General features: G+C 42.6%; 4 protein-coding genes across 6 annotated transcripts in view; 1 reads left to right on the forward strand and 3 right to left on the reverse strand.

Moving 5' to 3' along the window:
* Positions 1–2,489: 2,489 nt before the first annotated feature.
* ahcy (adenosylhomocysteinase) lies at positions 2,490–21,387 on the reverse strand. Of its 2 annotated transcripts, none has more exons than XM_023795465.2 (10): positions 21,244–21,387; positions 19,643–19,833; positions 18,625–18,700; positions 15,944–16,096; positions 13,433–13,545; positions 13,127–13,334; positions 12,572–12,659; positions 5,968–6,085; positions 5,000–5,194; positions 2,490–3,205 (listed from the first exon to the last, which is right to left on the reverse strand). In XM_023795465.2, exons 1-10 carry the CDS (start codon positions 21,269–21,271, stop codon positions 3,074–3,076), a joined length of 1,302 nt encoding a protein of 433 aa, XP_023651233.1. In that variant the 5' UTR covers positions 21,272–21,387; the 3' UTR covers positions 2,490–3,073. The 2 variants fall into 2 exon arrangements, with proteins under 2 accessions (XP_023651233.1, XP_023651234.1); XM_023795466.2 differs by having other exon boundaries at positions 21,120–21,259.
* A 3,611-nt stretch (positions 21,388–24,998) lies between these two features.
* chmp4ba (charged multivesicular body protein 4Ba) lies at positions 24,999–32,090 on the reverse strand. Of its 2 annotated transcripts, none has more exons than XM_023795432.2 (5): positions 31,722–32,090; positions 27,730–27,907; positions 27,144–27,258; positions 26,825–26,942; positions 24,999–26,254 (listed from the first exon to the last, which is right to left on the reverse strand). In XM_023795432.2, the coding sequence occupies exons 1-5, from the start codon at positions 31,903–31,905 to the stop codon at positions 26,193–26,195; spliced, it is 657 nt and encodes a 218-aa protein (XP_023651200.1). In that variant the 5' UTR covers positions 31,906–32,090; the 3' UTR covers positions 24,999–26,192. The 2 variants fall into 2 exon arrangements, with proteins under 2 accessions (XP_023651200.1, XP_023651199.1); XM_023795431.2 differs by having other exon boundaries at positions 24,999–26,257; positions 31,722–32,088.
* A 5,178-nt stretch (positions 32,091–37,268) lies between these two features.
* On the reverse strand, positions 37,269–40,313 carry LOC111835222 (ciliary microtubule inner protein 1). Its single transcript, XM_023795278.1, has 4 exons — positions 40,172–40,313; positions 39,523–39,604; positions 38,673–38,774; positions 37,269–38,469 (listed from the first exon to the last, which is right to left on the reverse strand). The coding sequence occupies exons 1-4, from the start codon at positions 40,306–40,308 to the stop codon at positions 38,314–38,316; spliced, it is 477 nt and encodes a 158-aa protein (XP_023651046.1). The 5' UTR covers positions 40,309–40,313; the 3' UTR covers positions 37,269–38,313.
* Positions 40,314–61,933: 21,620 nt separating this feature from the next.
* Positions 61,934–72,089, forward strand: part of pmepa1 (prostate transmembrane protein, androgen induced 1) — a 21,203-nt gene continuing 11,047 nt past the window's right edge. Inside the window, exon 1 of the mRNA XM_023795445.2 lies at positions 61,934–62,404. Within this exon, the coding sequence (XP_023651213.1) occupies positions 62,299–62,404 (106 nt within the window). The 5' untranslated portion in view covers positions 61,934–62,298. The remainder of the gene's footprint in view (positions 62,405–72,089) is intronic.

Consider the following 72,089-nt stretch of genomic DNA (forward strand, 5'->3'; position numbering starts at 1 on the left):
GGACACACCTGTGTCAAATGTTCCAAGTGGATCACACACCTCAAACTCATCAACATATAAAATCAAATGGACTTTCGGATCTTTCCCATCAAACAGCTTATTTGCTTTGAAATATCCTCCATCTACATATGACTGAAAAATGTTTCAGCATGTCCAATATGAAGCTTTTTCTATTTATCACCTGTTGCAAAGTCTGAAGCATAGATACATACCAATAATGGCTACTGTCAACAAGAATATATTCCACTGGATCAGTAACTTCCAAACTGTCCTTAAAATTTTGCTTTTCATAGAGGTATAGCAAGGGGGACCTCCTACTTCTAATGCTGTCTGAATGGGACAGGACTTACAAAGTTCTTTTACAAGTTGAGTAACAATCTGTTCAGTAAATACACAATTGTTCAATTCAACAGCACTTGACACAAATTGGAGTTCTTCAACCATGTCATCAATAGATCTTCAAGATACATTGTATTTGCTCTCTAACTTTAAGAGAAGCAAGGCTATTTTCTTGACAAAAATGTCTGTGATTCATCTTGCATTTGGTCACCCCCATCTATATTTCTGTCCTCAATGTCACTGTTATGTGGCCCAGTATCAAAAGAAAATGACCCGGTCTCTGTCACACATTCTAAGACATCAGTCTTGAAGTCTGTATAAGAATGAGGATTATGCCTTCTCCTTCTATGTATCACAAATATCCCATCTCTGTTAGTCTTACACTCACACTTGAAATACACATTCTATAGTTTCATGACTTCTAAGACGATGACCTAAATGCTCAGAAGAATGACACGTGCTAAAACTTTTATAATTAAAAGTAAGCACAGTTCTGGCAATAGAGTGCCCTTATGTACATGCTATCTACTTAAATGTGTGTTAAGGGTACTGTGTTTTGAAAGGACATGGACAACTGGAGTGTGAACACAGTACAAAATATGCACATGTAAACAACCCATGCTATAATCCTCAGGCTTCAAGACAGCTCCTGTTGAGGAGGTTATACACTGGCAGATCTTACACTGCCACACCATGGTCACACACTACATCCTCATACACTATTTTAGGGCTGCCACTAACAACTATTTTTCTATGGATTAATCAACCGATTGTTTTAATGATTGGTCGATTAATCTAAACGATTAATTTTCCTTCAGAAAATCCATCATTTTTTGACAAAAACAAACTGTTATTGCAGGGCTTTACATAATGAACGCCTTCTTTTCAGCACTATACAGATATTATTATTATTATTTCTTTTATAATTAGCCATTTTTTCACATCTCAAAATTAAAACATATTTTGACTATCAAAAGAAGTGTAGAAGACAAAGTTGCATCAGTTTAGGTTTACAATTTTAGTTTAGAAATTTGATCGGGGTGTTAAAATAATTTTGATCTCATTTGAGCATCATTTGTATAGTCAAAGTAGACATGGTGCATGCACATTTTTTTCAAAATTATTACATTTTAAAGCATTAGTCTCAGCACCTTATTGACGTCCACATGACATCAAAGTGAAGTGATTCAACCAATCAATTTAAATAGTTTATTCATATTCTGATCGCATGGGGTACCAATCTCACGTGGGTGCACACTAATCCGTGTAGATTCCCCGCCGAAGTCAGTAGTTCAGTTCCCTGTCATGCTGTTTATTTAATTAGTGTTACACTTTCACACATACTACCTCTGTGGCGCGAAATGTTATGATTCGTTTTTGGTCTTACCAGGAGAGCCGCAGCTGCGCAGTAGAGTTCAGGCGACACGCAGTGCATCGGGTTAACGCGCGTTCTGTGTGGAGCCAAGCCTAGGCGCGCTGTGCCAATCGCCGGCGTAAATGAAGTTTTGGGAAAGACGACAAACCACGGCTATGTTTATGTTTGACCATTTTTTGTAGTGTAAATGAAAGAACTGCAGCGGCTCATAACTGAGTAACGGCAGTGCGCACTGTTGCCGGTTCATATATGGTAACGTAACATTTGCTTACATTGGATAGAGGGTAGCATAAAAAATCAGCCATTTCGTTTATGCCAGCAGTTAAAAACAGATGGATAGAATATGATTCACAGCATATGCATACACGTCAAATCACGTCTGCCATAAATGTACTGGTACTGTATCGTGTTAAATTAGGAAAAATGCAAAAATGAATGGACAGCGTCTTTTCCATTTTACAAACGAGACACTGCACATAATTTACTCAAAATAAGCAAGTGGATTATTTTCAGGATTTTTTCAGTGAAAGGGGCCCAGATTTATGAGATAAAGTCCTCATTTTTATAAATGAAACGTACTTCTCTTATTAGTAGACAGTTAATTTATTCAGTGTATACCTATAAGAAACTGAGGAAAAGGCAAACCATTTCTGAGGGGGATAGAATGATGACTTGAAAAGTGTGAGTCAATTGTGTTGAGTAAAAAGTGTGCTGTAAATGTCTATCCCACTAAAATTATCTTTGTTCAAAAATCATTTTCAAACATAACAGGAAGCCATTTTTAAAGCATCCTTTATTCCAGCGATGACCGTAGAATAAGTGTGGAATCGGACACTCAGGACAAAATCCATCAAACAACCAGCATTTTCAAATTCACCCACACCCAGGCTCTCATCTTAAGACAGCTTAGTACGGAAGGGGCTGGCCAGTGATGTAAACAGACACAGACACCAATGTGGTAATTCATTAATGGGGAAAATGTAATCTTTAAAATTCTTGAAATTACCATTTTCAGTGCCAGCAAAATCATGGAATTATGAGACCAGTAATTTTTATGAAATATTTCACAAGCATCTGTTAGTATAGGAACCCCCCCCCCCCGAAATCACCAATTCTCTTAAAAATAATTATACCCTGAAGAGAAGAAGAGTCCAAAAAAAAAAAAAAAAAAAAAAACAGAAATGCAACACAGCAAAAAATGTGGCTTTGGACACTTTACTGCCCCCCCATCAACGTTTTGGTTGAAGCTTGAAGGTGTGCAAGATGAAGATAGCGGCTGTTTAAGGCTTATGCAGCACGTCAAAATGCTACAAAAGCAGCCGGTGGTGGTCGACTGGCTGGCAAGGTCCCGAGCGACGCTCAGTAGCGGTAATGGTCGGGTTTGAAGGGCCCTTCACGAGGCAGACCCAGGTATTTGGCCTGCTTCTCTGTCAGCTTCGTCAGCTTCACACCCAATTTGTCCAGGTGGGCAGCAGCTACCTCCTCATCCAGCTAGAAAGCAAGAAGAAAAATATATATACACACACACTTCAAATAAATGCTATTATAATTACAATTTAAACCTGTCTAATAAAATATGTATGTCCCATGAGTCTTCAAAACCTAATAAAACGTTTCAGCCCCCACCCACCCATCACTATTCTTCCTGGGAATTTTTATTTATTTATTTTTTCTTCGCAATCATATTTGTAAATTGGAACAATTTCATAAGATGCTGTGGTGCTTTGTGTACAAAGCAAATTTTTTAATTCAGCACCAGACACCCTCATAAATGATCAGTGAGATAATTGAGATGTCCTTGTTGGAAGGCTGCAAATCACAGGAACAGCTCTTTTGCTGAAAAGTTGTGGATTCATAAAAACATGGCATCCTGTCACAAAGATGAACTCTCAGTGGTCGGCATGGGCCCCTTGGCTTTAGATCAACCTTTTCAGCCCCCCCACCACCCAATTCATAGGAATTCTAGCGATGGCAAGAGAGAGAGAGATGACTGGGGTCTCTTGCAGGTCTCACACAGCCAATATCCTCCAGCTTAGTTGAACTGCCAAGCTCCAGATAGAGAACGAGACACTTATCACAGTTTATTTGTGCGTCACTCAGCCTGGACGAGTCTTTATGCAGCATAGCATACCACTATGTCCAAGCCCAATTACGAGACTCTCAGCGTCCAAGCCCAATTACGAGACTCAACCATTTTTTTTTTTTTTTTTTTTTTTTTTTTTTAACACATACATACTTAAATTTCAAAAATTCTTTTCTAGACATCATTTGCAAGACCTGAAATAGTTAAAACTGGGAGAAGTTTGTGGAGTTCTCATTAAGCCATAACAAAGACAGTCTTAGTTGAACACACAAAATGTCAGATGACACCACCGCACTTCAGTGGGATGGAGTGGTCGGGACTCTGACTTAACACATTTTAGAATACAGAAATTCTGTAGTTTGGAGCCATATTGTTGATTTATACCAGCGAGTTGCATGACTCAAGTTGCAAGACCCAACATCTTTTGAGATATAGATCAGATAGATGTCCTGACACTACTGCAGAATTTCCTGATACTTCCTGAACTTGGATATCACAGGTACCTCAACGATCATAAGCCATCCAAACTAGAGGCCACAGAGCGGCCACACATAATTTTACTAAAACTTTCATCACATTTGTAAAGAGAATATTGTTCCAGTAGTACTATGGAACATCCAGGAGGTCTTCGGCAGACTTGAGACCTTCAGCAATGTTTTTTGGATCGCAGCAGTTTCCTCTGATACAAGTTCCCATGGGGATTCCACACATGAATTTCATGCAGAAATCCAGATTATTCCAAAAGGTTAACAAATCTTTCCCCCACAACAGCGTACAGTGGTTTGCTTATCGCAAATGTCTCGTTCAGAAAAACCCAGCTGTTCCCATACTTGAAACACAGGAAATTTATTGGCAAATAAACACTGGGACATATGATATAAATGCAAACAAAATTAACTGTTCAATAAACATTAAAGTAGCATTTGACCATATCCCAAATTAAACCGCAGACGATGCTTGAAGAGCAAGACAGTCTGTCATGGCTAGTGACATGTGATGAAAGATAAATTTCACCCAATGTACCCAAGTATATCTAGTTAAATTAACAAACAAGCGAGACAGCTAGCAAACTGACAATTGTCAAATGCTAATATTCATTTTGGTTCATGTTAATCTATGCAAGTCACAGAAAATTTGTAGTGACATGTGAAATACAGAAAATGCTACAAATCTAGCAGATTAGAATGTCTCTTGGAACTCACCTTCTTAGGCAGGAAGTACACACCCAGCGGGTACTTGCTGGTGTTTGTCCACAGCTCAATCTGGGCCAACACCTGGTTGGTGAACGAGTTGCTCATGACAAAACTGGGATGACCCATGGCACATCCCAGGTTCACCAATCTGCCCTCGGCCAGGACAATGAGGTGACGTCCGTTCTTCAGACGGTAGCGGTCCACCTAAAGACAAGAACCACAAATGAACCAGCGGAATTTAGTAAAAAGGGATGGTAGTTGTCATAGTGCCAAATTCAATGAAGAAAGCCATGATGGATTTGTTATAGCAAAGAAATTGGTTAAAACAAAAAATAAGCACATTTATCACAGTAATTGACATACTGTCACTTTCACCTTTGTAACTGGGTCAAACAGGAAACAATGTAGCACAATGCTGCATCCTAGCACAGCAACACAGATTTGGCCAGAATCTGTGGAACTGTTTGGCAGGACCCTAGAATTGCTGGTCTCAGAAGAATTCCACATTGGGTTAGAGGTAGAATTAGCAAGTGTATCCTTTTTAGGCAGCCATAGCTGTGGTAGCTGACCAGCTTCTGACGAAAGAACTACTTTCCAATTGCTCTCCAAAGTGACCCATCAGTGACACATGACCTGCAGAGTCCTCATGGACATCATTCCCAGTGGAGAAGAATTTCTACTTCGTGGGACACAAATACTTGCATAAGAAGTTACAATTCTACATCTACACATATTACTCTCCAGGAGTTGAGCAGTCTGCACACATCTACCTAGCTTTAGTTACTCTGCAACTGTACAGAAGAGCATGAAAGCTCTAGGTCGGTCCCACCCCACTGTATACTCTCCCTATTATGTATACTTGAACATCACTTATTAAAAATGTGACTTAAATTAAAGGTCCATTCCTTACACTGGTAATCACCTTCCCTCCTTAACTTTGCTTAGAGCCACTGCAAAGAACAACACCGTAACAGTACCTGAGGTTTAATGTTGACCTTTTCGACGGCGTGCTCATTCAACCACTTCACGTCGATCTCACAATCAAAGTGGCCGATGTTGCAAATTATGGAATCTTCTTTCATGTTCTCAAAATGCCTGTCAGGGGGAGGACCACACGTGTTCAACTGTGTACAGAATTGATATGCATGCACTCAAAAGCTAAAGAGATGCCGATAGAAACACCTTAAATACCCCAATATAAAAAACACCAGGAAATTTTGAGACTGATTAGAACTGCAAGATTGAAGATAAAGCATTTGAGAAAACCGCAAATATTCTTGGCAAATTAATAGTGCTACCCACTGAGCTATAGTGCCAACCTTCCTCTTACAAAAGAAGGTAAAGCTTCATTGATCATTGTGGGGAATTTTTGGTTGTCCAGCAGCGTTACACAAAAACCCCCAACACTATTTTCTCAAGAGAAAAAAAGACAAAGTATATAGTACTGTGCAAGTGGTACAAGTGAGGTAAACTATGGAACACCAAGGTCAAAACCCTCTGAATCTACACGTTAAAATTGTATGTCTTAAGATGCCGGAAATGTATGCGTTAAGATGGTAAAAATGAATGTGTTAAGACGTACGGATTTGACGTGTTGATTCAGAGGGTTTTGACCTCGATGGCATTCCAGAGAAAAACATCTGCCTTGTAAAAATGGAAGCTGCATAACCTAGTGCTGGTCAGAGGTATAAATCGTAAGCTTTACCACGGTATGATTTTGATTTTGCTCCATCTGATTAGGGCTGGATACTGAACTTTGGTAATTTTGTAGTAACGGCTGAAATGCTTCGATCCTATCGCTGTCAAATTCTGATACCCATACAGTAAATCTCAGCATCTGTGAGCTAATAAGCATGCAGCGTACTTGTGTAAAGACCTAAAATGTCTGGCGATTGTGTAGCTTTACATCAGACAGCCAAACACAGAGGAAAAACATATGCCCAGAGACAAACCCGTGAACTGGCTCGTGTGTACGTGTTATTTTTGTTTGTCGCATGGTAAAAAAAAAAAAAGATTCTAAGAAATCAAAAGTGTAGCTCCACAGGGTTCCAGACTGCGACCATTTTTTGGAGACAGTGTGACTAAATTTTATAACTAGGCGCACCAGTAAGACTTGCAAATATGCCCCCGTATAATGGATGACTACATCGTCGCATATCACATGAAACACCCAGAGAGAGTGGGAACTGGTGTGCATGTGTATGTGTGTGTGTGTGTTTGTGCGTGAGATCATCGGAACTCTGTCTGACTGCAGTTCCTCAGAGGCACTACTGTGGAGGTGCTTACAGTGATTATTTGCAGTGATTATTTGCTTGACCACAAGCACCGCCATTGCTCCCCCCAGTAACTAACCAATGACTAACAAACAAAATGACTTGCTTAAATAAAAGATTTGTGCTTTAATATTTAACATATTTTTGTTGTTGAAAATTGGCATCAAAAAAAGTATTGTTCAGGAAACGGTATCGAAATCAAGGTATTGTTCTGGTATTGAGAATTTTTGAACGATGCCCAGCCCTACATCTGATTTAATTAAAGGTTGCAGGATTTAGAAGAGGACTTAGAAAATTCAAAGTGTGAGAGATTCCCAATCATAAGGACATTCTCCTTTATTTAACTGTAATTTAACAAATAAAAGCGTGACCAACAAAAAAAAACACTTTGTTTCTTCAAACTATGCCATTGTGTTCTAGTCTCTGCTCTGTAGTTATATTAATTTGGAAATTATCTGGGAGGGGGGGGGGACACAAAGGCTGTAGCTATTTTCTGCACACAAATATATAAAGTAATCAAATCAGATGACTGGCATAGGGACCATATGTGATGTTGTGCTTGTAAAGGACTGTTCCTGAGTAATGCAATAATTCTGACATTAAAATACACATCAGAAGAGCACAAAATTATAAATATTTAGCCCATAAGCATAGCTGAAAATAGTGGGGGGAAAAAGTTGGAAAGATTTTTTCAGGCGTTCTGAACGGCATCACAGGAAAGTAAATATTCAAGGCTGACTGCCGTGGACTTGTCACAACAACCAGAGATCTGGAGGCATGTTTAGGAGCAGGCCAAACATCTGCTGCTAACACTAACCAGCAGAGGTCACAGTGTGTGTGTGTGTGTGTGTGTGTGTGTGTGTGTGTGTGTGTGTGTGTGTGTGTGTGTGTGTGTGTGTGTGTGTGTGTGTGTGTGTGTGTTCAAAACTGGGTGTGGGCAGCGTCAGCTCAAGACAGAAAACTGAGGCTTGAAAGGGGCTGAATCAAAAACCCTGAGACATTACAGGACGATGATGATGAAAAAGAATCATAAGCACTCCATTTGTACTGATTGAAAAAGAAACAAATCGGATTAACTCTAGTGTCTTGTCCACACGTTAACATTTTTAAAACGGTGTTTTTCCTCCTCAGTTTTAAATAAAAATCCCCGTCCACACTAACATTCTCTTCTAAAAGATTTCCGTCCACATGAAACCGCTAAAATGCGCTGTCAAAAGCATGCCAAAACAACAGGCGGCATTATAACTCTAACCGTACTGCCATGTTAGCCAATCAGAAGCCTAATTGCCAGTCCTGTTAAGTTGAAAACCATGGTGCACATTCCGACGCCTGTGTTGATCAATATAATGCGAGAGTGACTGAACATTTATCTGTACACATGTAAGAAGTCCTGTCAGCAAGGTTCGCACAAGCACTATTTCGGCTAAGTCCGCCATTGCTCAAACTCACCTAATGTATACAACAAACAGCGCACGCTCTGACGTTAAACAGAGTGGACAACGGCAAACAATCTGACATTTCGAGCCAAGAACTCTGTTTTCCCTATCTACATGTCGACACTGAAAACGGAGTTTCTTAAAATCTTCACCCTGGATGGAGTTTTGCTAAAGCTCCGTTTTCAGTGACCTGAGACGCTGTTTACGTGTGGACAAAAGCCCAAGACTTATAGAAAAAGGTACGTTTTAAAATATACCCATGTACGTGTGGACAGGGCATAGGAAAGAGAAAAATGTTTAATGATAACCTTTTTTAAAAAAAAAAAAAAAGATGATATTCAAATAAGGCTAAATATTAAGCAGAATTTTATTCTTTTTGGATCCCTCATAATTCCAATCACTTTTTGCTTGCTGGAGATTCTAACATTTTGCAGCCGTACCAACGAACCTTTTTATAGTTTGGATTAAATCACAAATATATTTCTCCTGTTTGACACCTTTAATGGAACCTAAAATGCATGAGAAAGTACGTAAGCAGCCTCATCTGTTAGGCAGCAGCGTTAATCAGTTAAATCGACATGGAAATATTTGTTTACTGCATCTCTTAAATCAACATGGCATTTCCCACTTCCAGAAGCATCCATTTGGATGGATGCATTTAGGAGCTAGCAGCAGCCATGTTCACATTTGGGGCATGTTTTTGTTACAGCTTTCCTAAACTAAAGGGAATTTTGTAACGATTTTAACCTCCCCCTCCCCATTCAAAGCTGTAACGGAACAAGGAAACAAGGAAAGGTTCGTTACAAAATTTCTGGTCTCAGAAGAATTCCACATTTCGTTTGTGTATTTAACTGGATCAGAAGGATTACTACGTTACTGCAGTCATTTGTGGCAAACAAAAATCACGTCTTTTGCTGCCATGCCCTTAAATGTGCAAAACCACCATATAAACAGTCTGTAAATCAGTCCCTTGTTTACAAAGTGTGCCAAAGTCCACCTTGCAGAAGGGAACCTTCAAAGAAACAGTTCATTGGAGGATGGGGTACAGAGAGATACATTGGATGGAGCCTTGTTTATGGCTCACATGAGCAGTCATTTGAACTGAGACCGTTAACCATCTCGCTTTTTAGTGCAATGCAACTACCATTACAACCATAATTATTACCGTGGACTGCATCTCAAAATGTTCCTTAAAAATAATTGAAAAAAAATCATATTAGGCAAACTCACAATGTAATGAGCTGCACTATGCAGTACTAAAGCTATTTAAGAAGTTATTGCTGTGTCCTGTAGCTTGTTTGCGAACTGAATTACTGAAAATTTTGAGTAAACACACTCATTAAATGCGTTGGCTGCCGCATTAAATGCCCAGCGGCAAGCCTGCACTGCTGCACCGCACCTCCGGGATTGGGGTCCGAATCCTCACCTCGCTGCATGCGGAGCTTACATGCATTCGCCAGCTTCCCTCCCAAAATGGCATTTCTGACCTACATATAGCATATACCAGCGGTTCCCAAACTAGGGTACACGTACCCTCTGGGGTACGCAAGAGGCTGTAGGGGGTACGCGAGGGAGCGGGGGGAATCACGAATTCTCACAACGAGACAGTCAGTAATTCTCTCAACAGCGGAGTCGGTGACCTCCAAAAAAGCCGGAAAACACAAAATACAGTCGTGTTTATGTCATATGTTTTTGTGCTTATTAAATTTAAGTGTTTCCAAAGATTAATCCCACAACAGTAATAAAATAAATGTCTTGCTTTAACATAAATACTAAAAGAATAGATCGCTTTAAATCGCTATTACAGTTGGGTATGGGCACACGGTCTTATTTAGAAAACATACAAAAAGAGAGACGCATATAATGTTTAATCATTCGTTAATTTGTATTTGTCCGGTCCAGGAGGTTAATTTTGGGGATCATTAAAGTGATAGATCACCTATCTTGATTAAGCCTGATTCGGTTCATTATATATATTATTAAAAAGTATATATTAAGTAAGAATGAGAATATGAACAACCATGGGAATTATTTTTACAGTGAAAAGAATTGGTATTAATTATATTGTATGTTCTTCAGTAATCGATAAAATCAGTATATGCAAGACATCAATCTGTAATAGTGGAAAATATGTCTAGTTGATATGTCCAGTATGATCTCTGTCTGTGTGGTCAGACACTGTGCAATAAACAGAATTTTTAGGAACATGGCAAATGTTCACATTGCAGCATGGAAGTAGGTTCACTGTCATAACGCTGACCGGGGAAGCAGAGGCGAGGAGACATAGGATCGGGGGAATGCGGGGTTTAATGAGCAAAAGGAACACACACTAGCGGTAAAGCAGAATTACAATACAATGACAGGACTGGAGAAACAAACGGAAACACAGACTAAATACAATGGACTAATGACAAGTTTGACAACAATCAGGAACAGCTGGTAAACACGGGGAATCCACACAGGGTTAACGAGGGGGATTGGCACACGGAAGGAGCGGACGATCGGGGCATGACACTCACTGGAGAGCTTTGTCACAGATAACTTAACTGTCTCTAACAGCGTCTAACCGCACATTAAATAAAGTCCTGCGTATTTTTCTATTCTGAAATTCTGCCATGGCATGCACCAGTATGATGCTGGTGCAACTTTCCCAGGACCCTAGTCAAAAATATCTGCCACTCTGGTCGCGGAAAACAAGCGCTAAAGGAAATATATGAAAAACACGGGAGCGATAGAAGATTTTTTGAAATTTGACGGGAATGGGACGGTACGGGAATGACATCCCACGGGACTGAACGGGATGGGAATGGGTTTTGAAAATTTGGCGGTTAAATTGGACGGGAATGTAAACCCTCCAACGCGAATGGGATGGGACGGGAACCAAAAACCTTTTCCGTGCCCATCCCTACTGTGAAATTCTCCCACTGGATAGCAACAATCTATTACTAAAATATATTAATAAATTCATTTGGTGGTGAGAAATAATCGACTGTGCAGTATTTACGGTATTTTTATGCATGCGGTATTGCAATCTATTTATAGACACTAATTAAGAGTCGTTGGTAGCAGGGGGTACGCGGCTGAGGCTGACATGTCTCAAGGGGTACGTGGCTGGAAAAAGTTTGGGAACCACTGGCATATACCCTGTGACAGACTGGCGTCTTGTGCAGGGCATGTGTCCTGGGACAGGCTCTCCCATAACCATGACCCTATACTGAACAAGTGTTTGCTAGCTAGATGGGGGAGGGGGGGGGGAAGATCAAACATGACCACTTCTGCATATGTTCTATGCCTTTCCTTCGGTTTCAGTTTTTGATTGTATAGGTCATTAAGGTAAATCAGACGAGAGAGAAGTCGCACTGAAGCTGCAGCGTGAGGCTTTAATTGCACCACACATCTTTTCTCGCAGTAGAGAAAGAACACAGACTTTAATGGGTTTTTAAACCCCACGCCCCCCCCCAACCCAGGAAGTAGTATGTGTGTGTGTGATATATATATATATATATATATATATATCACACACACATATACATACATACATACATACATACATACATACATACATACATACATCACACATACTACTTCCTGGGTTGGGGGGGGGGGGCGTGGGGTTTAAAAACCCCACGACACACACACACACACACACACACACACACACACACACACACACACACACACACACACACACATATATATATATATATTTTTTTTAACGACAGACCAACAATTACCATAAAAGCAGTTGTCTTCATCCCTCTAGGACAAGCTGCACAGGATCACCCCCCCCCCACCCACCCAGTCGGCATGTTTGGATGTCACAGGGAACCAGGCTGAGGTATGAGGTATCGACATGGCGACAGACCACTGACCTGCCCATGATGATGTCCTCACAGCCTGTCGTTGTGACAAAGATGTTCCCCTCCTTGCTGGCCTCCTCCATAGTGGTGACTTCGTACCCTGTGTTGAAAGGGAAAAAAACTAAATTAATTATCCCACATCTTCCCACTAAAACAAAGGGGGAAAACACACACAGGGCATGATTTTATGCAACTACTATAAAAATTTAGTCAAAAAAGGAAGAGAGCAGGGGGGGTTTGTATACTGATGTACTGCGAGATCCTTAACCTGCCAAACCACCTGCTCTTTTATGCTGGTATTTGTATCACAATCCTCTTTGACCAGCAATACTCATGGTAGAAACGGTGAGATCTGAACCCTTGGACATGGTACAATTTTCAGTAAAATGTTTGTAAAGAGCAATATTTTACGAGGTACTAATGGATATAAAGCATTTATCCTGCCCTGGTTGTCCAAAACCCAAGTGCTTTGAAGTTCTCCCATTAAACTTTATTACACACAGGATACGATTTTGTATTAAAAAAAAAACACCAAAACCAAAAGAGCAGCACTGAGCAGACGCGCACCTTCCATGGCAGCCTGCAGAGCATTTATGGGGTCGATCTCCGTGACGATGACCCGGGCGCCGAAGGAGCGCAGAGCCTGCACGCAGCCCTTGCCGACGTCGCCGTAACCCGCCACCACGGCCACCTTGCCGGCGATCATCACGTCGGTGGCGCGCTTGATCCCGTCGATCAGAGACTCTCTGCAGCCGTACAAGTTGTCAAACTTGCTCTAAAGTTAAAAAGGGGGGGGGGGGGTGAATATAGGAACTGGTCAGCCAAGCAGCCCTTTTAATGGCGAACGGTATTTGCAGTTGGGGTGGGAGGGACCTTGGTGACAGAATCGTTGACGTTGATGGCGGGGACTTTGAGCTCGCCCTTCTTCAGCATTTTGTACAGGTTGTGCACCCCAGTGGTCGTTTCCTCAGAGACTCCCTTGATCCCTGTGGCAGATACAACAGAAGACCTTTACTAAACGGGAGAGGACATCAGGTAGCATCCGGATCAATCACACTGCGTTTACTCCATGTTACAGTCGGGCGATTCCTCAAAAAAGAAAATACGTGTAGATCAACTGATATTTCCACTACACGATTCAGGCGAGTTATTTTAAAAATGCTACTCTGAACGTCAGGGATCCAACTCAGGGGCCTGTACTACGAAGCGGGGTTACTGGCTTATCAGGTTAACTTGTTGGATTTAAGGTAGTCTGGGCAAAATGTAAGTGAATGAACATGAAGTCGATTTAAACTGTGGTACCTTAAATCCGACAAGTTACCCCGATAAGGCAGTAACCCCGCTTCGTAGTACAGGCCACTGGTTAGGTGAGCCTGTTCAAGTATTCAAGTCATACCATAGTTTGGTTTTGTGGAGTTAAGCTTCCCCCTACTGAAAGATGTATGGAATGACAGGACTTCATGGAATACTGGTGAGGTCCTACCCTCCTGCTATTTAACACAAGTGAAAATTTAACCACAGAACCTAAACCAAAGTTGCTCAACAGCAATGCTGTTAGTGGATTCGGATCTAATTTCCCCCTTTTTTTCCCCCTTTCTTTTTCGCCAAGAGGAACCATATAACAAGTGCCCTTCTGGTCCACAACCTTAACTGCTTCCTGGTTCTCCCATTAAACTTTATTAGACCTCTGAACAGGAAATCCAAAGGCGTAATGCCTGCTGGTATCTAATTTATCCCTTGAATAAAAGTTTTATATCCATTTCAGAGATCATTAAGAAGCGAAACATGATGATTTTTTTTTAAATGCCAGAAAAAAAGAGAGCCAGCCAGAACAAGCCACAAAAAGGGCTGGGAGGCTGCTTCATTATGGTGGACAAGATGAACACATGTGTAGAAATATAATCCTTAGGGATTATAGACTACAGGTGACCGGTACACTAATATACACAGCCTCGCTGTAAAGACACACACACTCTTAGAACACCGAAATCAGCATTAGTAACACTTACTGCATTTAGGCAACAATATACTGCAGTACTAGAAAACAATAAAAGTGCACACAAGCTGCTATGACTAATTTTGATAAACGCACCCCTCCCCCACCACAAATAAATCAGTGCTCATCTGCATGAGGATAACAGCAAGAGAAACCATTTGAAATGGTCAACTGAGATACCCCCATAGAGGAGCTCAATTTAAAAAGGTAATTTTATTGGGCATTTTATATAAAAATGAACTTGCAAATCCTGCCCTACACCATGACCCGTCTTTGTCACCGTCACGTCGTACTAGAACCTGCCACAAAGGTTGTGATGTTTTCGCCGTTTCATCTGGGCCAAGCTATGCTGAGACGTGAAGGTTTCAGCCATGTAGCAACACCTACAGCTTGCCCAGAAGCTGGCCAAGTGGAGACGGCCTTTACTGGGCTGCCTTGACAGTACAAGATGAAGGTCACACAGACAATAATGTTTAATCTCATGAATAATAGGATTCAAGTGGAAATATTCACTAGTAGGAGCTGGAGCTGTCAGTCTGTTTTGTTTACACTCTGTTGCCCTTAATACTGGCCCAACAACCGTGAATTTGAACTGGGCTCACAAAAATATTAGGACTAAATTTTGTATTTGGTTAACATAATTAATTAATGCTACTACAGTACTGATCCTCTTTAAATCAGATGCCAGTGGCTTACATTGCCACTAAACTTAATACTTTTATTCATCTGTTATATTACATTATATATTAAATTATTTAGCTCTACAGAAGGGCTTTTCTCAGACAGCATTTTTTTTTTATTCCATCAGCATGTTAAATACCCAGACACAGAAAAGGACTTTCCAAGAGAAATGCAATTCATATGATCAGCATGAGTCAGCACAAACGAAGCCGCTCTTTATCGTTATACAGAGTGAACACAGAAACACATCTGGTTGATTTTCTGACCCGTATTGCCCTGTAACCTAGATTACCCTTTTCTCCTATTACTTCATAGTCATACTGTCAACATCCTAATCCAACTCCTAGACCACTGCGAAAAAACAAGTTGTTCCGTCCTTGGCTCCCACGTGATATGATCATGAGGAGAAAAAAAAAAAAAACACAAACGTCCACAGCACTCAATCTTTCACTTCCTGAATACATCGTCACTTTTCGTAACCGTGCCAGGTACCACGACATTCAATTGTGGTTACAATACAGCTTGTTACAGCCATGAAATACTTGTGTGGTGGTAAATCCTTAAAACATAGCTTAAAAATAAATCACCAGTGAACAGTCCAGAAATAAAAAGGAGTATTGATCAGGTTAAGAGAAGAACAACGAACTGGCACACAGTGAATGCAAAACCAAAGGGCGATGCCTCCAGAAGCGACGGAGGAGGATCACCTGCCAACAGCTTGGGGTACTTTTGATGCACCAGGTTGGTGAGGTCGCCGCCGTCGTCCAGGATCATGTTCAGCGGCTGGCCATCTTTGAAATAGAGGGTCTGCTCAATGCACCAGATGTACTCCTCATCCGTCTCCCCTTTCCACGCGTAAACTGCAAAACATTTACTTCAGATTAGCCACTTAGACACCTCTAATCTGAAGCAACTACTCTAGATGACTTATCATTGGAACAATTTAGCTACCTTGGCCAAAAGGTGCAGCAAGAGAACCTTAAAGAAAGGAATGACTTTTACCGCAATTTCGCCTGCTAACCAAAAATTCCACAAACCACATGGTGAGCTTACTGTATCAGGATCTGGGTGGATGATCATTGGTGACAGACTAGCTTCTAGGCTTGGGTGGTATCTATTTCCCCCCCCCCATACAGTAATACTTTCTAGTCATTTGCCCATGCATGCAGTATGTTATAGTATTGTTATAGTAAATCATGTAGGCTACGGCAAACTGGAATCAGAGAGAAAGCCATCAGTGTGGAAGTTGAGCACGAGTGAAATAAGGAGACAACTCCATTGTTTTAGATGACAGGTGTAAAAATATATCTGGTTGCCGGCATTTTTCGCTACTATACCTACGATTACTTTCTGCGACAATTTGATAAGAAGATTAGTAATATGGCTAAAATATTAATGAGGGGTATACTATGAGGAGTTAAAAAAATAAATAAAAACCACCCTTTGTTTATTGACACCATTGTCATAGATTACGGTGCATTATCAGCTTAAGTGAGGCTCCAGTCATTTTCAATGCTGGGCATGACAATACAGCATCTCTGTATAAGTGTAATACAAAGAGGAACATCTGTATTTTTACCGATATTAAAAATAATCCCTTCGGAATTTCTAAATATGGGGATGTAGCATAATGCAGTCTTACCACCCAAGCCAACTAGCATCCTTGTCGAAACCTGAAACTTCACCTTTCATATATTTGGGGGAATAAAATGAAGGTGCCCAGAAACTCCCCAACAGCCACATAAGTGTTTCTGGAGATGCCGTTCATAAGTTCACAGCTCACAATAACATCAGAGTTTCATCTAGGACACTGGGAAGATGGCAGACTGGAAGCATAATACATCAGCCTGAGACACCCAAGAACAGGATCATCCTCAGGGTTAATATTCGCTGTGGGACACACAGGATATCAAAACAACCAAGTAAAGATGGCTGGCGTTCCATCACTTATCTACTTGAACAAGTCACGAGACTTATTGTGATTCTAAGCAAAAGCAAAGAGCCACAGAGTACAAAGTCCTCAGGACATCACTTATAGAGGTTATAGAGGTTAGCATGGCCCCCCAAGATAGTGGTGCTGCTCATTTAGCCATAAGGGTACAGCTACAAACCCCCCCCCCCCCAAACTCTACAAGTTTTAACTATCATCGGTAGTATGAAATGTGCAGCTCAAAGAATAGTGTGTTCATCTTGCAACTTCAGGGCTGCACACATTAGTGTTTATGGAGTTTGCATTTTCTGACGTCAAGTCAGTGTGGGGGAAGCCTGCATCTCAAGCCACCGAACAAGCAGTTATTGAGCATCTACTCAAAAAAGACAAAGCTGAGGCCAACAACAGTGGAAGACAATGAAGAAATATTAAAACAGCCACACAAATAAACTGATTTCATACCCCTCGTTCCATTCCCTCAAACGTACAATCAGCCGGTGGTGTAACAGGCCATCTTTGGTCCATGATCCGCACGGATTCTCTCCATAGTTCGGCATGCATGTGAACCGCGGATTAATTGCAAAAGTTTAATCATAACAGTGTGAAACAGTTTTGCCACCACTGTTACTTTTTAAAGTAATAATCCCCTAAAGTCACAGAAGACCAGCATTCAAGGACTGAAATTCATTTCTAACAATGGTGAAGAATTTCCCCCTTATATGTAGCACACGGGAGGGAATTATTGATTTTCAGTGGAGAATGCAATAAAAACAGTGTGCAGATTCAACTGCATTAGCCATGGAATTTAGAATGCATTTTTCTCTCGTAGAAAATGCTGTCTGCATGTCTAATTACAAGTTTTATTTTCCCCGAGATAACTTTTGTTATTTTGTTGAAAGTTGAAAGCAACTCTGGCCTGAGATCACGAGAAAAGTAAGTCATGACCTTAACACAAGTCAGAAAAGATAATAGCGAACGTCCTGCGTGGATTCCGTACAATGCAGAGTCGCGGTGAACAGGTACAGACAAAGCAGGTGTGTATTCACGCGAACGGGGCTTGTTAAAAGTTCCTTGCTTTAAGTGTTTTTTTAAGTTTTTTTTTTTTTTTACCAATAAATGGAAAGCAGTTATATTTATATCCTTTTGTTTTTTTGCTGATCAGAAAAATGATCCAATCCATAATTCAAAAGCCACGATATGATCAGAGCTGACAGTTGTGTGATCCAATGCACCCCTACATTAAGGGGTATAACTTTCAGGGGCTGAAGGGATAAGATGGGCGGTTAATTATCAATTACTTCTTATCAATAAATCAATACAAAGATACTTATTGAATGTTTGGGAGCACAACTACCTGCTGCTGTAATTATGTGGCATATTGGGAAATATCTGGTCACCTTCCGTTCTAACAAGATATCAACAAAAAGTCCATAAGGACAGAAGAGGTTCTTTTTTCACCTGGAACCCCAGCTTTGGCGATGGCGGCAGCAGCGTGGTCCTGAGTGGAAAAAATGTTACAGCTGGACCATTGGACCTGTGGGTGGGTGGGGGGGTGGGGGTGGGGGGTGGGAAGAGGCAGACGGATTGGCTTACAAGGTACAAGGACACAGTTTGGCTCAAACACAGCTCTGCTTCAAAGGAACTTGGAAATAAAACTTTGATAAAAGAAAAAGCATCCAAGAAGGATATCATGTACCCTAGGGAGCCTCACAGGACATGATATAAAATTAATCATTTATGGCTTAAGTCATTAAATCACATACCCTACAGAAATTCTTAAAATCACACATTTATAAAATAGGTTTGCATACAGCCATGAGATACAGATATTAGCACTCAAAATGAAGTAAACATTTTGCACAGAATGACTTCTTAAATTGCTAAACATCTGACAGAAATTTAGTACCGACACCCAAGAAAGCTACAATACTAAAACCAGTAACTGACAAAAGTTTACTTTCGAGCCAGAAAAAGTTAATGATAGTGTGTATTTACAGCCATACCATAACTGCACAATTAATGGTTATGGTCAGCCACCAGAAATTATTGACCTTAGGACACCTTAGGAAAAGACTTGCACCTGGTGGGATGGAGAAAGAACAGGGATTTGAGGGGGAAACAGGAAATGAAGACAGTTTAAGTAAAATAGCGGGAAAGAAGGAAGAGCACACACAAGAAAACAGACACTGAGGAGGAAAAGACTACAAATCGGGTTCAGACTTGGATATTAGGGCCCAGCCATGAGTTCAAGGAAAAACAAAAAACAGAACTCCATCATAAGACGCAGGTGAAGTTAAGGAATGGACTCCCTGTCATAGGCAACAGCCTAGTGTGTCCTACGGTATCTACAAGTCAGGTGAACAGCAATGCTGATTGGCAGCTGTTGACTAGACACAGCTTATAACTAATGTTCCTCAGGCTTTAAAAGGCACAAATGCCAGCCATCAACACACAGCTAGAAACGTGACCTTCTCACCTCTGCTCCCAAAGCCTGGAGTGTCTCGATCAGCACAGCAGTCTGCAGTGTCATGTGGAGGCAGCCGGCAATGCGGGCACCCTTCATTGGTTTGGAGTGCCCGTAGAGCTCCCTCATCTTCATGAGTCCCGGCATCTCGTTCTCTGCGATGGTGATGGCTTTGCGCCCCCATTCCGCCAGGCTGATGTCCGCTGTCACAAAGAGACGTGCCAGACGCAGCCACTCACTCAGTGACTGAACTTCAGTTCATGTGTGACAGCTGTCAATTAACATGAGAAGATCTCATGCATTCTGACTTTGTGGCAGTTTGCATTTTTCTGGCGCACATCTGACACGAGTACTGAAAACTGGCTCAATACTGGCAATCAAAGTGTCCCTAAGAGGTCCACGGTCACCCAGAGAAACTGACCACCCACCGGACAGAAAACACCCTTGCAATTAACAAAACAATCCTTTGTACTTCTGGCATGCAAAATATTCACTTACTCCACACGTTACAGAGCAGCGGTACCTCCAATTTAAGTCCATTTGCAAGTCAATAGGTTATGCTCCAAGTAAAAATCCTTCAAAGCAAACCCTCTAAAGGAATTCAGGACAAACCGCATTTCATGGACACAGAACAGGGCTCTCCAACTCCAGTCCTGGAGAGCTACTATCCAGTAGGTTTTCTATCCTACCTGGCTTCTGATGAGCCACACCTGGCCCTGGTATTTACCTGAGAAGAGGTTTAGCTCATCAAGCATCAGGTAGGGATAGAAAACCTACTGGACAGTATTTCTCCAGGACCGGAGATGGAGATCCGTGACATACAGCAATCGACTCAAAAAAGTTGAATGTGCACTGAAGCGAAACATTTCTGTAGCTCAATTTTTAAAAAACTACTGTACTAGTTTTGTTAAAGTTTTTTTTATATACTGCATTAAACCTTGGCGGCAATTCAGGCAAAGTCCCAAGTTCAGTTTTTATCGCTCCACGTGCCTAGTTGAACAGTGGTTTCTTGTATTACATTTCGACCATTTGCTTGAAGCTGTCAATCAGACAAAAACTGGCGGCTAGACGCAATGCATCTTACGCTATGTAGTCCTGAAACCAAGCACGTCGAATGCACGTCAATGCGCTCAGCAACCCAAATTGACTACAACTACCGCCTTTCTACAAAGCTTACGAATTCCGTCTTCGGCTGGAAACCATGCGCTCTTGAGACGCAGCCAAGTTTTATATATGCACCTTGCTTCACACGCGGAAGATTTTGTCAGGAATCGGATTTAAAAAAGAACAGCGCAACGCAAAAACGATTAGCAGAAAATATCCTGTTCACATAGCAAGCATGCGCACAAATAAATCAACTAATGTAATCCTCAGCTACACACTGACCGGGAAACCGATTACTGATTAAATCTGTGTAATATAATTAGCAAGCGAAGATCGTTTGAAATGCTAGTTAATATCTGACCTATTATGTTAACGTAATACTCACCTTACGATAGACGAGACTTTCACGACCGTACCATATGACGCGATAGCTAACAAGCTAAGCTCTCACCTCAGCACTTAACTAAAAGAATTACATTCAAATTAAGTAATAGAGCATCAATACTGACCGACTTTGAATGGCAGTTTCTCCGACATGTTTTAAATCAGAAGTTTAAGGGGCGACTTAACTGCCGGCAACTGACAGGAGGGAGGAAAGAAACAAAACTGGCAGAGTTGATTTTAAGTACTCCTTAATTATTATCATATTCATGAGGTACTCCTAAAAAGCAATTGGCCCCCGAGTGCTACGCCCCCGATTTGTCTATCAAAGCACCAGCCAATCAGAGCACGATATTGCAGGTGGGTGTGATTGAAGCGTAACCATATTTTCGTTACAGCGAAAGGTGAATTTAGTTTGCAGATGTAGTAGGTGTAGCGATAGGGGGTGTTTATTTACAGATTATCCGAGTACGCTCAGCCAGCACATGTTCCTTAGTTTAACGTCATGAAGTCGGTGTATTCAGGCGTAACGTGTTACATTCTTGTTCATCCTGCACGTAGCCGCTGGGAAAATGTCATCGCGTGGGTGTTTAGCGGTTCAGGGGATTTAGCGGGGCTTGATTTTGATTGAATGACAGACACCTGGAGGAAGCTTTAAGGGTGAAGGACTTTGTTCGGAGAGAGGGAGGTGGCAGGGTTGCTTCGTGGGGTATAGACGGTGTTGGATGCTCAGTTGGCAGGAAGGATGTGTGGGGCCATGCTGGATTAACTTTCGGGTGGAGGGACCGGCGAGGAACGTTCGGGAGGACTTTGTGTGCGACGTGTTGATTTTTGTGTGTGTATGTTTTTGGTGGCCGTTTGGGACGCCGATGCCTACGGACTGAGCTACACACACCCGAGGGTCTTGGCGACTGCTGGTTGTTTTAATCTTGTTAAATCATGAATTGTGCATAATAATGAAGTGTGTTAAAGTCTAACCTATCGCTTTAGACCTTCTGGAGGTGTGTAATACTGCGTGATGGTGGGTGGCGCTAGTTGCTGGCTTAGTGCTCAGTAGGTTAGATAGCATACCCATATTTCTGCCTACATTCACCCAAACCTGGCATTTTAGGAACTTTATATTTTGTAAAGAAGAAAGGAAAATATTTGTTACCGTTTTTTGTTTGTGGGTTTTTGTGTGGAATCTGGGGACGACCCGTTTAAAAAGGTGGTGGCAGCTTAAACAGGAAAATTGCTGTTACATTGCATATGCATTCAAATTCATTATGGCCTCTGCAAAATACTAAACTTCCACAAGAACTGTCAACCAGCATCTCAATGTTTTTCAATCATGTTATAGATTAGGCTAAACTGTCTGTAATCATACATACAAATCAGGTGAAAGTATAGTTGTTTTGTACAATATTACTCATGTACTGTGTCCCTGAAGTCATCTTCCACCGTATTAACATGTACTTTCTCACCTTCCAAAAACACCACAATGTCTTTGAGACCATTATCAGGAAGTGATATCCTTTTGTGCAAAGCTTCAACTATTTCAACCTTTTTTTTTTAAAAAAAAGTTCCAATCTATTGGACTATGTTACGGAGAAAATGTATTAAGTGTATTCATCAATTTTTATCATGTTTTGTTATTTCAAGAACAAAAAATACTATGACAGCATAAGGGATATGTACTCTCCAAGAAAGGTCCATTATTGTCTATCATTAACATTTTGTGATTACTATGTGTATGTCTCTAACAGGATGGAATACCTTCACGGCCTGTGTATGAGTAATGTACCCATAATTGCTATATTTTAGTCCCTGAGGTTAATCAGTATGCAGTCCTATTAGGTAAGCATATGACTATTCTGACAGAATGCTAAAACATCTAGGTGTATTTTTTTCCAACAAATATGAAGCAAAAATATTACTGGATAACAGGAAAGACTCGTGACATTTATGGATTGACGTCGAACTTCATAGCATTGTAAAGCAAAGGTGTAATGACTCACAGGACTAGATTTTTGTATGTTTTCAGGCCTGTATGGGAAATAGCCTCATATGTTGCATATGAATTGAGACCCCCCCCCCCCCCCCCCCATTTATTTATTAAATTAAACTAAAATAAATGCTGAAACACCAGAACCAACAACATGCCCTAAAACATTAACAGTTGGTAATTATATCCAAACTTGCCATATGGACATGTGTTTCAGCTTCCGTTTAATGTCTTAGAAGAGTACATGCATGTAAAGGGCGGAGGTGAGTGGCTCAGCAGGCTGTGTGGTTGTGCCCATTATCAGAACACTACCAGTTCAAGGCCCAGCCTCAGCAGAACATTCACAGGCCCTTAGCCCCCAGCTCCAGGGCTGCTGCACATTGGCTAACCCTGCACTGTGACCCTCCCACACTATGGAGGGCAGAGAGCAGCATTCCAATGGACCTATACTTATGCAAATAGGGAACAAAGCATTGTTTGTTACAGTCTGGGGGTATACCATTTAAAAGCATTTCAGAATTATCAATAATACTATTAGTAATTGACTTTTTCTTGGCAGAAATTATGGCTTTCATTCCAGGACGGCATTAGCAAGATTAATTATTTGTCCTACATGACAAGACAACTGCCATCGGTTTCCTGATGGTGAAGTTTTGCTTTTATATCAATGGCTTCGTGCTGACAAGGCTACGCCAGTCCTACGCTCATTCCTTCAGGCGGAACCTGGGCGTTAAGGGGGGTTGGTTTATTTCCAAAACCAAATATTTTTTTCAGGCCACATCCCTTTTAACATCCATCCTGTCCTACCAATCGATGCACCACCAACACCACTACAGATGCCACCCATCCTGCTTCCACAGGATCGTTCCTTTTTGAATCAACAAGGGACACAATTTGTCCAGCATTTTCTCCCTACCACCATGGCAATAAGCCCCATCATCAGCAAACCCCCCCCCCCCCCAACAGCAACCCACCCCAGATCGAATTTTGCACACTGTAAACTAGGGATGTAAGCAATTAATCGATTATCAATTAATTGTCGATAAGAAATTACTCGATTAAAATTAATTAATTGCAATTAATTGTATTTTGAACCCATAATTCCTTGCCAGTCCTCGTGGGGTGCACTTGACGCACACGCGGGAACACAAGCAAACAACAGATAAAACAACAGATAAAAGAGAAACGGTACACAGAGGATGAAGAGGGCAAAACGGAGTGCAGTATGGAGCCACTTCAAGTTGGTCAATGACGACGACGCCAAATGCACAATATGTGGAAGTATTTCGAAGTACAACAATTCCACAACTTATACGTATACAGTAGATGGAACCTATTCAGAGGGAAATTCAGCTTCTCAGAAAAATTGCCGCTTAGCAATTAATCGATCATCGATCGATAAGATGAAACAACTATTGATTAATGAATTACTCGATAATTTGCATCCCTACTGTAAAGCAGTTTGCAGTCATCAAAAGGAAGGGAAACCCTTAGTTTAGGCTGTACTCACCTTGCTAAGCGAAAGCAAACATCAAGAAAAAAAAAAAACTCTTAAAGCACACCAGTAATAATCTGTATAATTAAAGAAAAAAGTGCCAACATATTTAAATTTTAATATCCTTTGTAAAAGGTGGTAAAGATGTTAACATAGTAAAATAAATAACAAATACTGAACGGGCCAATCACATTTAAAGCTGTCCTCAATACGGAGAGAAGAAAAACAAATTGATTTGCCAGATAATCCTGTTCATACAGATGGGCCAGGCTCCATTTCCTACTGCTGTCTCACAAAGTAACATGACCCTGTTTGTATCCAAGCGACATGAGATCATTCTGCACTTCTTGTCCTGGCCAAGATGAGCACTTTGTTCCTGTCAAAGCATGATGTGAGCAGAACAGTTATTTGGCAAAAGGTTTAATTCTGGCGTACCGTAAGAACAAGGGCAGCTGGTAAGAAGGTGGCAAGTCAGAGAAACCGTAAGACAGATAAAGTTGGAGAAACACACAGCCCTGGACACAAATTCAGACTCTTGTGGAGCATGTCAATGTAAAGTGGCCATTTTTTGCTTTTACAATCAGAATATACATATTTTACATAGTTTAAGGGAAAATTATACAATTAGAAAACAAGCAGCTTTGATATCAGGATAGGCTACAAAATGTTAAAGGAAGTTAACAAAAAAAAAACCCATAGCCATAAATAACCATTATTCTGTCAGTATATTTGTGTGTGGAATATTACAATCATTTACTCTCTATATAAACATACACAAGACCCAATTGCCAATTTTTACCATGAAAACTTAAATCTTTCACTCAATCTAAACTGACAGGCAGTCAATTCCCCAAGTATTTAAAATAGCCTTTTTTTCCCTAGTGTTACATTTTTTTTTTTAATATATATATATGGGAAACATGGAGACACACAAAGAAAGAAAGCAGAGGCAGAGCCAGATAATCTCTCTCCAAAAACATAATTTTAAAACATACATGGAAAGTGGTTAACAGATAAATTTTAAGGGGTACGGTTGGATGAAAATTTACATTCCAATTCGGCCGTTGTTGGCGGATAATCCATTCGCATGTTTACACAATGTTGAACAGAAAACTGAGTCGATCCGCACAATGGAACACAGCTGCCAGATGATGCCGTCTTCAGTAATCCTTACTGGTACTGCCCTCATTACGTATCTTTGACTCTCCTACCACTATGACTCACAGACGTAGACCGTGTGAAGTAGAGTAACGACTTCAGCAGAGGAGTGTACAGCAGGGGAAGCCTCTGAGCATTATGAATGTACAGTAGTACGTAGGTCAAAGATACGGGGGAAAAAAAATGCTAAAGCAGCATTCTCCTTTAGGTGTTATCAGAGTAATGGCCTTCCTTATGATCATCGATATTTTTTTGCAACAAATAAGCTGTCACCACCCTTTACTGCTTTGGGCTGACACAGAGAGCTATGGGTTTTGGAGTATATTCTTATTTATTTAGCATTCCCTCCAAATACAAAACAAGCACATTAAACCAGAGTCCTTTCTTGCCATCCACTTGGGGTGGTGATGATAGTGATAATGACAGCGTCAGAGCTCAGACTAAATAGCCTCAGCCCAGGCCTCCAGGTCCTTCATGTCGTCTTCATCTTCCTCTTTATTTGCTGCTGAAAAGGAGGAGGCAAAAGAAACTGACATAACCAGAAGAAAGCCTGAGGGGCGACCGTTACTGCCCATGCTGTGGACCACCTCCCCCGAGACAGGAGGCCAGCTGCTGCAGAATCATGAACTGGACAATCTCATTTCACCACAGGGCGGCTTGGACATCTTTTTAATTAAAAAAAAAGACTAGAAAAGAGTTGAGAAGTCACACCATTTCATAACAGATCTATTAACCTAGAGTACACTATGATCATGACCACAGGGAAGTTTAATGGGCCGTTATAAACAGTGCACTGTTATGTCAGAACAAGTGGACCACATGTTTCCAGGCAGATGACCAGGAAAAGAGGCACTATCCTCATACCTATCTAACAGAAGTCAAGCATCTGTTGAAAACAGCTATTTTGCATGACTCGAAGTCCATATAAGAACCACACACACCAAGTCAATTGTGAGTGTCTGCAACAAACCTTACATTTGGCTTAGTTTTACACTTTTAGGGCAAATGGACAGGCTCCATTGTCTACAGCTTGACAATCCACCTGATATGTTGCCGTTACTGTGGTTCTTACATGGTCTGGCAGGTAATGTGGACGGCACATTCGGTAGAGGTACGTTCTCTCCAATTTCCAGCAGGTTTTTGTCTAATTCCTCTTGTTCCAACTCCTCCAATTCTGCCATGAGTTCATCCTGGAATTAACAACAAGAGGTTACGTACCTCACATTGCAGAGGTTTTCAATGAAATGGTTTACATACACATACAGTGCTGTGTATATATAATGTCTGCTACCAACACAAACAAAACTGACATTAATTCATATGGACATACAAAGCTCTTTAGAGCCTTATGGCAAGTAAAACGACAGAAGCTCCACCTGCAGGATGCTCACCTCATCAAACTCTTCACCAAAACCTACAGGTTTTGAAATGGCATCTGAAATTTCCTGTGCGAGTTCCTGCCCCTCTGTGATTTCCTGCATTAAGTCATCCACTTTGTCGATGTCCCTAGAAACACAGCAGAACAAGAACAGTTTCAGGGCTGGTGCTCAAGCATCCAGTTTTTTTTTTTTTTTAAGGAAGTCGTTCGCCGTTCCTCAGCAGTTTTGTTATTGCTCTGTTGTTTGAAAAGCAGCTTACAAATCCAATACCTCTGATACAGTCTAACCTATTTATAAGGCTGGATACTTAACTGATGTAATTCTGGTTAATGACCTTGCTTAATGGTAGAGGAGCCAGCCTCCAATCTTGAGTATCACAGTCCATAACCAGCACAAATGTTTATGTATGACGGTTTGAAAAGTGTGAAACATACATTCCTGATATTTGAGAGAAGCTCATTTACAGCATTTTCCTATGACCAAAAAAAATCTCGTGCACCATCCATGGCCCTTTCATTGTCGTATTATTATACTTTTACAGACAAAACGTTAAATTGAAGGAGCCACTAAAAGACAAAGAAAATACGGGGCTCATTACATGTTTTCGTGGGCTGCCTTCATGGCCTTAGCAGCAAAGCCCATGTTCTTGAGCACTTCAGTGTTGGTGTTGGCATTCTCTAGTGCCTCCCTCTGGAACTCGATGGTGGACAGCGTTCCATCGATCTGGGCCAGCTGCTTCTCGTACCGCTTCTTACGCTTCAAGGCCTGCAAGGCAGCTGCATGGCAGAAAGCAGATGAATGTTTGGGACAAATGGTAGCAGTAAGGAAACAACTGTTTGGTCCCATAACCTATTACAGTATACATTTATATTTGAATTATTCCTGCAGACACCAAACTACAGCTGACTTCCAGTTATTCAGGTGTGTAATAACCAGTTTCAGTAGACTTGAATTAGACAAATAATATAAGCATCCACAGGACATAGAAGATAGGTAAAACTAACATACAAAAAACATATTGCTAGTTAAATAAATGAAGCAAATGTAAACCCACAGGAGCCAAACCAATGCTTCTGTTCTATCGCTTTCACAAACACACAAAGCAACCCTTCTTAGTACAAGTACCTCTTGATTATTGATGAGTAAAGTAGCTAGTTGCCTGAACTCAGCCCTTCCTGGAAACATCCAAACCCTCGTCACGTCTTACAGCATTATATAAAAGGGTAGTTACGCATAATACATGGGTGTTTATAAAAATACTCCTTCCTTTACAGATACCTTCTTTGGCAGACACACAGTGCTCATCAATATCACTTGTCCTGACTATTGTGGTTATCAAGGCAAAGCAAAAATACATAATCAAATGATCTTGGAGATTAAAAATAATCCAGAAATAATTTCTGGTATTGGAGGATACCAGCCACAATAGTAGATACAGGGCTAGCGGTTCCTATCTAATCTGATGAAAATTTCTTCTACTAGGTAATACACCTGGAGTTAAGCAGGTTTGGGCCTGGCCAGTACTTGGATGGGAGACCAACAAGGAAAGCTGGGTTGCTGCTGGAGGAGGTGATGGATGGCCCATCCTGCGGTCACAGTGTGGAACCCAGTGCCGCAGTGCATTGACAGAGAAGCCCATCCTGTGGTCACAGTGTGGAACCCAGTGCCGCAGTGCATTGACAGAGAAGCCCATCCTGTGGTCACAGTGTGGAACCCAGTGCCTCAGTGCATTGACAGAGAAGCCCATCTTGCGGTCACAGTGTGGAACCCAGTGCCTCAGTGCATTGACAGAGAAGCCCATCTTGCGGTCACAGTGTGGAACCCAGTGCCTCAGTGCATTGACAGAGAAGCCCATCTTGCGGTCACAGTGTGGAACCCAGTGCCTCAGTGCATTGACAGAGAAGCCCATCTTGCGGTCACAGTGTGGAACCCAGTGCCTCAGTGCATTGACAGAGAAGCCCATCTTGCGGTCACAGTGTGGAACCCAGTGCCTCAGTGCATTGACAGAGAAGCCCATCCTGTGGTCACAGTGTGGAACCCAGTGCCTCACTGCATTGACAGAGAAGCCCATCTTGCGGTCAGTGTGGAACCCAGCGCCTTGACAGAGAAGCCCATCCTGGGGTTTGTGTGGGTCCCAGTGCAGTGATACCGTGCTGTAAACTGGCACTGTCCTTTGGATGAGATGTAAAACTGAGGTCCTGATTTTCAGAGGTCATAAAAGATTTCAGGGCATCTTTCAAAAAAGTGTGGGCAGTACCCCAATGTCCTACCTATCAATCACTAAATAAATAAGATTGCCCACTGTGGCCTTTTCAAATCCAGCCCTCTAATAATCCCCTATATTGAATCAGCGAGTTCTCTCCTGCCCCTTCACTACCTCACCTACTAGGTGGTGAGTGTATCGGTTCAGAATGGCTGCTGTCGCATCATCCAGGTGAGTGAAAAGCAATATATAAATATAACATTCATTCATTCAAGCCAGACACACATGATTTAAAAACAGATTACTTGGTATATCCAGAAATTATATATAACTGTGGAGGGGGGGTTACTCATACAGCTTCTATGATTAACTACACAATGATTAACGTGAGAAAATAAAGGAGTGTGGAGTGCAAATGTCCTGCGGGTTTTAAATAAACTGCAGGATTCAGATGTAACCATGCAACAAAACATGTCCCAAGTTCCATTTTTAGTGCCAGCGTCTTGCTGGATGGAGTCTCAGGAGGACTAACTGTAGCACGCAAAAGTAAACCAGGTACGGCCACAAACAGACTCACAGTAGTGATTAAGATGCAGGAGCCAAGTGACCGAGGGTGAATTAACCTGAACTGAGTCAAGTAGATCAAGGACAGCTTGCAATGTATTTTCTATCTAAAGAGTGAGACCAGTATGATGGTGGTTTTATAACAGTGACTGAAACTGCAGTAAAACAAATTTGAGCAATGTAACTGCAAACCAGTAGAACAGTCTAAACCGATGAAATCGTTAACTCAGGCTGGACACTGAGTTTATCCTAGGTAAAATGGATTTGTTTTCCTTAATCATATTCAAATGTTTAAAATGACATTTCATTCACACAAGATTATAAACTGTATCCTTAACCTGTCTTGACTGTGCATCAGACTATTTGTATAAAGATAAAAATAAACTTGGCAGTGACCAAAACCAAAATCTTCCTGAGTCTACAGCCCTATTTCACATTGTGGTGAAGGTTCAGACGTAGTGAATACTCGGCACAGTGTGTAAGAATACATTATATCCAGGCTGTTGCACTGCTTCCTTCTTGTTCCTACAAGGTCAGAGTGTGCATAGGATTTAAGGTCACCCATCATCAAAAATCAAATACATATAGTGCTAATTGATGAACACCAAACAGAATGACTAACGCCCTGCCATGGACTGCAATGCTGGTTTCACTTGCCTTCTATCACAATACTGCAAGAGTATCTTGTGCTGTAGTTTACTTTGTCAGGTGTCGTTTCCAGTGTATCCATTTAAAGGGGACAACTGTTCCTCAGTAACTCTATGCCAGCAACCCTGTAACCCAGTGATTCAGCTAAAATTGTGCCTACGGGTAAACAAGTTGCACCTATTTAGTGAAAGAGGAATGTGAGTGGAAACGTTTTATTGTTCTATAGGAATAACAAATGTTACATGTATAATGAATATGAGATGTGAACCACAGACAGGGTAAATCAATTTCATTGACACAATATTTCTGTTGAGGACAAAAAGCATGCAATTTTCACATGTGCTATTTAAATGCACAACAACAATGTCCCCATAACAACAATCGAATGATCTTATCGACACGCCATCACTACATGTCCGTCATAGGCCGTATTGGAGGATCTTGTAGCTACCTGTAGATCAGCCGCTTTGCGACCGCCCACAAAGAGACACATGAGACCGACAGCAACAGCCCTCTTATGGGCGTGTCACATGCAGACAAAACTTACTTCCTCATATATCTGACGTTACTGGAGACTGGCTATATTTTCCATGGCGATTTAAATCAGCGCTAACTAGTTAACAGAACACATTACTCCTTCCACCAATCCGCCGTCAGGCAAGTCGGTCGTCGTGGACACCCAAAGACAAGAAAAATCTCACTATACTTACATCGAACCTAAAAACGTCAGCCCCTTAACTTGCGAAGTTAACGCGGCTTAAGCGAGTCTTTTCCATGTAGCCGTATGAAGGGCTGGCGATTATTTTACAGCCAAACGAACAGTACCATGACTATATATATGCTTTCCAGCAGTCATCCTGCTTTTACTGGAGGCCAGACACCCATAAACACCACATCGGGTACGTTTTTAAAACGAGGTTTAAAACTGATTGCAAATACTATATTGGCCATAATCGGGTGAGAACTGCCTCGTAGCAGTATTGAGTATACTGTGGTATAGTTATACAACATACTTCTATATGTGTATATATACAAATATGAGGCTAACAGAGCAAAACACTCAACTATGAAACTCTTCCACTTTCTTCACAGATATTTAGTGAATGACCTGACTATTTCCTACCATTTCCGTATATATTATACTGTATATATACCACTACACAGCAGGGCCTCACCTCGTTTGTTTTTGGTGCCATTTTTCTTTGCAGTGAGGAGTTCCTGTTCAATTTTTTTCTCGAGGAATTCCTGTTTTTTCGTCAACATCTCCTCCGTGTCCCGGAGTTTCTGAATCGCCTCTTGCGGGGTCGGTGATTTCCCCCCTTTCCCCCCGGTGCCAAACAACTTTCCGAACAAAGACATCGTATGACTCAGTAAAAAAACAGAAAACTGCTAAATAACGACTGTAGTAATGTATTATATCTAGCAAAACCCAAATGAAAAATATTCCACTGAACTCGCAATCCCCCCGCAGTTGTTATTATTTCTGCTTCCTCTTGCTCGACAGGCCCGACAGCGTCACACGTCACTTGGGCGTGAGCCACGCCAAAGAGCACTCATCTGGGTCTTGTGATCTCCTACGTCATCAGGACGTACGGCACGCTGGAAACGTTTCGACTGCGGCCGCAACTGCGGCTGCGCACTCTTCTGGACCCGCAACAGTAAATATTTGTTCCGGGAAAGCGGTAGTGTACTGAATGTGCTAGTAGTATACATTTAGTATTAATTGTGGGAAAATGGGCTTCTTTTATTCGCAAATCGAGTTGTTTAAAAGGGGTCAGAATAATATGAAGCTCACATATTTGAACTGTTTGTATAATTAATCAATGCCAGTTTGCCAATTAAATTAAATGAAATTGTACAGACAGTGAAAGTTTCAATACATTTGTGAAATTGTTGACATTGAAGGAGATTCCATAAATAGAATTTCATCCCTTCGTTGATCAAGAGTTTTTTTTATTTTTCTGAAATATGAATAACTTGACAGAGCATTCTCTTTAGTAAAATTTCAAGGTGAATTGCATTGAAAAAATTGATAAAATATCTAATTTAAGTACTGGATGATAATAATATTCCCCCCACCTCAATGTAGTGATGTAGTCACGGCCACCAAAACTGAGACCAAGTCATTACCAAGACCTGAGTATATCAAGACTGAGTCAAGACCAAGACCAATGCAGGGCAAGACCAAGGCAAGACCAAGATGAAGGCAGGGCGAGACCGAGACAAGACCAAGGCAGGGTGAGACTGAGACAAGACTAAGAGCAAGAGAGGGCAAGACCGAGACAAGACGAAGGCAAGGTGAGAACGAAACAAGACCAAGACGAAGGCAGGGTGAGACCGAGACAAGACCAAGGCAGGATGAGACTGAATTAAGACCAAGACCAAGGCAGGGTGAGACCGAGACAAGACCAAGGCAGGGCAAGACCGAGACGCTTCGGATGAACGATGCGTTCACATTACAGTCAGATACAGGTCACTTGTAGGCTACTTATGAATGTGAACCGTCAAGATAGGCAAATCCGATCTGAGCAAAAAATTTAGCGATGTGGCTGGCAGTGTGAACGTAGCCTCAGTGTCTCATCTAATATGAAAATATAACAGGCACTACAAATATGTTATAATTGTTGAGATTAGAGTCTTCATGATGTGGGAATGCAGGGCTATAACTGCAGGACCATTCTATGGCTTAGTATTGTGAAACGAATATCTTTGGTTTTACATCCATTTGTTAACTTGTTGAAGTTATCTGATGGACAGCAATGCATGGTTTTATTTTTTTATTACTTTGTAATATCTGAATGAAATTGAAATAGAAAAGCATGCATTGTTTAGTTTATGGAAAATTGGATAAACACACACATAACAGTCGGTTTTTGGAGTCCAATGCTGAATATTTATCGCTTTCGTTTTTACGCATATATGCGCTATAGGATTGGTGAAGTGAAATTTGAGAAGCAAACTTTTAGTCGGCATTTTCGACTCAAACAATAAACCAGTGCTGTGGCACGTCATTGTGTTTACATGTACTGTAGGAGGTGTTACAATTATATTCTATTTCAACACTGACGGAGCTCGACATCAAACATACATATACAAACATAAATATTGCGAAAAAATCATGTAATCGTCTTCTTAATAAATAGACTGCTGCGTTTTGTTGTTATTTCTAGTAGAACTCCAGCCCATTCTTGAGTCTTTTTCTATCCCTTTGTTATACTGTATAGGCTTATAAAAAAATTAATTATATATTTTTTTTCTTAGAAGGGTAGTGCGTGGATCATTTCCATATAATGTGAATTATGTCAACGATTTATGGATTATTAGGGGTACATTTTCGTGGAAAATGTAAAAAATATATGGCTCGATCATTGCATACAGGATTACTCTGGAATATTTTAGCACACAACGTTGCAACTTGGACGACCGGATCGAGTAAGTTTTCTCTTTTGCAAACGATTCATGTCTGCTTTATACCTATCCGAATTAAGTTACGAGCCTGACGTTAATGGGGGCGAAAATCACAATTTAGCATTTGTCAGGTTCTAAGGGTTAATAAACAGATGAATATTAAGCCGCTGTGATAAATATTGAGGCGTTTTGATGAATGGTCTTGACTGATCTGAGTCTTCTATGTATGTCCGAGACCGATAAAAGACCACGTCAAAATCAAGTACATTCCGAGACGCAAAAAAATTGGTCTCGAGACAAAGACCGGCCTCGAGTACTACAACACTACTTCAATGAAGTATAAGACCTTTCTCGTTCAAGTTTATAATATTGTTTTTTTTTTTGTTTTTTTTAATCCTGTGTCCATGTCTCAGTAAGTAGGCTGCCCACATTCGGCTAAAACTTTCCTCAGTACTATAATTATTATTATTGCTGTACTCTCCTCAAAACTCTTTGAAAGCATGATACACCAAGCTGTGGGGAAATAACCTGAACATGCAATTTGGGAAAGTCAAGAAATCTAATCCAGATTTGGATGTTTCCTCTTTTAAGGGAGAAATGGCAAAGGGGGGAAATCACACACTAAAAAAGGGAAAATAAAACATTTGCCAAGGAATTATTGGTGGGAACAGGAAAACAAACACTGCAGGCAATAGGGACTGACACACCTCCCTCAGGGTCAGGCTTACTGGGACACAAAGAATACACTAAACATGGGAGGAATGATGAAGTAATCCAAGCGGTCACCTGACTTAGCTCCCCAGGACAGATGTTGCCCCCCGGTCTACACACCACAGCGGAGAAAATACCTGCTCCACTAATGTTAATTACGGTAATTACTTTAAAGGTCACTGATTTTTTGTGAGTCAAACTCAAGGCTGGATTTAGCCTGTCTGGTGAGCATCCTTTTTTAATTTGTCAATGTTATTGTTTGTGAAGATGTCCTTCGCTGGAGACATTTCATTTACTGATTGATTTATTTTAATGCTAGAAGAGTCATTACAGTTTCACACAGCAAAGACGAAAAAGGTTAGAAAAGTCACAGGGCCCAAATGACCTCATGTCAGAGTTGTTAAACTTGGTTCTCTGAGAAGCTGAATTTGTGGTCCAATTAACCCACTTCTGCCTTGGCATCTCTGTGACTTCCTGGTATGAAGTCGTAACAGCTGGAAATGTCAAGCATTCATAGAATTAAAACAGACAAACTAGCGTTGAGAGCAAAACTATGAAACTGGATAGCTGGATGCTTTAAAATGCGATGTTCACAGTGGGAGCAAACTCATAAACCAAATTTGCAAGATCCAGATGTCTTGCATACAAATGACTTACATGTATATTATAAAAAGCAATGTGTATATTGAATGAATGGAATAATAAAGTTTCTCATTTCTTATAGCTGCACTAGCTGTTAGTTGCTAAAAGTCTGAGCCTCTTAATGGACAACAAACAATAAGCCAGCCTTCTCAGGGAGTCAACAGTCATCCATTACGCTCATTAAAATGACATAGCAGGGACTGTCAATAGCATACACAGCCGGCCTTAATGATTAGTGGAAGAATTCTGCGACCAGCAAATTCTGATTACCTTTGTGTCTATAGCAGAGTGGTTTCATTTACAGACTTTTACTTCAGTTCCTTCCTTCAGCACAGATAATGCTGTTGTATAATGTGTATATTCCTGCAGCCTCTGACCCCTGAGCACATGGACATTTCTTTCTAGAAAACTGAACGACTGTATGAATCAGGGTTATTCAACTCGAGGTCCGAGCACTGCTGGTTTTCCAGCCTTCCTTTACCTGTCAGTCAGGTGTGAAGCCTCTGACCAATCAGAATCAGTCATTATTAAACAACTACCTGGGAGAACTGAAAACACGGCCTGGATTTGGAATCGAGGTCCAGAGTTGAAGAACCCTGGTATAAATGTTAGTTTCCAAAATGACAAACTGTGTATTAAGACTTAGTACTCAGACCCAAGCACTGCTTTAGCATGTCTGACTCTACATACATTCCAAAGCATTTAAATGACCATTAGAAGACATCATTAGAAGACAATATCACTAGGTAAGGGAATACCTTCCCTTGTGATGAGGCAGGATCCATGTGCTCTGTCTTGTTAATCATTCATATGTTACTACAACAATTCATTACAATGCTGTTGAAACTAGATACAGTTTGATATAACATGCTATTTGTAATGGTTCTCTGGCTCTGTCTACACTTTATATGTAAAAATGATATCAACAAAGGGAAACACTTTACTTCAGGGGGCACAAATAATGTAGTGCACTTTTGTTAATGATTTGTACATGAGTAGTCACTGAGTTACTAAGTTAATTGTGCCCCTCAAGTAAATTGTTACCGATGAAAAATAGTGTGTCACATTGTGGTCATATGCATGCTTTCCTTTGCCCCCCTTTAGCCCCGCCCCTCTGCCGTTTCATTGGCTGCCTGCTGGTTCCTCACCATGAGCCTGGCCATTCACATCTTCTGCATAATGCATGCACTTCTCCTCATACCAAAAATACCAAAAAAAAATCCCAACAGGTCTTAACATTTCATTTGAGTGCCTGACTGTTGAAAAACAAAAAAAAATGATTTGCTAACATACCTGTATTGCTGCATGCAGACATGTATTGCTGCATTGTTCTGCAATGCGTGTGTGGGGGCATGCATGCATATGTGCTGGTGTGTGGGGTTTGCACACCACAGGTGGGCAAGATGGCTGGCCAGTAAGGCCTGGTGATTTTCCTGCTGCATATTTAGATTGCAGAGCACATCACTAATACAGTTCCATTTATTGCATTATACCATACTCTGCTGCCAGTGCCATTTTCTTACTGAACATTACAGTATGTAGAATTGCTGAATTGCCCCTGGTGAGTATGATGGGAAGCTACTTTGTCCGCTGTGTTTCCTGGGATAGGTTGATAGTCTGAGTCCTCACCCACGCACTACCTGCTGTGCCAGTTGTAGTATGTGTTATTAAGTCCCTTCTCGGTCTTTCCATATATGCAGCCCTGGGGCCTCAAAAAGCCCCCCCACCCCCACCCCTAATCACAACCCCCATTCCCCCCCAGTTGTATGGGACCTCGAATAACCGAAATATCCCAGGAGCCTCTGACCAGTTAGTGTGCCCTGCATATACGGCCTATGAAATCTTGTCAGACACAAAATGTTGTACACATTTGTGAATAGTAATCATTGTCATCATTACTTTGCCCATTTCATTACATCTGCCTTTTCTGGCCTCTTTCATGTATAAACACACTGTCTAAATTTACATTGTAATACAATTTATCCCTGACTTTCAAATTCCATGGAGAATCAGCTACATTTGTTAATGTCATAAAAAAAAAGATAAATCAAATTCTAACTCCATTTATAAAAATCGATCTTGGTTCTTTCCTCTACCTGCTGTGCAATGACCTAATGATAAAAATAGGACATCAACCGTCACCATCTCACCGTTATCCAATCTGCCCAACAAACACAACATTCAAAAACGTTTAGACAGCTTCACTAAGCATTTTGTTTCTTTTCTGTTATAACTATTACTTTATTAAATGAAGGTTATTTGCAGGATGCAAGTGTTAAAATATATAAATACATAAAACATAACAATAAAATATCTAAAGGCAGCAGGCTGTCATGCCCTATAAGGACCATGGGCATGTCGGTTTTTATTCTGCATTCAAGTGGTGAAATAAAGTCAAAATTAAAAAAAACACACGAATTGCCCAATTGGAGTCTGTAATCCTGTCTGGGGCGTCCCCTGCCTTGTGGCGGGAAATGGATAGACAATGTTCACCTGAAGGAATTTACTTCCCACTGTCATAAAAATGAAGGAATTCACAAAGTGTAACGTGAAAATGCTGGACACACAGCCCCCAATTCACCACACGGTTGTGTGTATGTATCTGTGTATATAATGTCCATTGTGGGATGCTTGGAATACAGTCCACTGTCATCTTAATTGTCATTTCCATGCATGCTTCAGGCAAGTTTCTGATGTCCACAGCGTGTAACCCATTGTAGAATACCTACATTGCTGAATTTTTTTGTCATCTAAAAAAAAGTGTTAATTACAGCAAATATATTATAATAAAAGCATGCAGTTAATCATTTTAGGGCCACGAATTCAAGTTATTCCTGTGTCTGCACTGTAATTACAGGAACCTGAATTTAACTATAAATGTGGTAAGGAGATTATTTCTAGCTAGCCGTGGTAGGTAAAAATGGTATTTTATAAATGAGTTGCTTGTTGGGGAGGGCATGAATACTGTGGAAATGCCGCTGGAATTGGGCATATGGCCGCTGTACATTAACGGCAGGAGTCGATGGACCAGCCAAGCTCCTTGAGGAAGCTCTTCTTGCCCCGGTTCACCTGCCCAAACTGATCCAGCTGCATCTCAGGCACTGCAGAACGCCAGCCAATGAAAGCCTGCGTTGTCTGGGGAACGGGGGGAGACGGCGTCACCTGCGGGGCAAAGCAGCATCACAGCCAGGAACAGAGCTGGGCCTCAACATAAAGCACAACTAGGCTGGAGAGGGAAACATACAGAGGTCACCGGGAACAGAGCAGCCATATTAACTGTAAAATTATTTATAGAATGTACTTGTCGAGGGAAAATAAATCAGCGGCATGTAGGACCCTGAGGGCACTCTGCTGAAAGTGATAACCTTGATATATGTCTCAGGCGGGGTGGGAAGGTGTGTCCTCAAATGTTGTTGAAGCTCCAGTTTCTCCATGTCTTCTCTCACCCTGTTGCCCTCTGTTAGCACCTGAAACCGGGCAAAATATGATAAAGCCACTATATATTTCCTGGAAACTCTTCAAGGGGACAGACTTCAAAGTTTTTTTTCACCCTCTAACCCTTTCCTGCAGCACGTTTCACACTGTCACCGCACACCAGTGGCTCTGGAAGATGCTAAAGGCTTCTGAAGTTCCAAATACTTCATTTTCATAACCTTTCAGTTTTTATAAGCTTTACTGTGCTTTTTGAGGACTAATACATGTGTGTTGCTAATGCCATTTTCCATACTTAACAGGCATATTCATGCAAAGTGACATGGATATTTTTAGAGGAAGCAGGGTGAGATGGCCCCTGGAGGTTCGAGGCCATGCTTAAGGGCCCAACGGTGAAATCTCACTGTCAACCCTGGGATTTGAACTGCTGACTTACTGATCACACTAACCTGCTGCGCCATGCACTGCCCCATAACATGAGCTTTATAAACACATATCCAGTCATGATTACAGTGATGTAAACCGTATGCCGGGAAACACAGGGCATGAGAAAGAGTGATGAAGGAAATAAATTGATCCAGAGGAGACCAACATTCTCTCTCTCTCTCTCACACACACACACACACACGCGCGCGCGCGCGCGCGCACACTCAACTGGAAGCAGACACGGATGCTTGATTTTAGCGATACCGGGCAACATCATTACTCGCAGAGCTACCGCCCATAAAGGGCACCAGACCGAAAACAGCAGGACATAAAATAACAGACATTTTATCTGTTTACCTCACTGTAGGACTCTTTCAGAAAACCCCATTTACTTGGCCAAGCTTTGGCTGATTCAAGTTCAATATTAACATGAACTCTCCTGAAACAGAAAGGCGGAATAAATGCTGATATCGGTACTTCTTATTAATCGTTACTTATTTGTAAAAGAAGGTAAGAACCCAACTGTTTTGAAAACGCAAAGCATGTGATGTGTCTAAAGAAACGAGAAACAATGAATTGGGTAACTCTAACTCTGTTGCTGACTTTAAGTTTTTTACGTTTTCACAGCCTCCACGAATGTTTCTAGTGATCACATAACATTAAATATATATCTGTTAAAAACATTATCCTTTCCAATAACGAATTACATTGTCAGACTAACTGATTGCAGCTGTGACCGTAACGAAACTAAAAATCAGTTGTAGCCCTATTAAGTAGGCTATTGCTTGTTGTTCTAGTGGAAAGTATGAAACAATTTAAAAACATAGCTGTTAATACTACCCTTTCCTATATAATATTTAACTGGTATGTTCTCAGTGGATATTGAATGTTTAGTATATAGTACTTATTACAAGATGCAGTTGTAATAATTGTGCGTTCAAATTAAATGCACGCATACAGTGTAAATGTGCAGCGATATTTATGGCTTAGGAAAAGAAGCATTTACCAGATTTGATCCTGGTCTACAAAGTTGCACGGCTTGTCGCGCGTTTTCTCAGTAGCCATGTAAAGCCTGCTTGCTGTCTCTCTCTGCACCCGTGTAGGCTGGCTGGTATTTATACGGTCACCACGACAACACTGCATCGTGACAGTGTTCCTTGTTACTGTGTTACCGAGTTTGCCCGATGACTTTATTTATAAACTAGTCTACTATAATACTTAGACACTCACTCAAAGTATTGGGAATGTATACCGCTATTTTAAAAGTAAAATGTCTTAAATATAGTCTATGTATACGGAGCGCTTTAACATACTGGTGCACATGTGCGTGTGTATATATTTTGTAAAAGCATTTATATACGTTTATCTGCAATAAACAAAAAAGAATTATGATATAAATATGAAATTGCGTTTCCTTATTTTTCAAGACGTTCAACTGTTGTCTGCACAGCTAATCACTAATCTCAATTATTACTAAAAGTTTATCGTAGGCCTAAGTATCATTACAGAAATGTATAGAAACAGTATTATGTCGTTAATAATCAGCCTCCATACTCCGGATCAGTCTATACCCCCAGCCGTCAGAATCACCATCAACGTCAGCGCCGTAACAATGGCTGCCAGTACACTGCACTCCGCATGCAGACGCAGTTGCACATACTTTTCACTGAACTGAATAATCATCAGCCACTTCACGCTCACACGTCTTTCCCCGGACCCTTGTGTGTACATGCATGTATATGCTTATGTATAATTCGTGTTTTCTGGGCCGGCACTTTATTTTGTAAACGCTCTAATGCCAATATTGAGATTTTATAATTTAATGTATATTTCACATTCTGTAGCCTATATTTTATATATACAGAACACATATACATATATATACATATGTGTACATATGTGTATGTGTATATATACATACAGTACATTAGTACATGAGTACATATATATAAAATAACGACACATTTCGTTGTGCACCGTGTGCTGTGGTTTGTCAACAATGATCACAGATCACCAAATTCTGCATTCTAAAAATTCTAATTCGAAATTCTATATTTTACATGCTATCTACTCATGTGCTATTGTTTTTCTTTTTCGTTTTTCATTTTTTTTGCAGCATCGGCACGAACAAAATAAGAATTTACGTATGACAATTAACTTTATTGAATCTTGAATGTAATGTAATTTAATTGGCTTTATCAAGACCTCCATCTCAAATTCCTGGTGTGAGGTACCGTAAGTTAGAAGATGGAGACAATGACATCCCGCTAATTGTGTCATTGTAGTTGAAAGAGTTGTGCTGTAGAAAAGCCATTAATGAAAAAACAGCACTTAGCATTCAGTTACTCAATTCAGTGCTTCTCAGTGGTCGCCTCGTGTTTTTGCTGCTGCACAGTGGAAAGATTTGCAGTTTGCTATCTGATCAGCAGGGGGTGCTGACGCTCCTCTCACTGAACTGTAGCGAAATTCTATCCTCCTCTGCCCGTCCTCATGTGACACCAGAAATCAGGACTATCAGTGGATAAAAATGTTAATACGTGCTGCTCTGCCAATGCGTTTCTTGTGGCACATACAGGGAGTAACAGTATATTGTTCGTTTATTTTGTATTGTCTTGTCTGCAGTTAAGTTAGCTAAATAAATTATTCATTAATTTTCATACGGTAACAGCCATACACACGCATTTTATGTCTTGTAATATTTTGTTTGTGGTATTATCATCCATTATCTGAGTGAGTAGCCGAGGTGGCGTATTTTTTAATACTGACCGATTTGAAACATTAACGCATTTTTCTGCGAAAATACAATATTCTTTTATTAAGTTTTGACTATACTTTCCATACACCTTCATAAAAGCGTCGATGTCCTGTTCAACACCTTTCCACGTAAAAGAACTGTTTATTGTGTGTTAAATTTATTAAAAGGCTAAATAGTAAAGATTTTAAGCCATGTACGATTTATAATTATAAATAAATAGTATTTGACAAATGTGTTTTAGAAGTGGCTGTTACATAAATTTTTCATGGCAGATTTTAAGGTGAGGTTTTCGTTTTCGAAATGTACAAATCTGACTTCAGTCCTTTACAGACTTCAGAGGACCATGAATGCGGACAACCGACAAGTTGTACGATTGTGATCAGCGGCAACGTTCGTGATGATGAACTAAAGACAAAGAGGATGTTTGTGGGACCGGATAAAAAGCCGTTACGACGTGTGTAGGATACCAACGGCCATAGTGTATTATCATTATTTTTTATCAAGAGTACTGTAGGTAAAATTAAGGAACTATTTCATAATTAAAAGGAGGACGCTTGGACCATCCTGGGGTGTATGAAGGAGGCTGGCTGAATTAAACACGTTACTGCACGATTAAAGGACCATTATACTATATTTCGCAAAGTAATACTGTGGGGGTACTGGGCATCGTTACAGCTCAGTAGTAATGAGGTCAAATAAGCGCAGAAAAGTGGCTTTTACTGACATTCACCTGGCCATCCGGACACAGTGGGCGCCCACACACACATTATATACAAAATGTGACATTAAACATTACACTTGGCATTATGGTACAGCACAATAACAACTGTACCTGGCGATGACGTTAAACTGCGTCATGGCCTGCAAGTGGTGGGCTGGTGGTGGGCTTGCCATTCCAGCCACCGTAAAAACTCTGACGAAGCAGACAAGACTGCTTTCTGCTCTCCACAGGAGTAGTTCTGCTGCAGCCGCCCACAGGAAGGCTGCACGCATCATGAAGGGGATGGGGGAAAGTTCTCAGGAGCCTCATCTCAGGAAGAGTCTAAAATACCAGAGAGCCAGTGGGGTCAGGCCTGTTGGGGGTCAGGCCTGTTGGGGATCGGATCTGGTGTGGTGCTGAGGCGTCACCTGCTACACAGCAGCACTCGGGTCCTAATCTGAGGCAGCCCACCCGGATGGGCGCGTGGAACGTCTTGTCTCTCTGGCATGATGACCATCTTCTTCTGCTTTCAGAGGAGCTTCATAACTTGTAACATTTCAGTGGCAGCACTCTGAGGAACGCAGACCAGAGAGTGGCCAGATCTCTGTAAGTGGGGTCTATTCGCTCTGATGGCTGCCATACTCAGTGAGTAGCTGTTGCAGTGGCGGATCACTCCTCCCGATGGTGTCCGATGTCACTCCTTTCAACGAGTGTATTATGAGACTCAGATTAAGGCACTCTTGGGGTGTCTTGTCTGTTGTCTCAGGGTATGCTTCAACCACAGTGAGTGATGTCTTGATGACATTTTATTCGCAGCTTTTCTCAGTGGTTGATGGATGCCCACGAGGTGACACTCCACTGGTCATAGGTGACTTCAGTGTGACCACTGACAGTGACAGGGCTGGCTATGAGGATTGTGTTGGTCCCCAGGGGTCTGAGAAACCGTGGGGAAATTGGCTCCATGTTCCTTGACTTTCCCAAAGGTAGATAGCAGAGTCCTGGTTCCAGTGCCCTGAGCCACTTTGTTGGACTTGGTTCTCCAGTACTGGTGGTGAGGCGAAGGAGACCGATCACATTCTCATGGGCAGACGCTAGAGGCTCCTATAGAACTGCAGGCTACATAGAAGTGGCCAGTTTGTGAATTCTGACCACAGACTTGTTTTTTGCTACTCAGAAGGTTTATCTTAGGTCCAGTCGGCTACCACCTACTCAAAGAATGAGGCTGGACTTGGTTAGGATGCAAGATCAATCTGTTTGTAATGAGTTTGCAAGCAGTCTGTGTGAAGAGTTTGTGGACTTCAGTGTGACTGTCGATTGTCATGTGATGTAGGAGGCCTTCTGTGTCAAGACCCTGAAGGTTGCTGAGAGTTGTAATGGTGTTGTTAATGTTTCCAGAAGGAGGTGCTTTAACTCGCAGGGCACCCTAGATATTATTGAAAGGAGTTGCAGTGTACGGCTTGAAGGCAATTCTGGTCTATACCTGAGGGCAGATAAGGAGGCATTAGTTAGAGTGATCTGTGAGTAAGAGACACACCATCTATGGTCTAGCGACCCACATCCTGCTTACAGAGGAATCGAAGCATTACGCACAACCCAATGTGTTCTTCTGAGAGTTGCAGTCAGGGCATGATGGAATGGTGCTTACGGATGACACGGCAGTTATGACCCACTGTGTGAGCTATTTTGAGCAGCTGTTTTAAGCTGATCCTCTAGCTAGGGAATTGGACATCTCTGGATCCACAGTTCTTGAGGCTGATCCTCTGATGAGCTGTGAACCACCCAATCTCACAGAGATTGCACAGGTGGTGAACCAGCTGAGGGGTAAGGAAGGCTGCAGTGATCTGTGGTATCAGGCTGAACTTCTCCAGGCTGGTGGTAAGGCTGTCCTCCTGGCATTGCAAGCAATCTTTGCTTCCATTTGGGAGACATGCATCATCTCAGCTTGTGAGGATTGTGGCAACTGCTCCCAATGCCAGGTAAGGTCCTTGCTAGGGTCATTCTCAATAGGATCCATGATCACCTGTTCACCTATCAGCGAGCAGAGCAGTCGGGTTTTACGCCTGAAAAGTCTACCATCAACTGCATCCTGGCCCTGAGGGTTTTTATTCAGCGCAAATGTGAATATTAGCAGAGATTCTTTTCAGCCTTTGTCGATTTTCGTAAAGTGTTCGACTCAGCTGATGCCCTGTGGGACGTAAAGAGACTTTGCAGGATCCCCCCAAAGTTGCTGGACACATGGCTGGCTTGTACAGTGCCACTGTAAGTGCTGCGCAGTGGAGGCAGAACCTCTGCGTTCTTCCCAATTGATTCCAGTGTTCATCAGGGGTGTGTTCTTGCTCCTACTCTGCTCTACACTGGGTGTTGGGTAGTGTTGCGGTGTCCAGTGGCTGTGGGGCATCTGTGGGTGAAGAAAGATTCACTGATCTTGACTGATCTTGACTTGCCAACAATCTTTGCGGAGTCAATGGAGGCTCTGGTTGGACCTTTCAAGAAACTGAGCAAGGAGTCTGAGTGTCTGGGCTTGCAAGTGTCCTGGATAAAAATCAAGATTCTGGCCTTTAATGACCTCTTGAACACAGCCATCAGCAATGTGCGTGTCTGCGGAGAGAATGTCAATCACATCGAATGATTCACTTAATTCGGCAGCAACATTCATGTCTCTGGTGACTCTTCCTGTGAAGTCAGTAGACAAATTGGTAGAGCATGGGGGGCATGAGGTCGCTGGAAAGGGGTGTGTGGCGCTCCTGATATCTTTGTATGAGGATAAAGGTCCAAATCTTTAAGAGTCCTGGTGCTCCCTGTTTTGCTGTACAGCTGCGAGACATGAACGCTATCCAGTAAGTTGAGAAGAAGATTCGACTCCGTCGGTACTGTGTCACTTCAGAGAATCCTTGGGTACCACTGGTTTGACTTTATGCTAAACGAGCAGTTGCTCAGGGAGTCCCGAATGAGGCACGTTACCTGCACTGTGAGGGAGCGTCAGTTACGGCACTGGCAATGTAGTGCAATTCCCTGAAAGAGGACCTGAGCAGCTGGACCAGGCTCAAGGGGACACCTGGCCGTGGCAGATAAGAGGCCATTTCTGGAGGGTGGAACTGGACCGTGAGTCGGCCTGGGGGGTTGCCAACTGGGATCCCAAGGTGTTTCGTCATGTGGTGGGTGCACTGAACCAGTGCATGCTCTCCAACCTGACAATCTGTCAAAAACAACATAATAAACACTAACTACACACAGCTATTTACATTATTTTCAAGTGACACCAGTCCAGTATACCATTGCACTGCCTGATGGCTATCCCAGTGCTACAATATTAATATTACCTGCAACTCTAATGAGTAATGAGTTAGTAGAACTATTTGCAGTTTGAATGTCTGCATTTAGTTTAGAAGTTTCATCCAGCTATTATAATTTTTCCCACCATCCAATAGTACCTCTGTTATGTCTGACTTTCTCAGCATATCTGGGTATGTGTGTGCGCTTGGGATCCACCTAGGTTCTGTAATAGAATGCCGGGAGCCCAAAACCACTGCATCCATGCGCGCCGCCATCTTGAATGATTGCCACTGGTTCCATCGGTGTTAGACAATATAAGAGCACAAAGGTGTCAGGAAAAGTCACGTGTCACACAGGATCAGGCTTAGGATCCAGTTTTCCGGAACACGGACAGATATCCAGTGGAGGCACGACAGAGCACACACTGTCAGCTGGCATGGAGGTAACTTTCCCAGTTGTGGTGATATTTATAGAGGAGGTGCCAAATAATCCAGCCAAGTGATGCTACTCCCCAGTTTGTGCTTCCCCTCTCTTTCAGGCAGTGTTGCATTGCTACCACACAAAAGGATAATCGACATGACTTGCTGGCGATGAGGAGAGACCTGGAAGAAGGTATCGGAGGGATGGGGGGGGTCAAACCTGCATAATCGTGGGCGGGAGGTATTGTATTGAGTGTCAACTTATTTGTTGGTCTGACAGTATAACTAACTGGTTATGCGGAGTAGCCTTTCTGTTCTGGAGCAGAAAAAGCTACTTCATCTCCATTGACTCGATTCGTCTGGACTGACATGGCCTCAGTATTCCAAGAATGATTAGGGGGCCCCGGCTGACAGGAATCCACCGCTCGGGAGATGCCGTTCTGTGCTGCGGGATGAGTAATTCCTCAACAGAGGGAGTGGAATAAGTCATCCCGACAGGGAATGTGGGAGGAGAAGGCTGGCGGCTTTCGTTCCAGCAGGGAGAAGATGTTTATTTAGCTCTGGGGAATACCGGAACATTAGTTCCAGAGTCTGGTTTTCTCCCCCATGCAGACAAATATAACTCTGCGTTATCGGCTGCCAAGCAAAAAAAGACACACGCCGACTAATATCCAATCAAAAGGCAGTGTGACTGGCAAGGAGTCCAATCAGAAGGAAGGGGGATTTACAGGAATCTTCTCAGGTTTTTTGTGTGTCTGTTTGAGAGTGTGAGTTGTATGTTAAATGACACTTGATCAAAGCATTTTATTTTCACAATCTGTAGGTGTCTAAGAAGTCAGGGGATTTTATTTAGAAAGAATCATGAGTCATAATCACTCAGTATGCCAATATGTAGAATGACTGGACTTGACACCCCCCCCCCCCCCCCCCCCCCCAGCCTTCTGATACGGGGAGGAATTCCCCCCACATACTGAACGGTTACAATGTTGACGCATCACTGAACATCTGTGATGACGAATTCTCATGCTACAGTGAGGCTAGCCTGACAGTCTTAACTCTGCCAGGTTTGACTGTACATGGGCCTTCTTGTATTGGGTGATGTATAGAGAGGGCAGAGAAGAGATTACCTTTATGTAGAACATAAAAACCAAAGGAGCCCTTTTGGCAAAAGTGAGAGGGATGTGTGCACCAGGATCAGATCAGACTCCCTGGGACCCAAGAAATAACAGAACACGTGGTTTTATGTGTGAAATTGTGATCAGGGGTCAGGTGGGGCGACTCAGTACACCTGACTCCCCCACCTGAGAAAGCCACCCCCCCACACATATTCATACACAGAACTACAGCAATAATATTTTGTAAAGGCATCAAGCCTCATCATGCACAAGAACGTGAGACTGCAGTTAAACAGTAAAGCAGCCCTGAAGTAATGCAAACATTTCTTATAATTCCCCCCAATCAGATAACATTTCTGCAGAGGTATTCAGTTGCGGGCAATTGTAGTGGAGCGAGCCATCAATCAATATGAAAATGCCCGAAGCATTGCAGTTTTCCGAAGCGAAAGATACATTTTAGTTCTGCGCTGTTGTTGAGCTGCCAAATTTAGACTCGCCCACGTCAGAAGCGCTAGGTTGTGAAGATGTGCAGATACGCGTTTCCATCAAGGCCAAGGAAACGTACATGACTTATTTCCTTTTTTTCCATTGGCTAGACTGGCCCCCGTGGGCAGATGACAAAGAATTAGAAGGCGGGAGGGATACACAGCTTGTGACACACAGCTACCTTATTTTTTGCTGCCAGAATCCATCTTTAAGGTCATTTGATTAAAACATGCTCAGACTGGTTTCCTCTACTGTGCCTCATAAAGTCTCTTATAAAGCCTTCTGTGTTTGATTGTCTTTCTAGGGCTTTTTTGCTTCTATTTAATGCCAGTTGGATTTTCTAATGCCCCCGAAACAGACCTTGTCCTTGTAATAATAAAGAGAGTCACATCTAAACAAGGGCGGGGATGTTGGTCACCACACCCCTGCACAGATACAAGTTTGAATCGTGGCAGTCTGTCATTTAATGTTGGTTTATCTCTTTGAAATTTAATATTTTCTCTTGCATTTCAGTAGTATCCTATACACCAGTGGTATTTGGGTCTTTTGTACAGTATGTATGTATGTATGTATGTGTGTATGTGTGTATGTATGTATGTATGTGTGTGTATGTATGTATGTATGTGAGTATGTGTGTGTATGTATGTATGTATGTATGTGTGTGTGTATGTATGTATGTGAGTATGTATGTGTGTGTGCGTGTGTGTGTGTGTGCGTGTGCGTGTGTGTGTGTGTATGTGTGTGTGTGTGTGTGTCTGTGTGCAGCTTCTAGCATCTTCCTCATGCCTTAACTTCAGGCCACTAAAACCCTAACCAAAGACACAGGCATCATAAAGGACTGCAGGTCCAGAACACCTGAAAGATGGGAAGTGTAAAGGTCGTCATCAACGTCTGACCTATGCGACTTCCGACTGGTCGACTTTACGACTGTTCCGATACTGCAAATATGTGGCCGCAACTGCACTGCGTCTGACAGCGTGAGGGTTGTCCAGCGTCTGACAGCGCGAGGGTTGTCCAGCGTCTGGCAGCGCGAGGGTTGTCCAGCGTCTGACAGCGCGAGGGTTGTCCAGCGTCTGGCAGCGCGAGGGTTGTCCAGCGTCTGGCAGCGCGAGGGTTGTCCAGCGTCTGGCAGCGCGAGGGTTGTCCAGCGTCTGGCAGCGTGAGGGTTGTCCAGTGTCTGAAAGCGTGAGGGTTGTCCAGCGTCTGGCACCCCTTTAATATGACTTAAAGATGATATAATTTCATTATACAGTATACTATACATGATGATATACTATGATAATTTTTGCATATAAAAAAAGGGCCAAATTAGCTTGAGACCGGTCAGTCGTCTTAAATTGATGATGACCTGTATTTCCATAAATGCAAACCACCGTCAATCAAAGTGTTTTCCAGCTAATGAAACGTGCAGTCATAGCATACCAAGCTGCATCACAGTGCAGTTATTATCTTATTCAGGTGGTGATTACAACACAGAATCTGAATAAAAAAAAGAAAATATGTGTCGGGCATATGGCAACAGCTAAACATTAAATTAAATGACTTATAACCAAAGTATAAAAAAATAAGTATAAATTTAAATTCTTGGATTTTAGTTAAAAAAAATTTGATAAAAATGATAATATATTATAATGAATTATGTGTTATGCATAAGAGTATTTATATATGCATATGTGTCTGTGTGCGTGTGACAAAATATGTACCTTACATTGAATAACTATATGCATATGTATAAGTATGCTCCTACATGGAAGGTGCAGTGGCTCAGTCTGTAGGATTGCAGTCTCACACCTCCCGCAGGCCTGTGCAGAGATTTTCAATGGGCAGGTCCATCACTCGGGGCGGGGGGCTGCCAACTGGAGGAATCCATATCGTTAAATTGCATGTCAATGATCAAGAAAGGTCTATTTCAATAGAGAAGCACTTTTTATCATTTGGGCAAAAGGTGTAGGTGCTCATAACTGCTGCCTCCCCACTCGTACTCGCACCTCCCAGGTTTCATTCTTCTCCTGGCTCATGAGGGTTGGGGGCATTCTGGAATGCATTCATCAATTCCAATCCAAATCAGGAAATGGATCTGGAGTTGGAATTTAAATCTCCCTGAAATTCAAATTCAATTCCAACTCCAGATCCATTTCCTGATTTGGATTGGAATTGATGAATGCATTCCGGAGTGGCCCCAACCCTGACGAGCACATAGTTCTATGAATTTTCTCCAGCTACTCTGGTTTGCTCCTACAGTCTACACATATGCAAGCTGCATGAGTTACTGTGTCTAAAATTGCACTATGCATGGTGTCCTGCAAATGGCATAGGCTTTCTTACCTTACTTTACATTCTTGGGCTTGCTAAGGATCCAGCACCATCCTGGGAAGATATATATGTTAGTATGTACTATATATTTATGTGACATTATGACACTACGATTTCTTGGTAAGCGTTTCCCATGTGGTTAGTTCCTCACAGCCAAGCCCAGAACTGGTCTCGAGAGCTCTTACAAAATAACGTTTGCGGGCTCATGCGTCACCATGGTGAGCATTTCATCTGCTCATGCATAACTGGTGAGTGGGAGTGTGTGTGAGAGAGTGTGAAGTGTGTGGAGAGTAATGAATGAGCTCCGTGGCTTCGGAGAAGAACACTATGATGGGAACATTATATAATTCCATCAGGGCTTTGGAGATGCACGTTAAAAAAAATAAATAAAAAATAGGTAAAATCAGGGCTATTGTTGGCTCAAGAGGTTCCCTGGTACTCAGGTGCATTGAATGCTTTTGATGCAAACATCAAATGGAACTCCAGCCTTTCATACAGCTGGGAGTGACTTCCTGGTTCTTTGGAACAGTGTAAGCTGTAATCGGCAAAGAGTGATACAGTACTGTACAGCCTTCATCAATCGTTGGGGTTGGGGGGGGCACAGCGGGGGTTGGGGGGGGGGCACAGTGAACAAGGGGGGTCCTCACTGGGACGTCCAGGCAGGGTGTGGGTGGGCTCTGACTGAACACCGTCATCGGGCCCTCCGCCGTGTGACTCATCAGACACTCACGAGGTGTGTGCCGCCGACGAGGGGGGGGGTGGGGGGGTTTGGGAGTGACGCCGTGATGAAGCACAGCGTGCGCTGCCAGGTCAAGAGGACATGCGTGATGAATCAGCCACTCCAGGAAAAAAAAAACAGCCAGACAAGGAGGAGAGATCTGTGTTTGCGGCCACCCTGAAAAGTGGGTATTGAAGAGTGGCATCATCAGCAAATCATCCTTTCTGCAACAGTCACTATATTAAGAAATAAAAAAAATAATGGCATATTTTTAAAATAAAATTTATCCTTCTAATCACTTTTATATTTTGACCCTTAAGATTCTTTTCTTCCTTTTCATCCATAATAAAAGGTCATTAAAATACTTTAATTGAAGAATGACATTTGTCCATTATACCACTCTATTAGAAGTGCAGCCACAATGTGTGATATTCTCTGCTCTCTGTCACACTTCCTCTGCTTCTCTTCATTCCATATTTCTCTTTCTCTCTCTCCCTGTCTTTCTGTTTCTCACCAAGTTTTCCTGCTCTCCTGCTCAGCAGGATTCCTCAGAGTACAGATTGTACAAGGGTCGAAATAAACTCAGGCTGAAATCAATGTAGCGTAGGACCGTTTTGGTGAACCATTCACCAAAGAGAGGAATACTTGTCCTGGAGGAAGAAAAGTAAACTGATCACATTAATCTCATCAGTTGCTTTGCCCAAAGAGAGAAGATTCCAAGTTCCGATCCAACTCAATTATGTCTAGTTGCAGAGCACGTCAGAGGGAACAAGAAGCGGCAGGGAAAATTGATTTAGGATATTACAGACTCCATGAACACAGTTCCATTCTTTGAAATGATCTTTTTATTGTTATCAAATATGAATAATACTAATGTACAAAAAGGTGGAGCCCTTTACAAAGAAAGTCTGAACATTGAAAACAGTACCCCCTCCCCCCCAAAAAAAAACTATTATAACAACAGCAAAGTGCTAGTTAACAAATGAAATCTACAGCACATATGAAAGAGCTTATATCCTGCAATGAATGTTATAAAGACTGTAGACCATCCAAAACTCTGAGATGGACTCCATCCTTTTCGCTCAGGCGTAGAAGATCTAAGCCCAGAAGGAGATCCAAATGCCAAACCAAACATCCCTTTCCATGGCGAGACCCCCTGCGATGTAACTTCATGGTAAAAACCAGTCAGTACAACAAAAGAAACCGCCTCTCAGCAAGACACGGCCCAGTCGGACGCACGGTGCCGGTCTGGGGAGGTATTGAAAAGGGATGTTGTGTACGAACAGCTGAGGCTTTTACAGACACTTACATACTGTGATACTGAACAAATTATTCACATCATATATAGTTTTTCTGGTGTCCCTCTCAAGACTTGGAGTTGCTCTCCCTGGGTTGGCACTCAAAATACTTGTCAAAATTTAAAAATTAAAAGTCAAATGTGTTAGACAATGAATCTGTTTCCAGAACCTCTCCTTTAAAGAACTCAAATGAGATTTATGAGATGGGGCACAAGTTTTAGTTGAAATTTTAAATATTGAAAGTATTTTTAGTCCATGTTAAGGAACACGGTTTTAAAGGAATTATTAACATCACTTAAAGTGCGCTCATAAGGTATCATGACACGCGGAACAGTGATACGGAAATCCACCCATCCACCCATTTTCTGAAACCGCTCAATCCCAACTGGGGTTGCGGGTCGGGGGGGGACCGGAGCCTATCCCGGGAACAACGGGCACAGGTGGGAACCAACCCTGGGCGGACACCAACACACCACAGGGCGCACGCACTCACACAGCCACACACACTCACACAACTACAGGGCCAATTTAGACACACCAATCAGCCTATCCTGCACGCATTTGGACCGTGGGAGGAAACTGGAGCCCCCGGCAAAAACCTACATGAACACAGGGAGAGCATGCGAACTCCACACAGAAAGGACCCGGGACCGAACCCAGGACCTTGATATGGAAATGCGGTATTATAAAACTAATATTACAGGAATGACCATAACCTGAATTTCACATGAAAAATAACTGGTTTACTAATACTTCTACTACTACTATTACTACTTCTACTACTAATAATAATGATTATTATTATATTTATAAGGGTTAGGTGTATGTATTTTGCAGTACATTACTGTATATGCATACATAACAAACAATATAGGAAATGTAACATAACAGCTCTGGAAGAAAGACACACATAACATAGTACAGGATTAATTCAAGTTACAGTCCCATGTTCTTAGTATAATAAGATGCTTACTGGAGTGTCTCCTACAAACTGTCAGTTAACAGCACATCAATGAAGAATAATAATAAATAGCAGCATCAGACAATAACGAAACCGGGAAAAACGATGCAGAAAATAAATCCCAAAGCAAACAGTAAATAACACTAAACAAACACGCAACAGAGGAAGTGTATGGCAAAAACAGCGGGAGTGCCGACGATAGATGTGCAAGTGACCAACAATTAAATCTGCAGTTGCTTTATTTGTTTCTTCAGTAGGCATTATTAGGATGACTGAGAGGTTGCTTTCAGACGATGCGACTGTGAGCTCATAGCCTGCACTTTTGATGCTCTGGGCGTGTAAATAAAACCCTCTCAGGTATCCCCTGTGCCCCAGCCAGAGTGCGTATAGTCTAGACTGCTGATTATGTTAAATGAAAGGCAGCGGGGGAGGAAGCAAAAAGCACAGTCAATAAACACGTTGGCGGAGAGGCATCCCCGCCACTCGCAAGACGACTGATTCAACGAGGAATAATTGCCCCCATTGCAGAGATAAAAGCTTTTTTTTTTTTCGATCTAATAGTACAAATGAACCTTGTCCTTTAATTTGCGAGATATTTTCTGACTTGGTAAGTAAACAGCTGTTAGAATCGTGGTTCTTTAAAGGGGAGCAACGGTGTGCATTTTTTAATTTTTGTCTGTTCATGATTTTTCCTATAAAATTATTTTCTGTACTTTTGCCTCAATCTCGTCTCACTTTTTTGGGGCACTCGACAGCTTAATACAAGGGCCACACAGCCCTCAAAAGATCATGGCGAAATCTCAAAAAGTCACGACTTTTGAATAAGGTTTATTGACAGTGATTGAAGGTTTTGTAATTCTTAGGCCACCCGATATAATCTAGAAGTAAAATAGCACTGTGGAACCTTCCAGACTACTTATAAGCTTAATGTCAAAGTACATACTTATGCAGTATGCATGGAGATAGCTTTAATGAAGCAAAACTGAGGGCAATAGACTAACTTCAAAATTGTAATTTATAAAAAGCTCCAAAAAATGACAACCTGGGAATAGTAATGGAGGTCCTGACCTTAGAGACCATATGAGCAGTTAGTCTATCTTGAAGGTCACTGGTCAGTCAAGACAACAAATATGCCACTGTAGCCCTGTGTTGGGTGCTGGGATGCTTTTTGGACTGTTATTTACAGAGATATATTGGATTCCCATGTGATTTACACTTCTCTTCACACTCTCGCCTTCATCTCTGGATTTTAGAGAAAACCACTGGGGTCCAGCTATGTGTTTGGACCCCCTGCAGATGTATGAGGCCACGAAGATCATCAGTTCCCAGAACATAGTCCTGTCCTTGAAACATAATGCAAATTACCTCACTAAAATATCTAGCTCTACGAATGGTAAAAAATTGTAATGGCTGAAAGTGGAATAGCTAATGTATCCATTTCGGAGAAAATAAACCTCACTCTCCTCCACAGCATTAATGCCACTTGTAATATTTTTTCTGAGAAGGGGATTAGCACATGCATTTTATATATTTGCAATTTAATGGATTGTAATAGATTTCATAGCCTTAAACAGTCTGAGCAAAATGTTGCAGAGTAATAAACCTTTTGACAGGAAGCATATGATCTGCAGGATGAGCACTATTGTTCCTTCCACCCAGAGTTAGGCTAATTTGTGTCTCTAAATTACCCTTATAGTATAGTAGTGTGTATGTGCTGTCTGATGGACTAGCATCCCATCCAAGGTGTACCCCTGTCATGTGCCTCATGCAGCCCCCCCTCCCCCACCACCAAAGATCCTGTGAAGAAGATGGTTGAATGCAGGTTTCCTCTCCAACTCCAAAGTTGATACTGGTCTGAGATCCACTTCAGATATTTCCTTCATTTGTTTATTTATGTGATACTTTTGTCCAAAGAGACTAGGGGCAGACCGGAGTCTGTTGGGGATAAGGGCCCAATGGTGATATGATTATTGGGCCATGGGTAAAGAACCAACAACCTTTCCAGTCATGGGGTCCAATCCCTAACTTGCTGAGCTGCATATTGCCCTTTCCTTGAATGAGAATATTGTGGCGAATTAGTTCCTTGTTCGCCAAGCACTTATTTCGACAGATGTAAGTCCTCTGAAGGATTTGAGGGTTGCGGAGAGATGAGAAGCGGATGACCGTGGGTGAAGGGAAAGATGCTGAGCCCACAGGTCAAACTGCGAAAGCCAACATGATTCGGAAACGCCTGGATTTTAAAACTCCACCATTATTGAATCTGATGGGTGAGCTTTTAAGCAGAAACAGGTGAGCGCATCAGAATGAACGCATCTCTATGGCAGTAATATTTACAATAAAAATTATATAAAGAATTTAGTATAAAGATTTAATAAAGAACATGATATTGTCACCGAAAATCAAATGATTTTAGAGCTACTGCTGATGGCTGTTGTATGGTGGGTCATGCTCAGCAACAAATGCCAGGAACAATCATGAAATATTATTTCATAGTAGCATGACAGAAAATATGTCTCTGGTTAAACAAACATTGCTACACTAATGAATAGTGATGTGGAAAAGGAGAATAACATTTAATTCAATTAAAATATCTGACAAGCCAGCACATAAAACACTGAATATAAAACTAATTCTCAGAAATTTTTCCTATATAGAAGAAACTGTCCTTGACCTAGTAGAATTTATAGTTAAGTTACTACGTATGATGATCCAAACCCACTATTCTTAGGCAGAAATTTCATTCTGATTTCAGCCAATCAGCCATCAGTTACAATAAAAGGCGGTATGGTAACCTCTACACACCAAAGGAGGCGAGATTCAGTTCATGGACGCTTACCAGGCACACACAGTAAGAACAGCAAGTACATTTTTCCTCTTGTAATTGACGAAATCTATTTGTGTTCATATTCTGGCACTGCTAAAATTCCTTTGTGGCAAACATCTGTGTTCTTATGTACCATCAAGGCGAAAAGTGTTATGCAGTTTTAATATGTAGAAAATGACCAAATATGGTAGTTGGTGAGAATGAGACAGGATATTGTAGTGGGCAGACATTCCAAGAGACAAATTACAACAAAGCATAATGACTCATGAAGGACTGGGCACTACAGGTTCCTTAGTCTCAAAGTCAGAGGTCAGTGAGGATGGGAAAGCAATATATGACTACAGAAAAAAGACTCAGTAGGAGGAGCCAAATTTTGATGGCTGCTTTTAAGATCATGATGTCACGAATATTGAGATCAGGTTTAGATTATGACAAAGGTTACACAGATGTTGGTGGGGGGTTGGATTACATATAGTAGTGTATCGAGGGCACAACCTTTAGAGGAATTCAAGTAGTACTAAAGTAGCATTTTACTAACATTAAGATATTCTACATCCTGATGATTAAAATGTATTGAATGGCCTTTAATTTCTGCTACATATTTTATATATAGTTCAAGGTCTTCATAATCCAATATGTATCTCCATGGGACACTAGAGGATGTAGCTCAACTTCTGGTGGCAAGTGTAGCAGAGAGCGGTTGTAGGTGTTGCTATCTGGCTGATGGGGGTCCAGAGTCTCATCCAGCAGCACCGTCTCACTCTGTCAGAAGATATAAGAATGTCATGGTGATGCTGCTCAGATATGTTTCCATCCTGCAGCACCACTGCACTTGGTCTCCAAAGGCAACCCCAGATTCACCATCGCTCTTCAGACCTCTAGACCAGGGGTGGGAACCTGATTCATGGAGAGCCGATGCGGGTTTTTGGGATGATCTCTCAATCAGCCAATAACAGTGGGTCCCCACGACTGGAGTTGAGAGCCACTGCTTAATTACTGGCTGACTGAGAGGCCATCCCAAAAACCTGCACCAGCTCTCCATGGATCAGGTTCCCCACCCCTGCCCTACACTGTGCTCCGAAGTTACATATATTTACTGAACTGATTGTTACGTTCCATGTCGGGATGAGACAAAGGATCATACCATTTCTTAACTGCCTGTTACTCAAAATATCTTCAGGAGTAAAGGCAGTGTTTACTAAGTGCTGTAGCTAAACCACAGCTGAGATATATACTGCACCTTCTTAGGTGAACTGTTTTGAAACTGTGTTTGGGAAATTAAACTCACAGACAGTACAAAAGCATTATTGCTTTCCAATTTCTTTGAGAGAAGAAATATTTTTTGTATCATATCTAGTCTAAATGAGTTACCTTGTTGCAATTGTGGTCGCTTACATTGTGCTCTATGCTCCTTGGGATAGGGGCCTCAAGACCCTGTACTGTATAAGAAACTGTAAGATGGATGAATGGATGGATGGATGGTTGGATGAACAGATGGAAGGATGGATGGACATGGATGGATGGATGGATGGATGGACAGACAGATGATTGGATCGATGATGGATGGGTAAATAGATGGCTTGTTTAATATACAGTGCATGATCTGAGCGTCATGGGAATTTTTATTTTATTTACATACAGTTTGTTATGCCCTGCAGGGGAACATGAGGATTAATTTGATGAAGTGTGATGTTTATAAAACTTAGTAGTTACCTTCAAAAATTTAGGCAGAGGGGCAAGGAGATGGTTCATCTGAGGACCTCTCCGTTTGGGTGGCAAGAAAGAAAGTGGCAGGAGATTTTGCCTGGAAGATCCGGCTGTATAAACCTTAAAGAGAAGACAGCTTGAAGTTCAGAAGAGATCAGGCTGTCATGCCAGAACCAGATTATGAAGACTCCCCCTTCTTGTTAAACTATCACAAGGCAGAGAAGATATTGCTGGCAGTTTGGACTTTATTATCCTTAGTTGTGATGTTGCCAGGGATTAAAGAGAAAGTCTTTTATGTGTGTGGGGGTGGGTTAATATTCCATTTTTATTGTGTCTAAGGAGTGGCTATTCCCATTATGTTACATTACAGGTTTCCACAGAAATGTTTTAGCTTTTTGTTGCACGTCTTGCTATTTTTAAGGACCCTCTGAGGGTGTTTCACATAAGACTTTGCAAACCTTCACAAAAGTTGCAGAATTTGCTCTTTTTAATATACTTTAGGTGAAGTGGCCGGTTCCTCTGTGTTTTTCCTACTCCATGTTCATTTGTTGCATTAAGGACATTCAGTTTAACTTTCATCTTCATGAAATTGTTAAATTTCTATTAACTTCAGTCTCTTGTCCTTCCCTCCGGAGGTATCATTGTGTTTGCTGCGCTTGGACTACAGTCTTGAAATATCCCATTGTCTGCTTGTTCAGCACCAACTAAAATTACCATCACTACCACAGGCAATGCAAACCTGTCTAAAGGGTTGAAAAATAGCACGACTCACTATTTTACATGAGCTCATGTGGAATTTGAGCAGCAGGTATCATCAGGTATGAATATCATCAATATGGAGTCACATACTCACTGAGGTGCATGCTCAATCACAGGCAAACTCAAACTCAGAGTCACAATCACACTGAGACACATACACACTGAGGTACACACACAGAGTCACATCCACAATGAGGTACATGTACAGAATCACATTTACGCTGAGGCATAGACACACTGAGGTACACGCACAGAGTCACATCCACACTGAGGCATAGACACACTGAGGTACACACACAGAGTCACATTCACACTTGGTCACACACACACTGAGGTACACACACAGAGTCACATTCACACTGAGGCATAGACACACTGAGGTACACACACAGAGTCACATCCACACTTGGTCACACACACACTGAGGTACACACACAGAGTCACATCCACACTTGGTCACACACACACTGAGGTACACACACAGAGTCACATCCACACTTGGTCACACACACACTGAGGTACACACACAAAGTCACATTCACACTTGGTCACACACACACTGAGGTACACACACAGAGTCACATTCACACTTGGTCACACACACTGAGGTACCTGCATACTGAGGCACATACACATTGAGGTATATGCGCAGAGAGTCACATTCACATTGAGTCACATTCCACTGAGGTACCCACACAGACTCACATCCACAATGGGGTAGACGCACAGAGTCACATCTGCACTAGGTCACACACAAACTGAGGCACCCACACAGAGTCACACACACACTGAGGTGCATGCACAGAGACACATTCACACTGAAGCACGTACATACTGAATTATACCCTCAGAGTCACATCCACACTGAGTCGCATACACACTGAGGTACATACAGACTCACATCCACACTGAGTCGCATACACACTGAGGTACATACAGACTCACATCCACACTGAGTCGCATACACACTGAGGTACATACAGACTCACATCCACACTGAGTCGCATACACACTGAGGTACATACAGACTCACATCCACACTGAGTCGCATACACACTGAGGTACATACAGACTCACATCCACACTGAGTCGCATACACACTGAGGTACATACAGACTCACATTCACACTGAGTCGCATACACACTGAGGTACATACAGACTCACATCCACACTGAGTCGCATACACGCTGAGGTACATACAGACTCACATCCACACTGAGTCGCATACACGCTGAGGTACATACAGACTCACATCCACACTGAGTCGCATACACGCTGAGGTACATACAGACTCACATCCACACTGAGTCGCATACACACTGAGGTACGCGCAGAGAGTCGCATACACACTGAGATGCATACAGACTCACATCCACAATGTCACAGTACAAAAAAAAACCAGGGGACTAGAGTTAGGGGGAAAAGGGAAATGTGCTGAGCCAAAAATTATAGCGTAAAATGTTCTTTTTTTTCCTTGATCAAAGTAAGGAGAGGAGTCGCACGCGGGGTGGGGGCGGCCAGCTGAACAGGGAGCAATGTGTTATTATTCTTGCAGGGTGTGCTAGACTCACTCTGCAGTTTGGCGTCAGATCCAGACGTTACCTCATGCCTGCAGCAGAGTGCTGAGGTACTGTACGCCGCGCTCTCAGTGCCTGGTCGCCACTTGTGCTGGTCCCTGTCACACTTCCTTATTTGTTACCACCACAAAATGAAAATATACAGAGTAGCTGAAGTCCACGCGAAACACAACATGTAAGAAAGGTGACATGTGACGCGTGTGTCCGAGGCTGTGTTGGGGAGCACAGAATCCTAACAGCCAATAAATGGCAAGAATGAGCCACTGAATGTACCTACGGAAAGGTATAAATGGCCGAATATGTGCAGCGACATTGTTATAACTCTTTTGTAACTCTGGTACCTGCATATTCTACAAGGCTGATTATTGTACTGTAGAGGTAGAGGTCTTAGTCAGAGAATGTGCAAAAATGGGATGTGGAAGAGAAGCCAGTGGAGAGAAGAAGACGAAGGGACCACAGAAGGCAAAAAAGAAATCAGGTCAGGACATGGTCTGTAGGAAGTTTCGAAAACGGCCATCGGGGGTCGATGTCTGTGAGCCGACCTCATACATTAAGTTGCTGAGTCTTTATATAACATTCAGGTTTGTAGAGAGGAAGCACAGTTGTTTTTAAAAGTTGGAGCATCTTTTGGCTTCTCTATTTATTTGTTTGTTTGTCTACTTACTCACTTACTTCAGTGCATTTTTTGTGTTTTTTTTTTCCTTTAATGATCCCCATGAAAACAAAGCAGATAGCAATGATTAAAAAAATAATAATAATAGAAATGTTTTCTGTGGAAGGAATAACTGGCTTTGAATCAGAATTGTGCAATGTTTTCCAGAACTATGGGGTAGACAAAACAACAGCGCTTATTACATTACAAATATGGTAATAGAGGGGGATATTATGTGGTTGCCCTATAACCGATACATTGTCTTTTGTATGGCTGAGGGACAATCCTGTACTGCTTTTACCCCTGCCTGTACAATCCGGTAATGACTAAGACTACAAAGCAAGCAAGAGAGAGATTTTTCTTTTGGCCTGGTGTTGCAGTTAATTCATTATCCATTAGGGGGCGCCACTAAAAGCATATGGTCTGATAGTGGGCCAAATTTTTATACATCACTATGCAACTGTTACTAAGATGAGTATGCAATATATTACGTACATGTTTGTAAGGCGACATAAATGTATGTCTGGATTAGAGGATTCCGGATTTGAGCAAACTGAAACAATTTCCTAGCTATAATAAAGGCATTTTCATTCTGATGTATGTAACAATTGGCCTAAACTTTTGTAGGACTGGGTTAATCCTAATTAAAGTTACTACCGGAACAGGGTTTGTCTAAGTCTTAACCGTGGGTGACCTAATCAGGTGAAACCACCTTTGTTTCCAGCAAGATAATACTGTTACATAATGCATTTGTAAATGATATTGTGCGTAATTGGGCTGAAAATTAACCTAGTTGTGTATGTATGTAAAATGTTAGCATTCATGAATTAAAACTATTTCAGGTATTTTTCAATACTTGATATTGAATATTTTAAGATTTTTGGTGATTTGTACAGTATATGTATACAGTTCTTTTTTGCTGTATGCACACATGATGTCTGTACATATATCTATTTATGAGATGCGTGCATATAATAAAATGTGTGTATAATATAAAAGTAGACAGTTTTAGTAGTGAAATATTACGATCACGCGCGGAGGTCATGAACTTTCAGGTATGGTGTAGAGTTAAGCGAGTATCAGTGCTGTGCGAGTCGCTGTGGGCGAGCTCCTCGCCATGTTCTACATCAAAAGAGAGCGCTGGAGAGAGTGCTTCGTGCTCCGATTGGCTGGTGGGCCTGTCAATCTCTACAGTCCAAGTCTGGCATTGACGTAATCCTGTCTGCCTGGAAGCCCTGCCCCGCAGAAGATGCGAGCCGACTTGGACTTGAATGAGGCGAGCACGAAGACCGTCAGACAGACGGATACAAAGTAGCACAAGCTGTCTATTAACAAACATCGGGGATACTGGAGTACGGAGGCCAGGCACCGGCCCGGGGTGGGGGGGGACCAAGGCAACTGAGACCCGCGATAAACCCCCCGACTGCCGCCGGCAGACTCGCACCGAAGAAAGAAAACGGCGTTTCATGTTTCTGTTAGATCTCAGCCTCTACGAGAAGGAAAGAAAACCGGAGAATCTGGGTCTATCGTTTGGGCTTTGTTTTTCCTTCTTTCCTTTTGTAGTTTCACATTTAAATGTTTAACTTAATGGGTCTAAAAAACGGCACTGCGGCCATCCAGACCAATGTATCCTGTACATGCAACTGCAAACGCTCGACTTCGTTCCAAAGTATGGAGATCAGTAAGTACTTTTTAAAAACCATTTTGTATCCCGGGTGTCCCGCTGTCTTCTGTGAGCCATCCGTCTTTGCTAAATGAATTACTTAGACGAGGTAGATTTGTTGCTTAACAAGCAATCTAATCGCGTTGGGTAATTCCTTAGTTATTGCCCACTTCGCTGGTTTTAGAGGTCGCCTGGGTACTTTAATGTAGTTAATTTCTCAATTTTTACTCTTAAGTAACAGTATGTTGCATCTTACTTGGGTTAATTTTTTTCCTGCTCGTCTCTGGACAATAAAATTGATCTGCATTAAATAAAACTGATGTTAAAGGCTTTTCGAGGCTCTTGGCGCAGATCGGGGACAGATTTTTCAAATAAATTATTTACTTTAATATCGATTCGCGTCGCATCAACAAAGTTAATGTTTAAATGCACTTAAACAAAGCTATAATTAAGACTTATTCGTGGGGAACCCACTTTGCTGTTGGTATTCCGGGGAGAAGGTGGTATGTTAGTCGCGGAGGGGATTTGGGACGTCGCTCCGCCTCGGTGGTGAATGGCGCAGTCAAGTCTTAATAGGAGTCTAACTTTTTTCGGAAGTTTTTTTTTAATATTTTATGCTGCGTAACCACAAATAATTTGGAAGCTTTCAAATTTCGTTTGGACTATAATTTTATTGACTATGCAGACCCGGTTTGCTTTCAAATTGTGGCAAACTTCTGACACCACAGGCTGTTTGTGGTAGACACTCCGTGAACTTGGGCGGCGATGGTTTCTCCATGTGCGCGATTCGAACGACGTGTATGAAATATTTGATCGCGATTACTGTACAAATGTGAACGTACTTGGGAGTTAAGTGGTGCATCCTGGGCAATAGGAAGGGTATTCTGTTCCAGGGAGGCTGTATTTGGAGCGTGTTTTTCGTGTAATTTGTTATATATATATGATTTTCTTTTCAATAAATGTCTTAGTTTCCTGAATGTTTACATATTAAATTTAAGCTACAGTAATCCCCCACTCATTTGAGGATAATTAACACTTGTGTAATGTTAACTTTTTAATTACTGAGCTGAGTTCTTTTTGGAAAAATTGTCTGCTTTCTGATCACAAAATAATTCATAGGAATTCTGCAGCTAAGAGGACGAGGGGATGCATAACGTTTGATATCGTGACGGAAGTCTCTAGCATAGAAAACTACTTTGAGTAAAAAAGGAATTTCCCTTAAAGGGGGCTTTGCCCCCGCTTATCTTGGCGAGTGATAACCGAGACGTGTTTTGTCGGTGCGTGGCGGGCGCACAAAAGATGCTCTGTGCCGATCATGGAGAGACACCGTGATAGACACCGTGACGCTTTGTAATCATGGAGAAAGATCAAAATTATACTGCTTCCCCATCCCCCAAAACGGCCGGTGGGTGCAGTTTCCTGTTATGTAATGCTGAAATTTTGTGGAAGAAGCGTCTCTTCAGGCTAAAGTGTATTGGGAATACCCACAACTAACCTCCGACAGCGTCTCTCTCTCTCACTCTCTCTGTCTGGATACTCTGATGTCCACTAAAAATAAATATGATGAAGTGATTTCTTGTCAGTTTGCTGCCTGAACATATTGTGCATTACATATTATTATTATTATTATTATTATTATTATTATATTTTTGTTCCCTTATCCTTTTCCCCTGTGATTATAATTTTTAACTGATGAGCAAATGCAAAATACAAGCAGGCATCTTGTGGAAATACTTCATTTTTCAGCTTTAGCTGTTTGCAAAAGCCTTTTGGTTTTTAATCTATTTCTGAATTTGTGGTTTATAAAGCTGTGTGGAAATGACTTGACACATTGTCTTTCATGCAAAAAAAAACCATGCAAATAAAAGCAATCTGCGAAAGAACAGATTTTCTTGTAATATAAAAAAAAAACAAAAAAGAATTGTCAGAAATGCTGTATTTTTCTGGTTATTCTTTTGTCTGTCTTCTGTGTGAGTACAGATATCGATGTCTGTTTATCGTATGCAGTTGTGATCATGAGGGTTTGCGAAGAGTTAAATATATGGGCCTTGGTTTGGGACTGGTTATATCATCAGGAGAAATCCTGCGTTAAAAGAACATACCTGGTGAGAGTTGAACCAGTTTTCCCAGGCTGATAAAACCATTTCCCCCAAGTAAGAATGTTTCCATACAACCCGCTGAGACCCAATTTCGCCTTAAGCTTTACCTGTGGCATGTTCCATCGGTGCTGTTTGTGACGGTGCTGCATACGTCGTGACATTTAGATCAGTTATTTTTATGCCGTAGATCATTTTAATTGTACATTTTTTTTAGTAATTGAAAAGATTTTTCATGTGAAAACTGAAGTTTGGAGATCAAATAGATCATTTTATATAGACATCATTCATAGTCTATGTATCTTGTAAGTAAGAGCCTGTTAAGATAAATTTGTAATTCTGTAGGTCTTTAAAAATGCACTTGCGGAAGCTGAAGGTTGGGTGCAGCCTGAATTCTTGTTTGCTGTACTTTAATTTTGCCTCCACTTTGGTTGTCTGTATGGTACCACGAGTCCCCAAGAACAGACACAGCACTACGCTTCTTATATGGGCTGCGCTGGCTGTTGGGATTATTGCAATTTAATGCAGAAATAATCTTCTTTCCTTTGGCATTTCTCATGAGAGAATCCAGTCCCAATCTAAGGGTGGTTAGGCCTGGCTTCGTTCTGTGATGGTCAGTGCTGTATTTGGGGGGGGGGGGGTGTCTGTCAGTTGCTTGTCTGGTTCTGGGAAGTATGACACACATTTGATGCTTGTGGGGGTGGGAGAGAAGGATGCAGGCGTAAGACTTTTTGTACAGAACGGAAATGTGCCCTAACCGGATCCAAGGAAATGTTTGCATCTTTGTGTCCTTCCGTGTGTCTCAGGGTAGTCCCGTGTCCCAACATGGAATTGCATTGTAATCGGGATTAAGTATTGTGCACATCCAGTCATTTTCCCTATTTTTTCCCAGCAGGGATGTAAATCATCCCGCTTCCCGATTGGGAATCAGGAATACAGGCACAGCTGTTTGACGGTGTGGAGAGGAAATGAGTTTCCTTCCAGTGGGTGTGCAGCTCACCTCGGCCAGAGGGGTGGCCTGTACTTAGTGTCCAATTTAAAAAGAAAAAAACACTGGGGAAAATGTGCACAGCAGACGGGTTTGGCCCCCACCAGAGCATGGTGTTTGGGGGGGTGGGGGGGTGGTCTCCTTTCCAGCCACAGGGAGGCCGCCTGCTTACAAAGGGCCGAGAGTCGACAGTGGTGCATCCCCAGGGGAGGGGCCAAAACCAGACCACGAGCCAGATGTGATGCCACACAACCCCCCCACCCCCCATCCTCAAATAAAATATCCTATTCCCATCTCCTTCAGCATTCATCCTTTGACACCAGAGACGTTAGTCAGGGAAAACTCTGGCATTTTATAGATGAATCTAAGAGGTATGATTTCATGAAGCACTGCTTTCTTCAAATAACCTCCCCCCTTTAAGATGCCTCTCCCAGTTACCTCTGACAGTGCGGCTACCTCCCAAACAAAACGAGACCATTCAATTCAGGTTGATGTTAGTCAGTGTGGTGGCGGCCCTTGGCTTCGTACACATCCTTCACATGTAAAACATATTTCGCTCTACATGCATCTCTGAGATGCAGGCCTGGCTGGCTTCTGTAGCCAGCAGTCCCTCATCTCCCTTCTCAAAACACCCCTTTATTTCTTGCTCTCCTGACTCCTATTTAGTCTTCAGAAAATGAGTGCCTTTGTCTGCCAGGGTCCCTCTATTCCTGAGTGGACCCATGCAAGTCTGGACCATCTCAGTCTCCCTGGGCTGACCACTTCCCACGTCTCAAAAAAAAAAAAAAGTAAAAATCTGCTCCTAATTAAATGGGGATGTGGGAAGTATTCCCTATGTGTTGTATTTGACATATTGTGTGTTGGCAAGTAAATCTTGCTTGTTCCCTCCCTTTGGTCTTCTGAGATGGTCTCGTAGTTAATGAAACAAGCCAACACTGATGACCTTAGTATCACTACACCATCTCCCGTTGGTCTGAGACTTGCTCGGTCATCCTGCCGAAGGTTAATTATTGCTTGGTGGCTCTGGGGGCGGCTTGCTAAAAACTGAGACGTTGCTTTAGGAAACGGACTGTTAATTGTGCCCTTGTTCTCCTATTCAGTCGTATCCTCCGGATTGGCGTACAGGAATGTGGGATTCCTCCTGATATTTACATATAGATGTGATCGTGTGTGGCGATTGCGTGGCGTGACCGCAGACGGCCCGCAGCCGCTGAGCAATCTGGGCTCAGCCGAGCCTTCCTGAGCTCTGACATCATCCTTTGCGGTCGGCCTGCAGGTGTTTTGGAGGATATGGCCTGGTCACGCTACAGGCTTACGCTTCCCGGCTAAGAGGGACGGGCTGCCTGCACTGCGGCCCAGGATTTCAAACGTGGGGAGCTGGCTGGAGGTGGAACGGCGCCCCCTACTGGCATCGCCTCAGGCTTGGCGCACCATAACTTTATTGCATGCTGGGGGGGCCTCTGGAACGCTCTTGGGTTTGTCTGGCTTAGGCGTGTTCCTCTATCCCTGTTACACAGAAACCTATAATCTCAGGTACTCTGATTTCAGGAAATTCCTAGTAATGTACAAATGGGAACCATGTATATTAGACCTGCACTGTCACTCAGACACACCCCAGTGCAGCACAAGTTTTCAGAGTGGTGTGTGTGTGTGTGTGTGTGTGTGTGTGTGTGTGTGTGTGGATGGATTATGTGTATATACCAAATGTTCCCCACAATGTAATAAAAACCTGTTATTTTGACAAGCTGTGAATGCAACCAAAAACTAAAAATGGCAAAAGTTTATCGTATGCAAGTTTGGTTACTTAAGGTTAAGTTTGTCATGTTGGGACTACAGTTTTCCGCCTAGAAATGAATGGAGAGTCCCCGCAAAGATATAATTACAAACCTGTCTGTCTGTGTGTGCACCAGTCCTGTCTCTCTCTCTTTGTACAGGCATGATCACAGTTTTGTGATCAGATCTGGCACAGTCTGGATATGTTACGATCAGCCCCCAGTTTGCAATCGGGTCATAAGAATCGGTGGAAAACAGTGTAGCAAAGTTTAGCAAAGTGTATATGCACTGAGACCCCATGTTTGGGGCGAAGGGTGAATTATGTGTGTTTTGAACAACATCTGCCCATTTTTGAGGTTTTCTAGAAGGAACCAGTAAGAAAAGGCAGGATGTAAACAGTGAGAAGGGGAAACCCCCCACCCTAACCCCCTACCCTTCCCCACTGTGGAGCACCTTACTGCTGTAGGACAGGACAGTTGGCTTTGTTTGCCAGATGAGGTTTTTTTCTTTTCTTTTTTTTCCCCTTTTTTTTTTGAGTTGGGGGGGGGGGTGTGGGGACCCCAGCTGCATCCTCTCCTCACCCACCCCCCAACCCCCCCCCCCATGATGGCATTACATGGTGTACAACTGGGCCTCAGACGCCCAGAGACAGACACCCTCATGCACACACAGGCCTCACCCAGTCGCAGCTAAGGTCATCCTGTCTGAGTCACGCACACACATCCTCACGCGCGCCTGCCCTCCCTCTCTCCCCTGACTCCCCGTCTGGGAATTTTTATGGCACAAGCGCCCTGGTTTCAGCACTGTATCAACCATGGCGCAGGTGTCTTCCCCCCCCTCCACCCGCCTCTCCTGGGTTCCCAGCCCATTACCCCGTGTGAGACACACACGCGCGCACACAGACACGCTGGGCTATCCGCCGTCTACGCCACTCTGTCAACACCATCACCGCGACAATGAGAGCGCTCGGCTGTGTCTCACGCCACCACCAGCTGCTTCCCTGCCCCCCCCCCCCTCCCCCCTATCCACATTCACAAAACAGCCACCCTGTTTCCCTAAAGCACATACACGGAAGGAGGAACGGGAGACCGAGTAGCCCAGGCTGTGCCAAGTAACCCGTTAATAGTCATGTTTTATTTTTTTGTTAATTTTCCATTTATGTATTTATATCTCAATATGGCGAGCCCAGCACCGGGCTTGCAGCTGACTTCCCCTCGCTGAGGAATCCTGCCGTGTCTGCAGTACACAGCTGTCTCGCGGCTCTCCCCGCAAGTCCGGCTTTTAATAGCTGCCCGGCGCTGAGCTGCCCGCTCCCGGTTGCCAGGGCCGCTGGTCGGAGCGCGCTGTCACGCGGCTGCCATCAGGGGGCCTGCGGCTCGCCGCCGATATGTGCCTTTGATACTTGGTAGCTTAGTATAAAGTAAAACGTCAGGTGTACAGATAACGGTGGGGGGAGAGGCTGCTGTGCTGGAAGTCGCACTCGTTTTGTACTTCCTCTTCCTCTTTTTTTAGAAGCCAGGTTGTATGACTAATTGTAGGTCTTGTTGACCCTGGAAACCAAACACTTGACAACTTACTCAGTTTTTTTCTCTCTAAATAGACACTTAACAACGCGTTCACTTTGACTTTGTTCTTTTTCTCTAAAACTGTACACATACCCTGCCCTGCTTTTGGATTGGTGTCATGAGGTGGGGGGGGGGGGGGGATGTTGAATCTCAGCCTTTTTGTTTTAGCTTGGAAGGTGGGGGAGGGGTGGCTGAGAGTGAGGCTGGTCTTCTCAGGACCAGGCTTTATGTAATCTAGATGGTCTGAGATTGAGGAGTTGGCAGAAGAAGTTAAGTGTGGAGGCACGGGGTGGGGGGTGGCGGGGGGGGGGGGGGGGTGCCTGAGTGAGAGTAAAAATCTGGACTCCAGACCTGTGGAACACAAGGTTACTGGCTGTAAGGCTTGTCCTGTACACACACACACACACACACACACACACACACACACACACACACACACACACACACACACACACACACACTGGCAGGCGGCTAATGGAAAAACTTTGTACGTGCGCGTGTATGTTTAAAACAAGACTCCCCACAGTGGAGAGTGTCTTTATGCTAGATGTCTGGCACCAGTTTCTCCCCCTCATTAAAAGGCAGTCCTCCCTCTATGAAAATATGTATCCCCCACCACCCCAACGAGCCCACACTGCCGCGTTCCCTAACACACTAACCTTCTCGCTCTGTTGTAAAAGTCACTCGGGGTATCACTAATGCCTTCTCTATTTTTGTATCCGTGCTCAGCTACCGTGTTCAGGCAGCCAACCCTGCCTCCCCGGCACAGGGACCCGCTCGGCTTCCTGTCCGCCCCGGCCCCAGGCTGTCTCCGTGGGCCGGGGGTCTTTCCAGGTCCTGTAGGGTGGCCTATCAGTCGTGGGCACTGTGCCTTACCTGTTTTCTCCTTTGCTAGTTAAACGCCTCCAATTCGTGGAGGGGGGGGGGGTTTGGAATCGCTGAGTCGGACAAATGGTAGTTTCCGCTAAGGAGAACCCGTCTTTGTCTCGCTTGGCCTCTGCCCCCCCCCCCCCCCCCCCCCTCCTTTTGTGGGCTGAGCAGCAGCCAGACGCTTTGTCCCGGTGCCTGTGGTCCTTGGCAGGCTGGTGATGAGCAGCCCCCCCCCCCCCCCCCCCCACCCACCCCACAGGAGCAAGGATCCACACTCAAAGTCAAGTTGAAGGCAATCAGCCACAACAGGGATTTGCTTGCTTTGTTTTCTTCCCTCCCCAGAAGAAAAGGAGCGATATTTATCCTGACGGTATTTTTCTGCCGTTTTGGATGACGACCGTCTCCGAATCACATGCTCTCTGGGAAGGTTTTTCACACTGACGCTATGTCTGTCCGTCATCAAAGATCTCAGAATCGGGGCTGAGATGGAAAGTGGGAGAAGCGTTGGGTGGATTTGGGGAAGGGGGGGGGGGAGGAATCAGGGTTTCAGTGTTATGCCAAAGAAGAGAGGGTGGGGTCCTGGATTATCGAGGGTGCTGGTGCCATGGGATCCTGCTGGCCTCATTTTAGGGGGGGGGAACAAACAACCGGTGACCCGATCTTCCTAAATTGGTGGGGGCTTGGTTTTAATCTGTTGCCACCTGCCCCCACCCCATATTATGTAGAACCATTCTCGAAGGTAGCATTAACTAGGTCTTCTGGGGGGAAAAACAGTTAAATATTTTTACTGCATTTTCCTTCTGTGCAATTACAAGGGGTTTGGATATCGTCTGTAGCTGCATGTCTAAGTGCTGTGTATTAGCCACCAAGCCAGTCAAATCAAAATGCACCAGACGTACTAATCGGATGTTTTTTGTTTTTTTTTTCTCCTTAAAAGAAAGGCTATGATAATTCTCCGCTGTCTTTTGTTCTGAACATTCCCCCCCCCCCACCCCAGTTGTGCTACCAAATAACAGAAAAGTCTATTAATTGAATTGCAAATGTGTTTGTGCGCTCTGGTAGAGAGTTCCCTCAGCATTTCCTAATGCCAACACGACTTGGAGTAGTTTCACATGAACCGCTGCAAGCGGCCTGTGAGAGAGGTCAGCGGCGAGTATCTCCGACGAGTATCTCCGGCGAGTATCTCCCGCGAAGCACGGCGGGGTAGCCTACAATGCAGGGGACATGAGCAAAACCAGAAAGCTGGTGGGGTGGGATAGATGGAAGATGGAAAGGAAATATCAGTGTCGCTCAGTCCGCCTTGCATTTCGGATCTGGACGAGAGAGAGGCGGTTTTTTGTATATTTTGTATACTTTTATCTTAATCAGAATTATTATTTACGTATTATTATTTTACTATCCCAGTTATTAACACACAATCACATATAAAGGACTTAAAGAGTCATTATGAATTAGTATGGTGTGTGTAGGATGGGGGGGGGTATTACTTTGCATGAGTTGGAGCCATGATATTTTGAACATTTCTTGTTAAATGGCTCACAGTTCACATCACGCCGGTATGAAATGCTGGTCTGTGTGGATGGAGCACGGAGGCATGTGGACCCTTGGTTGTCCTCTGTAGCACACATGCGGGGGGGGGGTAATTTGACTGAGGAGTTCCTGTCTGAGGTTTCCGTCACCTGAGCCGCAGGCAGTCTGCAGGCTGGCCGGTCTGGGCCTCTCCTCTTCCTCCGCGTTTGGCCGCCCATTGTTCTGCAGTCTAGACATGATGCAAAGGGGAACGCTGCCCCGCGAACAGCCTGCTGACAGGGGCGGGGGGGCGGGGCTCCTTAACCCTACTTCTGCCAATGATCCGGAAGGTGGGGGTATGACTCCTGGGAGTCATTTGCATAGTAGATCAGGGAGGGGAAATAGTGGTGGTGGGGTGGGTGGTGTGTGTGGGGGGGTGCATAACTTCAAAAAATACATTCTCAGCATCTCAGCATAATAATATAGAACGGGGAGTATATTTGTATAATGAGACTTTATCCATTTTCTATACCCAGATTTTCCTAGAACAGTTTTCCTAGAAGTGACGTTCCATTGCCCTGTGAGCACGTGTGTCCTACACGTGTATGTCTGTGTGCTTCTTAAGTTTGTCTTTGGTTCGCTGTGAACCTGTTTTTTGTGTTGTGTCTCTTACTCTCCATGCCAGTTGCTGTGGCGGGTCACACACACGGCTGGCTCCCATTGCACGCCGGGACACAATCATTGTCTTAATAATTGAGATTTATGTAAATTTAAACAACAATTTGCATAAGAAACCAGTGCATCTGCTGGGAAATTTGGGATGAAGGAGCACAGCCATGTTGCCTGGTAACAGGGCCGTGTGTGAAGGAGTGAAGGTCAAAGGGGAGAGGTCAGGGGTCATA

The sequence above is a fragment of the Paramormyrops kingsleyae genome, chromosome 8 (genome assembly GCF_048594095.1).
Source record: "Paramormyrops kingsleyae isolate MSU_618 chromosome 8, PKINGS_0.4, whole genome shotgun sequence".
Taxonomy (NCBI): domain Eukaryota; kingdom Metazoa; phylum Chordata; class Actinopteri; order Osteoglossiformes; family Mormyridae; genus Paramormyrops; species Paramormyrops kingsleyae.

What these genes read in the sequence shown, in the direction of transcription:
- ahcy (XM_023795465.2), bottom strand. Translation starts at nt 21,271, where the DNA reads ATGTCGGAGAAACTGCCATTCAAAGTCG. An exon ending in GAAACTGCCATTCAAAGTCG is followed by an intron (nt 19,834 to 21,243) that starts GTCAGTATTGAT and finishes TCTTTGTGACAG; the next exon opens with CGGACATCAGCCTGGCGGAA. An exon ending in TCAACGATTCTGTCACCAAG is followed by an intron (nt 13,335 to 13,432) that starts GTCCCTCCCACC and finishes TTTTAACTTTAG; the next exon opens with AGCAAGTTTGACAACTTGTA.
- chmp4ba (XM_023795431.2), bottom strand. Translation starts at nt 31,905, where the DNA reads ATGTCTTTGTTCGGAAAGTTGTTTGGCACCGGGGGGAAAGGGGGGAAA. An exon ending in TGGCACCAAAAACAAACGAG is followed by an intron (nt 27,908 to 31,721) that starts GTGAGGCCCTGC and finishes TCTGCCATGCAG; the next exon opens with CTGCCTTGCAGGCCTTGAAG. An exon ending in AAGGCAGCCCACGAAAACAT is followed by an intron (nt 27,259 to 27,729) that starts GTAATGAGCCCC and finishes CTGTGTTTCTAG; the next exon opens with GGACATCGACAAAGTGGATG.
- LOC111835222 (XM_023795278.1), bottom strand. Translation starts at nt 40,308, where the DNA reads ATGCAGTGTTGTCGTGGTGACCGTATAAATACCAGCCAGCCTACACGG. An exon ending in GTAGACCAGGATCAAATCTG is followed by an intron (nt 39,605 to 40,171) that starts GTAAATGCTTCT and finishes TTTCTGTTTCAG; the next exon opens with GAGAGTTCATGTTAATATTG. An exon ending in TGAAAGAGTCCTACAGTGAG is followed by an intron (nt 38,775 to 39,522) that starts GTAAACAGATAA and finishes GCCCGGTTTCAG; the next exon opens with GTGCTAACAGAGGGCAACAG.